Genomic DNA, 72089 nt, shown 5'->3' on the forward strand with positions numbered 1-72089 from the left:
CCTCTGCAGTTCTGGGGACATGGTTGCCACCATGATGCACGCCACTTTGGTAGCATCATCGTAATGTTTCTTGTAGGCAGCAAGATCTTCAAGAGTAGCTTCAGACTCATCAAGCTCTTTGAGCTCCTTTTCAAGAACATATTCTTTGTTCTCAAAACGAAGAGCCATCTTGATGTTGCGCATCCAATCGTTATAGTTTGAGCAATCCATAACGACTTTGGAGCAGATATTGAGCAAAGAGAAGTTCTGGTTGGAGGAGGATGAAGCAGAAGTGTTTCCAGGAGTAGACATCTGAAAAGAAAGAAAGTTTTAGTTAGATTTCAAGATACCTCAATATAATAACCCAAAGATAAAATATCAAGGTTAGGATCCAACTATGAAGATTCACAACTTAGAAATGGGATGCCGAGATCCAAGTGTAAATTTCATAAAGGTAGGTGAATGACGATTCACCAATTCCACCATTAGACGAAACAAACGAAGTGAAATTCCTAATTCTTTTGAGATACATTGAAACTATTCAATGACATGTTTTAATCTCAGATTATGCTCTTCTATTTGTGACTGGGATGCCGAGGATCACAAACAAGATGTGAATAACCATGCAAATGTGCTTGGTAACCTCATTGTCTTTATCATTAACTATTGATGTGCTGGTAAACCACACACGCTCCATCAAAATGACAATTATGAGATACCCATTACTACTCTTTATTAGTGCCCTTTAGTGTGCTGGTTAACCACACACGCTCCACTAACGACCAATAAAGCATAATGTGCAATTTCATGGATTAGCATACTTTTCACATTTTTCCTAAAGTAACTAGAGTTGGGATTTTAAAAATACTGTTCTAGTACTTTCTTTAATGTCATTATACTTTTAATGAGAAGTAGTTGTCCTATCAAATCCGTTCTGCTAACGACCCTCCACTAATCAAGGAAGCGGTGGGTGAGAGTGGACACCCATTCAACTACCATTTTATAGGCAGTTTCCTTATACCCCCCTTATAGATTAGCTTCGTGAATGAGGCATACTAGCGATTTGACTGACCATATTCTTATACATATATAATATTAAACTTTTAATCATAATACATATATAGGGTGTGTTTTAAAACATTTTAAAACTTCAAGGGTTTATATAAATTTCGAAATTCAAACTATTAAATTTAAATTTAAATAAACCAATTAACTAGATTTAATATTTATCTTTTAATCAACTACTAATCAAATTATTAAATCTTGTAAGGATTATCTAATTAAATTAATCAATTAATTTAATCCTAATCCTTATCCCTCTAAATTTCGAAAAATAGGGTAAGGATAATTATCCAAATAATCTAATTAAGTAACAATTATCCAAAACAAGAAACCCTAAAACTTCTAGCAATTTCGAAATTTACAAGGGAGGAGGCTAGGGTTTTCAAAACCCTAACCCTAATTTCGATTAGGGTTCTTTGGAGGCTAGGGTTTTCGAAAAAACCCTTTTATCCAAAACCCTAGAAATCGAAAATTTGGCCTTTAGGATTTAATAGCTATAAACCCTAATTTGCAATTCAACAATTATAGCAATTCAATTTAAAACAAACAATGGCTCTGATACCACTGATGGGATTTAGGTAAAACAAATAAACTAGAAAACAATTCCTATGTTCACATGCAACCTACTTGGGATCTATGTTTTGATCTATTGAACATATAACTTTGAATTGCAAAACAAGAACCCTAGAGGAGAGGGGCTAATTTCGAAATTAACAAACTAGGGATTAAGAGTTACATACCTTTCAATTGTTATAGCAAACAATTGATAATCCTCTTGATCTTGATCTTGATCTTCTTGGAAGCTTAGCACCACAAATGTAATGCCTCTAATGGAATCACACCCAAGAACTAGCAAGAAGGAAACTTGGAGGAGAGAGGATGGAGAAAGTATGCAATTTCGGCCTTAGGGTTTCTTCCAAAGAAATCAGTGACCTCAAATGTGAGCCAGGAGGGTCCTTAAATAGTTGAGGGATCTAGGGTTTAGGGAAAACCCTAGTTATCCTTTGCTTAGGGCCTAAGCAAGATCCAAAGGCCTTATTTGGACCCCTTGGACGAAATCTCTAGGGTTTCCCCTAAGAATTTCGTCCACCTCCTTCCAAGGGGGTTCTGGAACCTTCCACTCAACTATTAGTTAATTGCAAACTAGTCCCTGCACTTTATAATTAATTCTTTTAACCCTAAAATTAATTCTGATTAATTTCTGGCTAACTATTAATTAAACATAATGATTTCTAATTAATATATTAATCTTTTAACATATGAATAAATCATTTATATTAATTCATTAATCTTATAAATTAATATCTCTCCTTTCATAATTTCCTTGTCCAGTTGCTAGGTTGAGGGCAACCCAAAAGGACCGTGCTGCTATCAATTCAAGTTCATACCAATTATAGTTATGGGCTTAGACACCTAATCCAACAGGTTTGTGTTTGAGCTTTTGAAGGTGAGTAAGAGTGTTTGGATGCAAGAAAAATAACCCAGATCTTATTTTGCAGTTTAAGTTTTCATTTTGATGTTAAGTTAAAAATGAGAGGTTCTTAGGGTTCTTAACCTTTAGGGGTTTTCATTTGAACTTATATATATATATATATATATATATATATATATATATATATATATATATAGAGAGAGAGAGAGAGAGATAAGATCGGGTGAGGACTCATTTTAAAGTGAGGACTTGTGAGGATACCTTAAAAACTTGAAAAAAAAAACCTAAAAAAAATACAAATCATAAAATCGAGCATAAATCTATGTCCGGAAGAAAAAAAATTAGAATTTTTTTTGATCATTAAAATTGAATCATAGATCATAATGATGCAAAATAAAAAAATAAAATTGAATCATGGATCAATTTTAATGATGCAATTTTTTGTCCAATTTTTTTTCTCCCGGACATAGATATATGTTCGATTTTATGATTTGTATTTTGTTTTAGATTTTTTTTTTCAAATTTTTAATGTGTTCTCACAAGTCCTCACTTTAAAATGAGTTTTCACAGAATCTGATATATATATATATATATATATATATATATATATATATATATATATATATATATATATATATATATATATATATATATAAGATCGGTTGAGAACTTATAGTTTCCCGAGAACCCGAGAACTAAAGGTGGAGCATTAGATCAAAATTAACTCATTAAGGGCATGATCGTCATCTTACTGATCTCATTTAATGTTTAATTTTTTATTGGAAATATTAATAAAATGTTCTAAAAATTAACGTAATAAATCAAATTTCAGATTTTTTTTATAATTTTCGATTTCTTTTTTAAAAAAATGGAGATTTTTTACTTTTTTCAGAAAACATGAATTTTTAAAAAAAATTGAAAAAATATATATTTTTTAAAAACTACAATTTAAAAAAAAAACAACATTTTTTTAAAAAAAAACTGCAACTTTTTTAAAAAAAAATTGTATTTTTATAAAAAAAAAACTGCATTTTTTTAAAAAGTAAATATTTAAAAATCAGTAAATAGAAAAAAACTAGAATATTTTTTTTAAAAAAATTCTAATTTTTTAACCAAAAAATTCAAAGTTTTAGGTGCATATATGCATATTTTTTCTAATGCATATATGCATATTTCTTATATTATAATATTCGTCAGTAAATTATAAAAAATCTCATTTTAATTAATCAATCTATAAGCTTAATAATACAACAATTTTATTTGATACAAAATAAAATATAAAAAATAAAAAATGCTACAAAGATTCACAGTGTTGTCATTTCTTCATATCAAAATTTCCATATTTTCTTCAATGTATCACTTTTCACGTCTTCAATATTTTCCACAAAATCTTCAAAATCTACAATAAATTTAAAAAAATTGATTAATGCAAGAACACTCACAAAAATGCACATGTATATATATCATGTAAGATTTACATGTGATTATATCATGTAAGATTCACATGTTGATTATATAATGTGATATTCACATGTGATTGTATATTTAATATTCAAATGTGAAATTGACAAAAAAAAATTAAAAAAAATTAACGAAGAACACACACACAAAATCCATATGTGCATATAGACGTAATTCATATGTGATTTACTTGTGATTTACATGTGAATCACATGTAATTCATATATTATTCACTTGTGATTTACATGTGAATCACATGTAATTGATATGTGATTTAAATGTGATTCATATGTGAATTACATGTGATTCATATGTGAATTACATGTGAATCACATGTAATTCATATGTGTTTTACTCGTGATTTACATGTGAATCACATATTATTCATATGTGAATTATATGTGAATTACATGTGAATCACATGTAATTCATATGTGAATTACATGTTATTTACATATGAATCACATATAATTCATATGTGTTTCACTCGTGATTTACATGTGAATCATATGTAATTCATATGTGAATTACATGTTATTTACATGTGAATCACATGTAATTCATATGTGTTTCACTCGTGATTTACATGTGAGTCACATCTAATTCATATGTAAATTACATGTGAATCACATGTAATTCATGTGAATTACATGTGAATCACATGTAATTCATATGTGTTTCACTCGTGATTTACATGTGAATCACATGTGATTCATATGTAAATTACATGTGAATCACATGTAATTCATATGTGAATTACATGTTATTTACATGTGAATCATATGTAATTCATGTGTTTCACTCATGACTTACATGTGAATCACATGTGATTCATATGTGAATTACATGTAATTTACATGTGAATCACATGTAATTCATATGTGATTCACGTGTGATTTACATATAAACTAAACTTGAGTGCTTTTAAAGATGATCAAATAAGTAACTTACTGTGCTCAAAGGGAAACGGGATGACAGTTTCAACAAAGCACTCAAACACATAGCTCTGGTAGTAAGATCCTATGTGTGGTATTTGATTGCAAGTTCAACAACATCATTTTCAGTTACCTGTTCATAAAAACTCAAAAATTAACAAATATATCATATGCATAATATGTCAATTATCATAAGAAAGACAGAAAGAAAACTAACAATTATAATAATAAAACACATCAACAACATCATTTTCAGTTACCTGTTCATAAAAACTAAAAAATTAACAAATATATCATATGCATAATATGTCAATTGTCATAAGAAAGACAAAAAGAAAACTAACAGTTATAACAATCAAACACATCAACAACATCATTTTCAGTTACCTGTTCGTAAAAACTCAAAAATTAACAAATATATCATATGCATAATATGTAAATTGTCATTAGATGACTTATTTCAATGAAAATTTTAGAAAATTAAATCAAGGAATTGCCGCATTGCTGATGAAATCCACAAAACTAATGAATTCTAGGAATTAAAAGTTAGAGAAATGTCCAGTACCTAGAAATCTAAACATTGAGAAAAATTGTTGGCAGTAATTTCTTCAGTCGTTAGAAGAAGTAATAAGCCAGCAAAAAAATTCATGCCCTGAATGTAATACATCAGATTAGCATCATTAAGCAATTTCATTACATTTCACATAATCTATAAGACTATCTAAAAAATATACAATATTAGTTGTCAAATGAGTTGAATGCTAACTGGCAGTAACCAACAGAGGGGTTATGGCGAGCATATGTTGTGAGTAAATGTCTCAAAGCATTTCTACCACCTTCATCTAGAGCAGGGTGACCTGGAAAAGTCCTAGGCAAATCCTGTAAAAAACAAAACAGTATATCTGATCTGATTAGGAATTGTAGAAAAAAAAACTAGGATTAATGTATCAAGACACTAACCCTTTAACATATTTGATGAATATCATGAAGATTTATCCAGTCATACAGCATTATAAAAAAACAATAACTCAAGTTTCAGCCACTTTAGGTAGAATGATATAGTTAGTACCTGTGTGATGGCTTTATTGGCAATGAGTTCATCGACATTTCTGATGTTGACTTGGATAGAATCCTAAATTGGAATTGTTCATCATTCATGAAGTCAAAGTGAAGTTAACATGTGATATTTCTCATTGAGGCATTTCATCGAACATGTTGAGTGTAAACAAATATATATATTTTTCAATAACACATGTCTCTATTTTTATACCTACAATCAACACAAGGATTTAACTATTTTTAAAAACATATTGACTAAACTGGTTCAACTTAACAATTAGGCAAAAACAATTCATAAAGGTCAAACAAAGGTCAGGAGTCAACAATAGAAACAGATGATACCTAAATTTTGATCGACAAGGGATCATCTTCTTCGTTCAGGTCTTCAATCCACAGTGGAGGCCGAGATGAAGTCGGCGATACCGGTGTACTCTGGGGAACGAATTAATGGAGGATAAAACGATTCAAAATCAAAGCATCTTCACTAGAGTTTTTTCTATGAAGAACGTGAGATCAAGGAGTTCAACAACAATTAAACTTCGATCGTTGGGGGATTTCATATTTCATATAGATTGATGATCGATGATGATAGTTTGATTGATTGGGATCTGGAAATCGACGATAAATGTTGTTCGTCGTTTATCTTCACCGTATTCGTGTGAGTACAAGCAATTTCAGAATTGAAAGCATGGAATTGGATGAAGGATTGGAGGCAATTCGACGAAGGTGAGTCGTCGGAGGATGGATCGTAGGTTTGCGCGAGAGAGAAAAACGGGGAGGAGAGAGAGAGATGAAAATTTATTTTATCAGATATTAGATTTAAAAAATCATTTAATTATACTTTTATTCCTATAATACCCCTGACTGAATAAGTTAAGATACCCCTCCTTCTTTTTTTGTCTACTTATTTACAAAAACGCTACTTTGCATCTCGACCCTTCATTTTTTTGATCGAACGTTCCACCTTTAGTTTTCGGGTTCTCGGGAAACTTTGAGTTCTCAAATGATAATTCCTCTCTCTCTCTCTCTGTGTGTGTGTGTGTATATATATATATATATATATATATATATATATATATATATATATATATATATATATATAGAAGTAGGTTCATGCGAAAACATAAATATCTTGCGAAAACGCGAAAACAGATTTTATCTTATAAAAATCAAACACAAGTACTATAAAAAATAAATTTATTAGCAATAAATTTAAGATAATAAGTTTACATTGGATTGTGTTATGATAATATAGATTTAAAGACGGTTTTATCAACTATTTTTTTTTTCACGTCCTTAACCACTTTTAAATTCATGTTTTTATAATAAATCCCAAACCAACGTCCCCGTTGCAAATCTGTCGTTGCATTGTTCCGATGAATATCCGTCGATATTCATGACTGTTGCAATTCATAGACAATTCCATCTCCAATCTGTGATAAATTTGTGTAATTTGGTTGTTTAGATCATCCGTTATACCCACCATTAACCACTATAATGGTGGGTGCCACATCATCACCACAATACCCACCACTAACCATGGGATACCTACCACTATATCACTCTTATTTTTTTTATTTTTAAATAAAAAATATATATATTTTATTGTAGAGAGAGATAGAGAAAGTTAGAGAGAGATAGAGTGAAAAAGAATGTAATTGGGTGTGATGAAACACCATAATTTACCACGACCACTACCAACCACTAAGCACCGGGATGGTATTCGTGGTTAGTGGTCGTTGCCACCTAGACCACGAAAGGCTTCGTTGTATCACTACAAGAATATCACCCTTTAGCGGCGACACTATTACCGGCGACATAGGCTTTTAGCGGCGACAAATGCTAGAGTCGCCGGTAAAAGTCCACGTCGCCGGTAATAGCGTCGCCGCTAAATGGTTATCACCCGAATCCACGTTTTCCCCCTCTGTTACATCTAAGCCGTTCGATCAAACATCCAATCCAACGGTTGGGGTACCCTTATCCGCACTAACCTAATACCGGCGACATACTTGTCGCCGCTAAAAGTTAAAAATGTCGCCGCTAATAGTTAGCTAAAAAATGACGCAGTACCCTTCCCTCCATTTTGTCGCCGCTATTGACCTTTGTCGCCAGTAAAGCCCTAATTGTCGCCGCTAAAGGTGTCGCCGCTAAAGGCTCTCGCAGATAAAAAAAAACGCACGCAGTTTCTTCATTTCTCCCATTTTGCTTTCTGCTTTCTGTTTCCCACAGTCGACTCTTTGAGCTTCTACCGAGTTTGTCTTCAATTAGGTTGTTCCAACTACATATCTCCCCACATTGTGTGAGATTAAGGATCAAGGGGTGGTTAGGGCTTTTGGGACTGATTTCTAGCTTCATTTCTTGAAGAAAGGTTAGTTGATTTTGTTGTTTCCTTTTTAATTTGTATGTTAATTTCGATTTGTAGCTGCATTTGATGATTAAATGGCAATAAATTGTTCAATTTCTTGTTTTTGGTGGTGTTGTCTTTGGATTAGAAAAAAAAATGAATTTGATTGTTGTATTACTTCCACTTGTAGTTTAGCCTTTAGGGACATTTGGTGATATTAAGAGCTGAATTTGATGATTAAATTGCAATAAATTGTTCAATTTCAGTGTTTTTGGTGGTGTTGTCTTTGGGTTTACCGGTGAGGGTATTTTTGGGCGAAGACCAATTTTTCCGGCTACATATCCGTTGATTTCCGCCACTACAGGTTCTATTATTTCATTTTTTTGTGAATTTGGTATTTTTATGTGAAAATTATGTGAAAATTGCCATATGTGAAAATTAGATTGTATATTTGGTATTTGTATGAATATATGTGAATTTGGTGTATATATGCCAATGTATGTGTGTTTGATGTAGATGTGGTATATGAGTATTTGGTAGAAGTATATATATGATCTTATTATCTATATATATGTGAAATTATATGTATTTGTTATAAGTAGGATGTTATTGTGTATATGTGAATGTATGTATGTTTGTTGTAAATGTGGTATACGATTGTGAAATTTTTGTATTTGGTATAAATAAGATGTTATTATCTATATATGTGAAATTATGTGTATTTGGTTTAAGTAGGATGTTATTTTGTGTGTATGTGAATGTATTTGTATTTGGTGTATATGTGGTATATGTATGTGAATTTCATGCTCTTGTGTATTATGTAAAAGTATGTGGTTTTGGTATAAGTAGGATGCTATAATTGAAAAAAAATAAAAATAAATTATTGTTATAATTGGAAAAAAAAACACAAAAAAAAGCTTATAAAATTCTTTAAAAACTTATATACAAATACTAGAAACTTTCTTATAATGTTAACCAATAAGTTATATAGTTAACTTATAATCTTCAAATTAACTTATAATGTTATATTTCTATAGTTTCATATTTATATTTTCATGTCTTTTTTAGTTTTTAAATTTTTTATTTGCAACATATTTATATAATGTTATAAATAAAAAAAATATATTTTTTAATCTCGACGGTAAAAAAAACAACACAACAACATAATATGTATGTAAAAGTATGTGAATTTCATGCTCTTATGTATTATGTAAAAGTATGTGGTTTTGGTATAAGTAGGATGCTATAATTGAAAAAAAATAAAAATAAATTATTGTTATAATTGGAAAAAAAACACAAAAAAAATGTTATAAAATTGTTTAATGTTATAAATAAAAAATATATATATTTTTTAATCTCGACGGTAAAAAAGAACAACACAACAACATAATATAATTGTTGTTATAAAATTTTTTATTCTTTTAATTGTAAAAAAAATGTGGATTGGAAAAAAAACAATGCTAATTCTATATACTAAACTCTAAACCCAAAATTATGTTTTAGCAACATCATGTCTATTGATAAAAGCTGGACTACTAATCCATATCGAAACCATCCCGAGTTCCAAGCAGGACTTAAAGCTTTTATCGAGAAGTCCAAGTCACACCTTGATAGTAATGGTAAAATCAGATGTGCGTGTGAAAATTGTGATAACCGTTACTTCAAGTACCCGACTGTAGTTGAACGCCATATATTTATAAATGGTTTCAGTAAGTCGTACAAAATTTGGATCTATCATGGTGAATCTTTTATTCCTCCAGTCGTCTTGCCAAGTAACGAAATGGCCGATTTAATCGACGATGTGATGTGGGAGTCGAGAGAAAATGATACCAACCTTGATGAAGGAACCTCGAATACAAGGGATAGCAGTATGGATGATGATTTTGCACAGTTGTTGGAAGAAGTGGAAACTAAATTGTATCCTGGTTGCATCTTTTCTTCCCTTGAGTTTCTAGCAAAGTTAATGCATATCATGGTGAACAACAAATGGACTAATAGTTCATTTGATAAACTCCTTGAGTTGTTGCAATTAGCGTTTCCCAAAGGCAACAAGGTTCCCCTTTCACATTATCTAGCCAAAAAGAAACCGAAGTCTATTGGTCTGGGGTATGAGTCGATACATGTGTGCAAAAACGATTGTTGTCTCTTTTGGAAAGAACACGATTCATTGCAAGTTTGTCCTGTTTGTAAAGAGAGCCGATGGATCGATAAAAACACCAAGGGTAAGAAAGTACCTCATAAGGTGTTACGGTACTTTCCTGTGACCCCTAGACTACGACGTTTATATTGTTCGAGGCACACTGCCAAAAATATGATTTGGCATAGTACCGGACGTTCAGAAGATGGTGTGATGCTTCATCCTGTTGATGTGGAACATTGGCAAGATTTTGATAAAAAATACCCCGACTTCTCGAGTGAACCCCGTAACGTACGCCTAGGTCTTTCAGCTGACGGTTTCAATCCATTTGGAAACATGTGTAATCCACATAGCACATGGCCGGTCATACTCACCACATACAATCTGCCACCCTGGCTTTGTATGAAAGAGTGATCATTCATGTTGACTTTTTTGATTCCCGGCTCAAAAGCTCCTGGTAAGGATATGGATGTTTTCCTTAGGCCGTTGGTGGAAGAGCTTAAAGATTTGTGGCACTCAGGCGTACGTATTAAAGATGTGGCGACAAACACATTCTTTACGATGAGAGCTATGTTATTGTGGACAATAAACGACTGTCCAGCTCGTAGTAGTCTATCAGGTTGGAGTGGGCAAGGGTATAGAGCATGTGCTACTTGCAATGAAGACACTCCTTCGTATCGTGCAACAAAAAAAGTCGTATATATCGGTCATCGTCGTTTCCTAGATGTTAATGATCCGTTAAGAAAGAGGTTGGACTTTAACGGGATGGAAGAGACAAGACCCGCTCCGAGACACTTTAGTAATGACGACATACAAGAGCAACTAGGTCGTCTACTAACTCGTAAACCGGGTAAACATCCTGAGCATGGAGGCGGGGAGCCAAAGCGGCAAGATTACGAGTTGAACTGGTCGAAACGAAGCATTTTCTTCGAACTCGAGTATTGGTCTTCTCTACAGTTGAAACACAACATAGATTTCATGCATGTCGAGAAAAATGTGGACGAGAGTTTGTTAGGTACTCTTCTAATGAACGATAAAAGCAAAGACACATCAAATGCACGAGAGGACTTGAGAATTCTAAACATTCGGAGAAATGAATGGTTGCAAAAAAATGGTGACAAGTTTCATAGACCCCATGCAAGATACTCTTTCACGAAATCTAGTCGACAACTCTTTTGTCAATTTATAAAAGATGTTAAACTGCCGGATGGGTTTGGTTCTAACATCAGTAAGAAAGTGAACGATACCAATACTAACATTATTGGGTTGAAATCGCATGACCACCACATTCTTATGCAACGTTTGATACCGATTGGAGTAAGAGGGTTGTTAGACAAAGACACTTATACACCTATTGTAGACCTTTGTACGTTTTTCAAGCAACTTTGTTCCAGAACATTGAAGGTGGAGGATATGAGGAAAGAAAAAGTAGACATTATTGCAATCTTGTGCAAGTTAGAATTGATTTATCCTCCAGCGTTTTTTGACATTATGGTTCATTTACTTTTGCATTTACCTGATGAAGCAATTGTCGGAGGCCGGGTATGTATGAGATGGATGTATCCCTTCGAAAGGTATATGAAAAAACTAAAAAACTATGAGAAACAAGGCGAGGCCGGAAGGTTCTATAGCTGAGGGTTATGTTGCTGAAGAAGCTTTATCATTTTGTTCGATGTACCTTTGAGATGTAAAGAATCGTCCGAAAAGAAATGAAGATGTTGTCATTGAAAAAACAAAATTTTGGATGTTTGAGTCTAAATGTCGACCGACCAACACAACTCAAATCAAAACTCTTAATTTAACGGAAATGCGTAACATGGAATGGTTTGTATTGAATAGTTGTGAAGAAGTCACACAGTATATCAAGTAACTAATCTTATCTCTAACTTTCATCCTTAATTTTTTTTAATCTTTTTAAATCTATATCCTTTTGTCATCAACATAGGAAATTCAAATCTGAACATCCCCAAAGTGATGAAAAGAGAGAATTTCATAATTGGTTTCGTGAAAAGGTAATATAAATTAATAAACAAATTTGTTTCATTGATCTAACGAATACATAATACATATTACTTTATAATTGCTAGGTTCATCAAATGAAAATAGAAAACTCTCCAGAATTCCACAAAGAGTTGTCGGCTCTTGCAATGGGTCCGCAAATGAATGCTTATTCTTACACCGCATGCATAGTCAATGGTGTTAGGTTTATGGTACTTAGTCGTGACGCACAACGTACAACACAAAACTCTGGGGTTTTAGCGGTGGGTGAGAAAGGCGAGAAATATTATGGCTAGTTAGAAGAGATTATAGAGTTGAGGTATACACATGATTATTCAACTGTACTATTTCGTTGCAAGTGGTTTGATACTCGAACATGAGTTATTACTAGTGATAATTTCACCAGTATCGACACACGACGCGAAGCATACAAAGATGATCAACTCATATATGCTTCACAAGCCAAACAAGTGTTCTACATCAGAGAGCCAAACAATAACCATCGATGTGTTGTCGAGCATGTTAACCATAGAAGTATTTGGAATCTACCATCGAACGATGACCGTGTCCAAAATGTTGACAATGGCTCACACGAAAATGTAGACAATGTAGATGTACTTCAAAATATCTCTTCATCCGATGCTCCACTTTTTATCGATTTCAGCATGTACTTTCAAAACATTCCTACAGTCATTGTTGATGTAGAAAGTGAAACTGAAGTTCCTCCGCCAACTGGTAGAGTCAATGATGTTTCTGATTGCGAGACTGATTACGATGAGACCGATTCTGATTATGATACCGAAGAAGAAACTGAAGGATATGAGGAAGATTCTGATTAGAATAGTTCTTATGTAATACGTGTTTGTAATATGAACTTTATTTGGATTTCTTGTTTAAATAGAAATGTTTATTCCTATGTAAATGTTTATTTCTATGTAATGTGTATTTGTAATAAAAATTGTATTTGTATATCTTATAATTTTTCAGGAAATGATGACAATATGGCATTTGTTTATGTATACCATGGCTTCTGTTATGGGTCGTGGACACGGGGGGTGATGGAGCTGAGGACCCACCTCTCCCAGGTGGTAGAGGTGCTGGTCATCACGAGCAGGACGGTAAGTCTTATTATGAATTTTTATTTACTATTTTGTTCAGTTATTATAAATTAAATACCATTTCTAATAATTTTTAATTACATTTGTAGTTGAGCAACCTGCACGAAGGAAAGTTCGAGGCAAAGCGAAAAATATAAAGCTTGAAAAAGCAATCTTACGGAACCAGGGCAAACCGATTAGCATGGAATATGATAGGGATATCACATTTGATCCCGTAGGAGAGCCGAAAGACATGTTTTCCCGAGAAGTTGGAAAAACAATGTGGCACATGGTCCCTTTTGATAAATGGACTTGGAAAAAAGTTTCCCCTCCAATACAGGACACCGTATTACAACATTTCGCGGTAATTATTTATTTAAATATATTTTATATGGTTAACTATAATTGTTTTTTACTTGGTTAACTTTTTTTTGTAGACAAAGTTTGATTTGGATCAGATGTACCGGGATGTACAAGCTAATATGTTGACATAGAGTTTTCAAGCAGCTTTGTTAAAAGGTTATCGAGAACGTAAAGCTGACGCAAAAGAATATTTTATGTCAGTCGGAGGGTATGAAGATATCCCGGGAGCATTAGTCAACCCTCCAAAGGGTATGGAAGTTGATAATTGGAAGAAAGCAGTTGAGTATTTCCGAACAGACGAACACAGAATTGCTTCAGAAAGGAACAAAAAAATCCGTGAAATGCAAACAAATGTGAATCGTGGGGGGTCGAGCTCGTATAGCAGTACTTGCTATAAGAAGGTAACATACGATACATGTAATTATTTATTTAAAATATGTGGCATCCCCTAATTTCTCGGCCAGAAAAGACCGATTTAATTTATGCTTTTTAAAATAAAATCAGAGAAATCTTTTTAAAAGATGTTGCGGAATTGGTCCCCAAAACAAAACATGATAAAAGTTTATCAAAGCCTTTCTTTAAGAAATGTATAGTTTCATTTCATATCAAAACCTCGGGATGTCATGTTCCGATACAGATCAAAAGCATAAACTAGACATTATAAGCCTTACAACAATTATTTACAACTACTGGCCTATAATCAAAAATCTCTCATCGTCCTCCAACTATGCTCGGGGTCCACTACCTGTAACATAAAAAGCTGAGTGGGTCAGGCTTGGGAGCCTGGTGAGCATATAGGGTTTTCAACCCACAATAATAATAAACTTATTAAGTTCACCAATCAACAATAACCCTGATTACCCATTCCCGTTGTCCTCACTTTACGTCCCTAAACACCTATCACAAGGGACCTAGCCTAAGGAATATCATCGGGATGGACACTACTGCTAAGGGGACTCCTCAGCCATACATGTCCTAAAGGCAACCATGAGGGGGATGGAGTACGCCAATGAACATTTAGTTCATCAACACCTACAAGTTGCGAACCATCTAGTGTGCCACTGGACTGTCTAGAAAGGTCTGTGGTCGTCATCTATACTCCGCTAGACGACGACAACAACAACAACAACAACAACAACAACAACAACAACACCGAGGCCTCTCACCATTTTAACACACATCGACTATTTCGTCTACCTATGTTCTACTCAACATATTTGTAGATAAAATACATATACATTTTAAAACTTGTATAAAACATCTGTTCAACAGTCACCTCAAATAAACACTTAATATAATTACACATAGCACGTATTTTATAGAAAATACTTCATATCTAGGTGTAAGATGAAAGTGACTACACACTCACATGCTTTGATGATAATCGGGCAGCAATTTGTTTCCTAAAACGTTCGTTTCTAATAAAACCGGGAGTTTTATTGAGAAACCGGGCTCTGCAAGGGTCGGGCTTCGAAACCGAAAAGATAAATTTTCCGGGCTTCTCGGGCACTTCGTGGCGTATTTCGGGTGTTATAATTAATACCGGGGCTTTGGGGAATCTTAAAATGAAAGAAATATGAAAAAGGGGGTGAAAATGGACAATTTCTTAAAATTATCCGAGAAGGCTCGCAGCCTTCTATTTATAGAGGGAGGCTGCTGATCGGACAGTTGGAAAGAGGCCACGCGGCAGCAGATCCGAAGGGGGCAGATGGCTCGCACGTGGGCTGCGCATGCGAGGGGCTCAGTGTCAGCCTCTGATTGGACCGAGGTCTAGTCCGAGGCTTCGGACGTGGCACCATATGCGAGACTCGGACACGCCATAAGGGACACGCGTCGGATTTTTAGTGGACCACTTCGGATGGCTCTCCGGTTCGGATGACTCAGCAAAATTTCGGACACGTGGCACGATTTAAGCAAGGGTGAGGTGGCCGAAGTCCACCTATGCGAAATTCCTCGGTTTTGGCATTATTTCTCGATTTTCGCGCCAAAACTTCTAAAATCCATAACTTTTACATACGAGCTCCGTTTTTGACGTTCTTTATATGCACGCGTAGGTAAAATTACCCTCTACACTTTCGTTTAGACTTCGTCGGCTAATTTTGAATTTAATTTTTATATTATTATTTTTAACAGACCAAGACAGGAAATCCGTTAAAAATTCATAACTTCTTCATCCGACGTCCGTTTTCGTCTGTCTTTTTACCGTTGTGCTACTATTGACGAGACCTTCAATTCTCGTTTAGGTCGTGTCGGCTAAAAATCACTCGATCTAACATTCGAGTTTTTAGCTGTCTACTGCTAAGCTGAAACTTCGAAAATTCATAACTTCCTCATACGAAGTCAGATTTGGGCGTTCTTTTTATACATACTCTCGGTTTAACGAGCACTACGACTTTCGTATAGATCACTAAGGCTAAAAAGTAGTTTATCAAAAACTCAGTTTTTACGACATTCGGCACCGTGCCGGTTTTGTCGCGAAATTTCGACAGGTCATAACTTCGTCGTTATAACTCGGATTTTGGTATTCTTTATATATCCGTAATCCTTGTCACGACCACTACAACTTTCTTAATAGATATCGGCTTTATCTAATATTTATTTTCGACGCTCATTTTTATTCTTAATTAATTAGCTCCTAGTATTTAAGCATAAAACACATAAAACACATAATATTCACATAATTCCTTTTTCATTTCTTCAAAATGAGTTACAAAGGTTAACCTAGACTATCATATCAATATTAATTCCTAGCCTAGAAACACGGGCATTACAATTCTCTCCCCCTTAGGATGATTCCGTCCCCGGAATCACATATCACCAAACAACTGCGGGTAGCGACTCATCATGTCACTCTCCGTTTCCCAGGTGAGATTTGGCCCATTCGTATGTTTCCAGCGCACAAGCACTAAATCGACCATCTTGCGTCGCAACTTCTTAGTCTTACGATCAACGATTGCCTCAGGTTCTTCAATCAACCTCTTGTTTTCATCCAACCTTAATTCAGAAATGGGAATTATGTCGGGCACATCTCCCGTGAAATTTCTCAAATAACACACATGAAAGGTGTTATGAATACCCTCCAGTTCTTCCGGTAATTCTAGCTTGTAAGATTCCTGATCCTCTGAAGAACTTTAAATGGTCCAATAAACCTTGGACTCAATTTTCCCCTTTTACCAAATCTTATAAGTCCCTTCCACGACGAGACTTTAAGTAAAACCGAATCTCCAACTTCGAAGGATATCGGTTGTCTTTTCTTGTCAGCATAACTCTTTTGTCGATCTTGAGCTGCTAACATCCTTTCCCTAATCACTTTCAACTTTTCAGCAGTCTGATGGACTATTTCAGGTCCCATAAACTGCTTTTCCCCAGCTTCCAGCTAACATGACGGCGTTCGACACTTTTCTCCATACAAAGCGTGATAAGGTGCCATCTTGATGCTTGAGTGGAAACTATTATTATAGGAAAATTCTACTAGAGGTAAGTGTTCATCCCAGTTACCTTGGAAGTCTAGGGTACATGCTCTCAGCATATCCTCCAATGTTTGAATTGTTCGTTCGCTTTGACTATCAGTTTGCGGATGGTAAGCTGTACTCAAACACAACTTGGTACCCAATTCCTCTTGTAGACTCCTCCAAAACCTTGAGGTAAAACGGCTGTCACGATCGGATTCAATCGTTAATGGAACACCGTGAAGCCTCACAATTTCCTTCACGTAAGAATTCACAAGTTTATCCATAGACCATTTCTCGTTGGCTGCTATGAAATGCGCACTCTTAGTGAAGCGATCAACGACCACCCAAATCATGCCGTGACCGTTCCTTGTTATGGGCAGTTTAGTCACAAAATCCATGGTAATATCTTCCCATTTACCCATGGGTACAGGCAAAGGTTCTAAACTCCCATACGGTTTCTGATGTTGTGCCTTAACCCTAGCACAAGTTACACACTCGGCCACATACTTAGCAACATCGAGCTTCATTGTCGGCCACCAGTAATAGGGTTTTAGATCCCTATACATTTTTGTACTGACGGGATGAATCGAGTACATGGTCTTGTGAGCTTCTTCCATCAGAAGATCTCTTACTCCTCCCGTCTTAGGTACCCAAATCCTATCTTTGAATACCTTCAGTCCTTGACCGTTTGTATCAAACACCAACGTTTTACCCAAACGTTCCTCCTTCCGGTCATTTTTCTCTAAAGCTTCCTCCTGAGCTTTCTTTATACTTTCCACAATTGTCGAGACAACTTTAATTCTCAACGCTCTTGGCCTTTTCTTTTCAAGATTTACCTTCCGACTGAGAGCATCAACAACAACATTTGCTTTACTAGGGTGGTAAAGTATCTCACAGTCGTAGTCCTTGAGTAACTCTAGCCAACGCCGTTGCCTCATGTTCAATTCCTTCTGATTAAAGAGATATTGAAGACTCTTATGATCAGTGAAAAGTTTGCGTTTAGTACCATAAAGATAGTGCCTCCATATCTTTAAGGCGAATACTACCGCTGCCAACTACAGATCATGAGTGGGGTAGTTCTTTTCATGCTCTTTCAATTGCCTTGATGCATACGCTATCACTTTATCCCTTTGGGTCAGAACACAACCTAACCCAACTCCAGAGGCATCACTATAAACTGCGAAGTCATCAACTCCTTCAGGTAACGAAAGAATCGGTGCTTCACACAATCTCTTCTTTAACTTCTCAAAGGCTTCCTTATGCTTCTCATTCCAAGCATAAGTAGCTCCTTTATGGGTCAAAGCTGTTAATGGAGTAGCAATCGAAGAAAAGCCTTGGATAAATCGGCGATAATATCCGGCTAATCCTAAAAAGCTTCGAATCTCCGTAGGACTTTTTGGTTGTTCCCACTTCATCACAGCTTCAATCTTTGCTGGGTCAACCATTATTCCTTCTTGGTTAACCACATGACCTAAAAATTGGAATTCTTGAATCCAAAATTCACATTTGGAGAACTTTGCATACAACTTCTCATTTTTCAGAACTTCTAGCACTTCACGCAGATGCTTTTCATGCTCCTGCTTGCTTTTCGAATAAATCAAGATATCGTCTATGAATACTATCACGGATCTATCAAGGTATGGTTTACAAACCCTGTTCATCAAATCCATGAAAGCTGTTGGGGCATTGGTTAGTCCGAACGACATAACCAAAAATTCATAGTGTCCATATCTTGTTCTGAATGCAGTCTTTTCGATATCCTGCTCTCTCACCTTTAGTTGATGGTATCCCGACCTAAGATCGATCTTCGAGAAATAGCTCGAACTGTAACGCCCGCAGATCCGGGATAGTCAATTTAGAGACGATGAGCATCAAAAATGAGTTTTTGATGGAAGATTATTTATAAGGATTAATCTTAACCAAGTTGTAGTATATGTTACAAGGGTTTAGTACAAACATCGTTAAATCTATTTAAAATAGTATTATGAAGGGTGTTTAGTCGTTTATATAACTATAAGGTCATTAAGTAATTATAGATGGTAGTTTTTGTAAATTCAATTACTATAAATAAGAGGCTTGGGCTCTCATATTTCTTGCACCATTCTCTTGATTCAAGAGTCTTTCTCTTCTTATCCCCCGAGCATTTCGGTCCCTCGTGATTCGACTTCTCTTTATGTAGTTTTAGTATAGTAAGGTGAGCGCTGAAGCGCTGCACGAATCTTTCTTAGAAAGATTCAGCGACGAAGTTCTGCCCCTGCAGAGCCCGACTCCTAGCTAAAACCCCCTTGTTTCGTCGAAGGAAATTATTTTAAAGTAAACGAAGCGTTGTCCGAGTACCGAGTCACCACCTTATCAAGTGAGTGCATAGTTACTTTCATCTTATACATAGATATGAAGTATTTTATATAAATTACGTGTTATGTGTGCATATTATCTGTATACTTGCTATCTATGTTGGATGAACGATTTTATACATGTTTTAAATGATTTAAACTGTATATGTATTTTATATCTACAAAATGTGTTGGGTAAAACATGGGTAGATGTAATAGTTTGTTGTGTGATAAAATAAAATAATGAGAGGCCTCGATGTTATTGATGATCTAGTCATTTAGCGGAGTATAGATGACGACCATGGACTATTCTAGACGGTCCAGTGGAACACTAGCAGACTCGTAACTTGTAGGTGTTTTTGAACTACGTATTCACTAGGTATTTTTGAACTAAGTGTTCACCATATGTTTTGAACTAAGTGTTCACCATACGTTTTGAACTACGTGTTCACCAGATGTTTTGAACTAAGTGTTCATCAGATGTACCCTGTTGTATAAACCGTGGCGACTATGTGACTTAGTGCCTGTTGAGTAAACCCTGACAACGATGGATTTCGTGTCGATTCCTTAGGATGATCCTTAGGAATGAATGAATGAGGAATAGCTAATTCTTAGGGTAGATCCTTAAGAGTAAAGAAGATAATGGGGATGGGTAATTGAGTTGATTGTTTGATGTTTAACATAATAATTATATTATTGTGGGTTGAAAACCCTATGTACTCACCAGGTTTCCCAACCTGACCCACTCAGTTTATTTGTATCACAGGTGTCGATATGAGGTTACATTACACTGAGGGATTAAGGAGATATAAATCACTAGTGATAATGAATGTAAGTTCTGTTTATGCTTATGTTTCTGTATTGACGATGACATCCCAATATTTTAAAATGAATAAAAATACATTTCTTCGGAAATGCTTTGATTATGTATTTATCATGTTTTTTTTCTGGGAATAAATTCCGCAACATTTTTATTAAAAGAGGTACTCTGATTTTTATAAAGCATAAACAAAATCGGTCTTTTCTGGCCGTAAAAATGGGGATGTCACACGAACCGTGCAACTGGTCGAACAGGTCATCGATCCTCGGCAACGGGTACTTGTTCTTTATTGTCGCTTTATTCAGCTCTCTGTAATCGATGCACATTCTCATGCTCCCGTCTTTCTTCTTTTCAAATAACACAGGGGATCCCCCGGGTGATGAACTAGGTCGAATGAAACCTTTGTCCAATAACTCCTGAAGTTGTGTCATAAGTTCTTTCATCTCTGTTGGTGCTAATCGATACGGTGCTTTTGCTATCGGCGTCGTTCCTGGTAACAAGTCGATACGGAATTCTACTTGTCGATCAGGGGGCAATCCGGGAAGATCTTCGGGAAAGACTTCCGGATAATCACACACCACCAGAATATTCTGCACCTCCTTCTTTTCCTTCTTAGCATCGATCACGAACGCTAGATATGATGTACATCCCTTGGCCAAACACTTTTTGGCTTTCATTAGGGAAATGATTCCAGAGTTTACTCTGCGTTTGTCTCCATACACCATAAACGACTCTTTCCCTGGTGGGTTTACTTTTACTATCTTCTTCCTACACAATATTTTGGCATCATTGGCGCTAAGCCAATCCATTCCTAAAATTATGTCGAATCCATTTAACTCGATAGGCAATAATTCCTCATGGAACTTATTCCCATCCAAGTCAATGAGGATGTTTTTCATACGATGGCTAACAGGTACAAACTTGCCACTAGCAATCTCGACTATTATAGCATTAACTAGTCTATCTACAGACAAAGCTAGTTTTCTACCAAATTCATGCGAAATAAAGGAGTAATTGGCTCCAGAATCAAACAAAATTTGGGCAGGCAATTCGTTTACGCGAGAAAGGTACCTGAAGCGACATCGGCTTCTTCTTTCGCAGCTTCAAGTGTCATCTGAAAGGCTCTCGCCTTCGGCTTTGGTGGAAGATTGGGCTTTGCTGCATCCTTCTTCTTCGGGCAATCCCTCAAAATATGCCCTTCTTCATGGCACCCATGACAAACGTTATTAATGAAGGTGCAATTATTGGCATAATGCCCTGGCTTTCCACATTTGTAACAAGTGACTTTCACGCTGCACTTCCCAGCATGTTTCTTTTTACACTTGTCACACCACTTGGCTTCGGCTCCTCCTCCGAATTTTCTCGAACCAGTCTTTGAGAACTTGTTCTTTTTATTGGAACCTGAAGTTCCTTCAAACTTTCTCTTTTCGCCAACTTCAACCTTGCTGGCGGCTCTCCCCTTTATCATATCTTCAACAGACTTGGCAGCCCAGATAGCTGCCTCCAAAGTAAGTGCCTGACGTACTGGCACCGCGTACTCCCATGGAAGTCCCTTTGGGTACCTATCAATTTTTGCCAGCTCATCTGGGACAATACGCAAAGCAAACTCCATTTTGTCTGTGAAGTTATTTGTATATTCGTCAACGGTCATACTCCCCTTCTTCAATGTTAGAAATTGGTTTTCTAACTCAAGTACGTTTTGGGCCGAGTAGTACTTGCGCTTGAAGTGCACCAAAAACTCTGCCCAAGTCAGTTGCAGTGGCTCATTAGGGCTTAGGATTTTGCCCAGAGTGTTCCACCAACGAGCAGCACTACCCCTGAACTGACACACTGCAAATGTGGTTTGTAACTTGCCTTGGCAACCACAAGTCATGAAAGCCAATTCCATTTCCGAGGTCCAATCCATTACTCCGACAGGATCTTCTTTTCCAGTGAAGGTCGATGGCTTGCAAGTCATAAAGTCCTTATACTTGCACCCATTTCTCTCCACTCTATCCTCGTGGTTATTTCTCCCAACCACAAGCGGTTCACTATGACCAACCGATCTACTGTTGTTTCCTTCTTTAGATCGATTGTGATTCAATTCACGTTGTTCAACAGGAACTGAAGGTTCATCCCTGTTGTTCAACAACATTTGCCTCAATTCCTCCCTCTGTTCAGCCATCATGGTCTGAATCATAGTTCGTACTCCAGCCATGGTGATGGGTTCGGGTGCAGCTCCTACTATAGGCACCTGTTCCACCACTTGAGGTTGAGGTTGTTGGTTTTTGTTTGCATTTCCCGCTCCACTTCGAATTCTTGCCATTATAATCTATATACCGAATAAGGCGAATTTAGGTATTTATCCTTGTTAGATATTTCAATTCCCTTATCACTCCGAAACGTTTACATGTTAGTTCTAATCTCGTAATCATACGCTTAGAATCCTACACACATAAGGTTTCCAGATCCGGTCGGCAACAGACCATAGATCCGAACAAATAATGGCATATATGGCAAACATATAGCATTTAGCACATAAAAGCATTTTAGGCACCTTTCCTAAAATAAACTAGTGCTCGTGTCTAAAATATGGTAGACACTCATCTCACAATCATCACTTAACATTCTAAGTTTAAGTCTAGAAATCCTATAATTTCTTAGTTCGCTTAAACTAATGCTCTGATACCAACTGTGACATCCCCTAATTTCTCGGCCAGAAAAGACCGATTTAATTTATGCTTTTTAAAATAAAATCAGAGAAATATTTTTAAAAGATGTTGCGGAATTGGTCCCCAAAACAAAACATGATAAAAGTTTATCAAAACCTTTCTTTAAGAAATGTATAGTTTCATTTCATCTCAAAACCTCGAGATGTCATGTTCCGATACAGATCAAAAGCATAAACAAGACATTATAAGTCTTACAACAGTTATTTACAACTACTGGCCTATAATCAAAAATCTCTCATCGTCCTCCGACTATGCTCGGGGTCCACTACCTGTAACATAAAAAGCTGAGTGGGTCAGGCTTGGGAGCCTGGTGAGGTGGCCGAAGTCCACCTATGCGAAATTCCTCGGTTTTGGCATTATTTCTCGATTTTCGTGCCAAAACTTCTAAAATCCATAACTTTCGATACGAGCTCCGTTTTTGACGTTCTTTATATGCACGCGTAGGTAAAATTACGCTCTACAACTTTCGTTTAGACTTCGTCAGCTAAGTTTGACTTTAAATTTTATATTATTATTTTTAAAAGACCGGGACAGGAAATCCGTTAAAAATTCATAACTTCTTCATCCGACGTCCGTTTTCGTCTGTCTTTTTACCGTTGTGCTACTATTGACGAGACCTTCAATTCTTGTTTAGGTCGTGTCGGCTAAAAATCACTCGATCTAAAATTCGAGTTTTTAGTTGTCTACTGCTAAGCTGAAACTTCGAAAATTCATAACTTCCTCATACGAAGTCAGATTTGGGCGTTCTTTTTATACATACTCTCGGTTTAACGAGTACTACGACTTTCGTATAGATCACTAAGGCTAAAAAGTAGTTTATCAAAAACTCACTTTTTACGACATTCGGCACCGTGCCGGTTTTGTCGCGAAATTTCGACAGGTCATAACTTCGTCGTTATAACTCGGATTTTGGTATTCTTTATATATCCGTAATCCTTGTCACGACCACTACAACTTTCTTAATAGATATCGACTTTATCTAATATTTATTTTCAACGCTCATTTTTATTCTTAATTAATTAACTCCTAGTAATCAAGCATAAAACACATAAAACACATAATATTCACATAATTCCTTTTTCATTTCTTCAAAATGAGTTACAAAGGTTAACCTAGACTATCATATCAATATTAATGCCTAGCCTAGAAACACGTGCATTACAAAATATAATCTAATTTTTAAAGTTAAACAGAACCTGAAGAGAGTGGAAACGTTTCACAAAGCTCATACCGATAAGAATGGTGTATTTGTTACTGCTGAGGCGGAACAACAATATGTAAGTATTTAATTATAATTTTATCATATAATTAAATGTTTATTTATACTTAATTGTTACTCACTTTTGGGAGTTACAGAATCGGTTAGTTGAAGAGCTGTTAGAACAAACTCAAGGTGAAAGTGAGTTAACTCCCGCTCAAGAAAGAGCTGCGTTTGAGAAAGTATTAGGAGAGCGATGTGGCCATATTAGAGGCATTGGCCGTAAACCTTCTGCTCTCCCGCCGATTCCACAGCCTTCGCAACCATCACCACAACCATCACAACCATCACAGGTAAAACAATCTACTTTGGTTTTGTGGTGATTATTTGCTAAAAAGTTTGGTAATTAGGTTTTTGTCCCAGGTGCAAAAAATAACAACGTAATTTGGTTTTTTGTCTTAGTTTAAAAATAGCAATCTACTTAGCATCGTAAAATGCATGTTGATTTGGTAATTTTGGTTTTGTGGTGATTATTTGCTAAAAAGTTTGGTAATTAGGTTTTTGTCCCAAGTTCAAAAATAACAACGTACTTTGGTTTTTGTCTTAGTTTAAAAATAGCAATGTGTTTTGATAGTTTTTGTTTATGTTTGATAATTTAACTTATAAGTTTATATATGTTGTTATTAATTATGTAGTTGGAAAATCTTCGTGCAATGATGAATGACCCGGCATGTAGGGATGAACTGTATTCGTTTTTTCAATCCCAAAATAATCGAGGAAACGATGGGAATGAAGATGATGGTATGTAGGTCAGGATGAGTTTTATTTGCATACGTTGTCACGCTTTGCTACTTGGTAGATTGTAAAACTTTGGTTGTTTTTTGTAATTACCGACACTAATACCGGGCGACATTATTACTTTTTATATTTAATCGAATATTATGACTTTTGATATATAATTAATTATAATCAGATGTTTGTTTTGTAATTAGCGTCGACACTATTATTTTTGATATTTAATCGAATGTTGTTATGTAATTACCGAGTACTTTATTATCGGCAACCAAAATCGTTAATTACAAAAAAAAATTTAAAAAAATGAAAATTGTAATTACCGGCGACAGTGTTACCGACGACTTCTATCATTAGCGGCGAGATTGTCATTAGCGGCGACGTCTATCATTAGCGGCGACATCTATCATTAGCGGTGACAAGTTCATCAATAGCGACGAAGTAGTAGCGGCGACTTATTACCGGCGACGCGTCGCCGCTATTACTATTACCGGCGACAACTTGACTTATTACCGGCGACTTTTGTCGCTGCTAATGATCGTTTTCCTTGTAGTGATATGTATACCTCATTGCCATATGCGATAAGCGACAAGCTTCTGTCTATTGTTAATCTGTCGCTAAATACTTTAAACAGTGATTAACAGAGACGTCGGTTTGTGAAAGTAAGATATATTGTAGTGATTATATTCATAATGGCTTTTAATATGTATTGATATTCATGTTTAGCTAACTAAACATTAATGATTTAGTTTTTGAAATTGACAGGAGACGTTAACGACTAACATAACTGCACCTCACATGCGCACTTGTACAACGTGTTTTAATTAATGCTGTAAAGCGGGTTTTTTCTAGATATAACTACGTATTTAGAACCCAAATTTGGAACATTTTATCTTAGAATCGGTTTCTTAAGTGCCATCAGTTAAATATTTACTTCTATAACAATATTTTACTCATTCTTATCAACCGATTCAACAATGTTTTAAACAAACTATGAAACCATGCTTCAACCGATAAAACATGTGACCGGTAAATTTACAATCAAAAGCCATTGTGCAGTATTAATCGATAAAAATATATACCATTATGGCATTTAAAACCCAGTATATATAAATCAAACTATATGTAAATTTAACAAAGTTTTTTCCGTAAAAGATGCCTGACATGATCTACAATACCATTATGGCATTTAAAACCCAATATATATAAATCAAACAATATGTAAATTTAACAAAGTTTTTTCCGTAAAAAATGCCTGACATGATCAACAATATCAAATAATAGAGAGAAATGAAGAATAAATACTGTAAATTCTAGAAATGGTTTCCTAATACCAATTTAATTAAATATATATTCACAATATCACAGAGATATTATATGAATTTGTTGGCGTTTCCAGCCAACGCATTAATCGTCAGAAGTGGAGGAGCACTCACAAGCAATCTCGTCTACATCTCTCCGGTGGAAATTCCGGTGGCAGCCACAGGCGGCGCACGTCAGAGCACCTCGTGTACCGTCATCTCCACTTGCCATGAACTCTCTGCAGCCGTCCACAGCGTACAGACCAATATTAGCCGCGTGGTTCTTCAAGCACTGCCCGTAATGAACAGTTCGAATTACCGAGACACTTGGAGCTATACTCTTTTTTATCACGAGTTGCCGTTTCTTCGTTGCTCTCATCTTTCTCCCTCCCTCTCCCTGTCTCTCTCTCTCTCTGTATCTCTCTCTATAAATAAATCTTGAAAGAGAAGAGATGTCTTATTAAAGAAACCCTAGCAAAGGAGGGGTGGAGGTCTGGGAAAAAGACGATGTGAAATGCCATGGAGGACCATCTTATAGACTTATACTGTTTGGAACATGGCTTTATACAACACGCAAAGGGAACAAAAAAAACTAGAAAAAATCAAAATATGCACGGGTTTTTTTATATGAAAATTTCAAAATTTTGTTTTAGTTAGACTTTTGTTTCAAAATAAAAAATAAGATCAAACTTCCAACCAAATGATATCTTAATGGGCAATGTCGGTTTGTTTCTTAATGTGCAATGTTTTATGTATTTTATAAATTATTTTCGATTTTAGATTTTCATAAAATTTATTGAAGTCCAATTATTTGCTTCGTTATTTGCACGTTAAAATACTTTTATAGCTATTATCCATTACTTTGCATAAAAACACCTATACTAGCAAGAGGCTAGCAAAGGCAGACAACCACGAGGCTATTACATAAGGTTTACATTACACCAAAAAGTAGAGATTATATTATTTAATAGTTTGTCGATTAAGTTAGATCTATTTTAGCCTGACTCAATTTTTTTTACAAGCAACCGTATGAGACATTTGAAGCGATAATATTTATTGAAATTATTGAAAAAGAAAAGTTATAAAGTTTTTAATAAAAAAACAAAAGAGCTAAAAAATAAATAAATACTAGCTAAGACCAAACCCTAATGGGGCTAAAGGCTTGACACGTAAACATATTGACTAACAATATATGGGCTAACATCCCCCTTAAACTCGCAATGCCGCAACAATAAGTATTGAAAGTTTGTCACACAAAAAACGAAAACGAGATGACGATAGAGCCTTTGTAAAAATATCCGCAAGCTGCAAGGCTGATGAAACAAACGGAAACGATATGGTTCTGAGCCGTAAGTGATGACATGTGAAGTGACAATCAATCTCACTGTACTTTGTCTGCTCATGGAAAACTAAATTCTTCGCAATTTGTGTCGCACTTTTGTTATCACAATGCATGGGAGTAGGTGAAGAAATGTGACCCCCATATCCGCAAGAAGTCACTATAACCAGATAATCTCACATGTTGTCACAGTCATAACACGATATTCATCCTCTGTGGAAGATCTAGAGAGAACATCTTGTTTCTTGCTCTTCCATGAAATGAGAGAATCTCTAAGAAACACGCAAAATCCGGTAGTGGATTTACGATCATGATGATTGTCATCCCAATCAGCATCACTATGGGCACGTAACTCAAGAGAAGACGTCGAGGGAAACAAGAGGGTCCGAAACTGAGTGTCACGAAGATATCTCAGAATACGGAGTAAAGCTCCCCAATGAACAGATGTAGGAGTAGTAACAAACTGACTGACAACATGAACATCATGAGCAATATCCTGACGAGTAACTATGAGATAAACCAAACTTCCCACAACAGTCCGGTAAAGATTCGGATCGGACAAAGGAAAACCATCAGTAGGCGAGTATTGTGCATTGGTTTCAAAAGGAGTACCTACAATTTAATTGTCAGATAGGCCCGCCCATATAAACAAGTTAGATATATATTTAGTCTGAGAGAGAAAATACTCTTTCTTAGACTGAGCAAGCGCAATACCCAAGAAATAACACAGCAAGCCCAAATCCTTCATAGCAAAATGATGAGCTAGATCATGCTTCAAAGACTCAATACCACTATGGTAATCACCAGTAATGATCATGTCATCCACATATAAGCACAAAAGAATCTGTCCTGCACTCTAGCATCTAATAAACAAATCCGAATCATGATTACTCTGGACAAAACCAAGAGAGGTGATAACTATGGAGAATTTCTCAAACCAAGCACGAGGTGCTTGCTTGAGACCATACAAAGATTTCTGAAGCCAACAAACCTCACTCGGCTGATGCTGAATTCCTGGGGGAGGAGACATATAAACCTCCTCATGGAGGTCACCATTCAAAAATGCATTCTTGACAACCATTTGAAAGATCTTCCACTATCAAACGGGTGCAACTACAATCATAGTACGGATTGTCGTCATCTTTTCCACTGGGGGAAAGGTCTCCTCATTGTCAAACCCATACTGTTGGAAATACCCTTTTACTACAAGTCTGGCCTTGTAGTGCTCAACATGCCCATCAGATTTTGTTTTTATCTTGTACACCCAACCAAAACCAATCGTATGTTTCCAATGAGGAAAGGAAACCAAATCCCATGTATGAGTCTGATGATGTGCAATGAATTATTCATCCATAACATTCTGCCAAAGAGGATCTAATACAACCTCTTTATACAATTCACGTTCAGAAAAATGGTGGATACTGGCTATAAAGGAAGCAAATAATCCTGAGTACGAAGAATAAGAAAAATCTGGAGCCTTGGTGGACTTGATAGGACGAGTATACCTCTTGAGGTGTGGTGGTGGTGGAGGTGGATCTTCAATCTCAATAGTAAAAGGGGCAGACTCAGGAGCAGGATGAGTCGAGGAACTCTCTAAAGAAGTGGGTGTGTCATGAGATGAAGGATTAGGTGGCATAGATGGGTCTCAAGCCTCTATATCCTCATCAAAAGGATCAATATGCAGAAGATCTAATGTAACATCCATAAAATTTCATAAAATTTAAAACTTTCCAAAACAACCCTTTTTCTATAGAAGTGTTTAAAAAACCGTTGTTCCCAAAAGATTATGTAAAAATCAAAATCTCTTTCAACATAGTTTTCAAAACATTCACATTATCAGAGTTTCCCAAAAATCATAAGTCCAAAACGCGAGGATGTGTACGGTCACGACTTCACCTTGCCACGATCCACTTAAGTACCTGAAACCATAAACCAAAACTGTAAGCACGAAGCTTAGTAAGTTCCCCCAAAGTACCAACACCCAACCAGATAACATATACAAATAACAGTATGCATACAGAGCTTTCAGTGTGACTGGAACGCCCCACTGGCCTATAGTCTATCTGGTACGCTCACAGAACCTTCAGCATGACTGGTACACCACCTCGGGCCTTCAACCTATCTAGAATGTTCTCTAGGCCTTCGGCCTAACTGGTACGCCCCACTGACCTTCAGTCTATCCGGGACGCCCTGGGTCTGTTGGCCTTCAGCACAAAGCAGGTCCGCCTCAACCCAACCACACACAAACCATGTCGACATATACATAACAGATAAGCATACATAAAATGTACCGATATAAACATTACCGGGTTTGTTGACTGGCAGCACAAAGCAGTACAGTCTCAACCCAACCACACTACATCAACACATACTACTAGAAAACATATAGCCAAAAAAAATAACAGGAAGATCTAACAGATCACTAAGCATAGCATCATCCTATCTACCAGGATACAGATCTAACAGATCAACACAGTACTCAATAATACGATATACCAAGATAACAATCCAAAGGGGCCGGTATTGGTGCCTTCGACCCATAAATACAGTGAGGAAAACTCACCTCGAATGCAGAAACTCCCCGAAAGAAATCCCTAGCTGCTGCCCTGCCGGCTTCCCGAGCTATCAATACCAACAACAAACCCAATTAGCAATTGGGTTCCATGCTATAATCCATAATCTTTACTTGGGGTAAAATGACCATTTACCCCTGACCCAATCATGAACCAAAACTGAGGCCCAAAACCAAAAGATCCACAAAGTCCCACTAATGGCCTAATTTTCCAAATTGGGCCCAACCCCATATGGGTCTTACCCTAAGCCTATAATTTTCCTTATTACAATTCAGATTACTTCAAGCACCCCTTGGGACAAACTCGTTCAAAGACATAAATCAAAGGTCTAAGTCAACGGTCTAAGTTTACCCAACTCGCCGAGTTGTTCTTCAACTCGACGATTTTCTCCATCAATCTGCACAGATCGGGAAAAACCAAGTCAACTCGCCGAGTTGACCCTCCAACTCGTCGAGTTCCTATATCAATCTGAAAATATCAGGAAAAACCGAGCCAATTCGCCGAGTTTATCCAACAAACTCGCCGAGTTCGCCAGAAACCCACCTCTTAACACATTAAGCACTTAATCCACGAGGACGTGACTCCAAAACATAGATCTGTCTTCCTTGATCTGGAAAACCGCGTAAAGTTGCGAACTTAACGTTCATGCATGTCTAAATGAAGCTCTTAAGCTTGGAATGGACTTAATAATTGACTTAATGCATGCATGACACCAAAATCCTTATAAAGGTTGTACCTTTAAGCTCAAGGGTACCAAAACCAACTCAGATCTGAAGGAACAACCCCTATAGTGAATTTACTCCATCATCATCCCCAAAAAGAGGCCAAAGCACAACAAAACCCAAAATAAGGAGATCTAATCATCCATAAATCAAGGTATGAACTTGATACCTTAATGTGACTGCAAGAAATGGAGTGATTCTGGATCCAAGACTTCTTTCTCCAAGCTAGAAACTTCAAGATCTTCTAATTCCTTCTCAATGCACAAAATGAACACCAAACTTCCTTCCAAGGCTCCAAAAACTTGACAATGGAGGCTACAACTTGTTTTAGGGCTTGGACAACAATGGAGGCTAATAAGGAGGCCAGAAAAAGAACTTAAGGACTTTAAATAGGGTGCAAGACCCTAAAAATTAGGGTTTCCTTCCCAGCTACCAACTCGTCGAGTTGAGGCTCCCCAACTCGTCGAGTTGCTTCATTAAACCCTCGCGATCCATCCATATTCAACACGACGAGTTGGTCCCTCCAACTCATCGAGTTGACCTAGAAATAAGGTTATTCTCAACAATTTCTTTTCAAGATTTCTGATGTTAAAACTCTCCACCACTTAAATTAGATTTCGTCCTTGAAATCGATCCTTACTAAAACTCATAACCCAAATAACCACTTGAGGAACGCACCCGAAAATTCTACACATAAACTAACTTCCCAAAACAATCAAAACCAAACAGATCTACCAAACTGAAGAAGAACAACCCATGATCCCATGCAAAGACCCAACCTCATATATTAGAACTTGGGTATCGAATTGGTCTGACTCCCTGACAGATCTCCCAAACTGATCCGATTGCTAAAACCATGCCACTTATCCATCGAACAATCTATCCAACCTTTGATGATAACAATTCCATAAACACACAAGAGATATAAAATACAGACTTCCTCGACTGTCGGGCCGATACACTGCTGCTAAGAGCCCGAATCCTCATCACTTTCCCTTCATTCACAAGATGAAGCCACCCTAGAGCGCAGACATATAAACTAGACTTTGAATCCTCCAACTGATCCCTTTGATATACAGATTTCTTAACCCCCTCCGCTCTGGATACGGACCTTGCACGGTCCCACTCGCGATTCCTAACACGAGTTTCCACCAAAAGTCTGCTCGAAAGTGGCTACCCATGATACCTCCTCACAAAATCTTCCCTAAAACTGATGAATAAATTGAATCTACCCACAGTCCCTAACTGGGGCATTACCAGAACCATGAAGAATGATCCTCGAAACACACCGACCGCGAACTTAACCCAAAACCGAAACATATGATGAACCCAAAATCTTAACACCCTTGACTCTTTGCTATGCCATTACCGACCACTACTTTGACGAGCACCGATGATCAAACCATGAACTTTTGCGATACATCCAACCCTTACTGACTCCGGTGTACTCTCACCTGGGCACCCACTCGATACAATCACCAAGAACTTTATGACTTACGACTGTATAGGTAATTTCCAACTTGTGAATCACAAATCTAACAACCGCTTGTGAAGAACTGGAATTATTACATACAACCTACCGAGACGTTCTGATACCTGACTGATACTTCCCTCAACCTTACTGGTTCCCTTATCAAACCAACAGATTTACGTTTCGCCTGACATCCCGTCAATGCGTCCACACCGGAAGCACTACAAGCAAAAGAAATGAACCATCATGATCACCAGGCCCACAACCTATGACTGGAATGCATCCGATAACCTACCGACACTGTCGTCCTCGCATCACTGGCCCAACACTCCGGGCCTGATGATCCCCACTTCATTTCAGTACCTTGAAGGGACCTAAACAACTCCCTTACAATGCCAACTAAGCACCACAAAACAGCTACCAAGCAAAACCTTATGAAAACAAAGTCGCACACGATCCGCTGATAAGATAACAGTTGCACTCTTGATCCAAATCGGAAGTCGAAACCCAAGAGAACCATGTACATAACTCGAACCAAGAGCCCCAATGCCATATTGCCCAGCTCACATGGAACACCCCCATACACATACTTAAGCAACCCAAAATCTCATCCAAAGAGAAAAGAAACACCAGAGATAATCAAAATGCCACCTTAATCAAAACAGAAAAACATATTCATGATCCGTCAAAACAAGATTCCATACTGGACTGAACGGATTCCATCATTACCCCACTAGCTCGAGAAAACCTCCAAGATGATCATGAAGGCTACCAAAACCTGATTCTGCTATGAACCAAGCTCCAACTCTACCATTGAGGGTAAACACACCTGAAGACCGAATGAACATAGAATATACTGAAGAGGAGGGTAGCTGACGCATTCCTTGACCTTTAACTGGCACCACTTAAATCCTTCGGAGAATTACCACTGAATAATGAACTCAATGACCAATGGTCTCGAATACCTTGACACCCAAACCAGAGAAACCACAACCCACCTGGAGCTGGACATACCTGCTTCTGAAAACGGTTCACCGACCAACATCTGCCCAACAAATCTGAAAGCAACAAACAAAACAGCGAACTGACAGAACCCTCAATGACTGACGTTCAACCTGAGAAACCCAATTCTCCCCCACTTAGAACTTGAACCACCGCCCACTGGTGGTGAACGAAAACATAACCCAAGCAGCCCATCCAGGTACAACCGCATGAAATGAATATCATCCGTAGAATGGTCCTCCAGATACAGATCAAATGAACCCTACGAGAAACCTGAAATACAGCTGAAGACCTTGGAACTTCCCATAATAACCACTAACAAAGCATAGGCAACTACAGATTTACGATCCAAACATTCACCCCAGCATGCTGTTGGATTAATGTCTAAGTCCATAACTATAATTGGTAAGACTTGACCCGACCCGGCATGGTCCATTTGGGTTGCATGGCATCATGCATTTGGATAGACTATAATGAGAGAAATAACACTTAAGGTTGGTTAATATATTATAAGTTCTAATATATTAATAAGGTTATTTAATTAGTATTGATCAAGAATTAATTTGGAATTAATTAAGTGATCAAAAGGAGACTAATTAAATATATGGGTTGATTGTGTAAATCATTCATTCTTATATATGTGGGCTTGTGATCCAAGATTCCTTATGTTAGACTAAGTCCATGGGGTGACCCATGGATACTCCATGGAGGTTAAAATCCATGGAGCATAAGGAATGGGTAAAGTTATGAGTTACATGGTGTAACCCTAATAGCCACCATATAAAAGAATCCCATGGCTCAAGAAATCGTGCACTAATGTGTGAATATGAGGGCTAGACGATTTCAAGGAGTGTTCCATTTCTCTCAAGTCATTCCATGTGCATTTGGTGTTGTGTGAACCATTTGTGGTGTCACACTTGGGGCACTAGGCACTCAAGCTTCATGGAGACAAGCTACATCAAACAAAGGTATGTATTCTATCCATTTGATTACCCAAGTATCAAGTATTGTATGCTAGATAGGGTAATACCTTGGAAAGTTCATAATTGCATGTATAATAGAGAAAACATAGATCCAAGGTATTTAGGGTTGCATGTACACTTAGGAGTGTTAGAATGCTCAAAACCCATCAGTGGTATCAGAGACAAGGCTTGTTTTCTTGTTATACTTGCAAAATTAGCTGAAAAATCGAATTGTATTAGTTTAAAAGTTATGCTAATTACTAGAAAAAATTTGATGTGAATTATCTTTGTTCATATGAGTTTATTAGATTAATAGAAAAGTTAATTGATTATGTGTTTTCAATCCATTTTAATCTAAGAGTTGATTCTAAAATGTGTTTTTGTAACTTGTCCTCAAGTTATATGAAAAGTCACATTTAAGTTTCATAAAACTCATAAAAAGTTGGCAATGGTTACAAAAATGAAGAGTCTTGTCCTCATTAAATGGTTTTATGACTCCATAACTTGTCCTCAAGTTATGGAGGTTCAAGAGTCACTTCATTAAATGATAAAATGTGTAACCTTAATTAGTTCCATAAGTTACAAAAATAAAAAAAAAGTTACATTCTTTTATTAGTTTAAAGTCTTCCATAACTTGTCCTCAAGTTATGGAACTTGAAGAGTTTTTTTTTTAATTAAAACTACTTTAAACACATAAGTTATGGAATTAATTAGTTTTGAATATTTTCAAAACTTGCCCTCAAGTTTTGGAATTTGTAAATTTTTCCCCATGAATACTTTAATTTCAAGTTAGCCCTTAGAATTTTAAAAGTTAAAATTCAACCCTTATACTTTATAGTATTATAAGTTAATAATAAATATATGTATAAGAGCAAGTCAGTCTTACCGTTAGTAGGCCTCATTCACGAAGCCGGTCTATAAGGGGGGTATAAGGTTACTGCCTATAAAATGGCAGTTTAATGGGTGTCCACTCTCACCCACCGCTTCCTTGACTGGTGGAGGGTCGTTAGCCGAACGGGTAGGACAAGGACTATAATTCTCCCTTCATTAAAAGTATTAATGATAAATACTAAGTAACTAAACACTTATAAATTCCCAATCTTAGTTACTTAGGAAAATGTGAATAAGGTGCTAATCCATGAAATTACACTTTGCACTTTGTTTAAACCGTTAGTGGAGCGTGTGTGGTTAACCAGCATACTAACCTGGATTTAACAAAGTAGGCAAAGGGTAACTTAATATTTATCATAGTATCGGTGGAGCTCGTGTGGTTAACCGACACATCGATTGAGGGGTAAATATTAAGGGTACCAAGTATATTTGCATGGTTACTTCACACCTTGTTTTGTGATCCTCGGCATCCCAGTCACAAAACCTGAAGGGCACACTCGAGATTGAAACATGCCATTGAAAAGTTCAATGAATCTCAAAAGATCTAGGAGTTTCAAATCCAATTAAAAACCTAATTACATTATTTTGTTTTTCATGGTGGAAATTGGTAAATCGTCATTTACCTACCTTCAACTATTTTATAACTCGGATTACGGCATCCCTCTTCCAGTTATAAATAGGTTGTTGGATCCTAGCCTTAATATTTCATATTGGGTGATATATTAAGGACTTTAGATCAACTATCTTGAATATCTCCCAAAAGATGTCTAGTTCAGACATCTATGATCTTCCCAAATCTCTTGGAACTTTACTTCCTCAACCTCCTCCAATTATTCTCCCTAACCCACAAGTTCAAGGTCACTCAAGCCCTAATGGCAAACAAGGTCTATGTGTGATCACATCTTAGAGATGAAGTCACATATTGACAAGCTGGGAGAGTTGGGTGTCAAAGTCTTGAGAAAGTTGGATGTTCAATCACTTTCTAAGTCACATAGTGAATTCCTTTGGGACTACTATGAAACAGACTATGACATGACCCTTAATGATCTTATCTATTTGCTTGGTGCTGCTGAATCAGCAATAATTTGGAGCACTGGGAGAGCAAATTTGATTAGTAGATCAACTTCCCAAACTACCATGGACATTGACAATGGTAACGGATATCTATAAAAGCCTTATCTTCCCAAGTAAAGGGATTGACCAAATGGTAAAGAGAAAGGCTAAGTCTGCGATAGTCCCATGTACCATTCCCAAAGAGTCCCTATGTTTCTCTTGCCAAAGGAAGGGGCATTGATTGCGAAGCGGCCTATTTACCTGAAAGATCATAAGGTTGATCAAGTCAAGAAGATTGACTCTACTTCAAGTAAAGTCCACTATCTAACTCTGTTAAGTTTCTATTCTGAGATTCTTGTTACATGATGTGACTGGGTCACATGTTGATGTTTTAAGAATCAAAGAAAAGTGAAGAAACTTAAAGGAAGTATATGCTGATTCTGATCGCGAAGATGGATCTCGATCGCATGGTTCTGTGATCAGAATTTTGAGCTGTTGCTTAGGAGTTATGATATATTGCTTAGGAATAGATAACAACAAAGTTTTTCATGTGCTTTTACACTGTAAGGATAATTTTTCCGCAAAGTTTTTAAAATAAAAGGAAAAAAAATTTTGATTTTATTTATTTTAAAATATCCTTACAATGGCATTTGTGAAAAGGAAAAAAAAATTGTTGCTTATATGATTCCATTAATATCAAGAGTGGAAATATGAATTTGATTCTTTCATTTGTGGTAGTGTCTAAATTTTCCAAATAAGGAAAGATTCTCATCACCCAAGTTTCAGTTGGATAGAAACTTGGAATCATGCAAGTTGTATGGTATGATGAATGAGAACTTTCAAGCATTGGAAAATTAAGACTAATTACTTGTTCACATGGATGTGTGAGTAAAGTAAAGGACTAAGGGATCGAGTACACATTCTTGTGCACTGATCAAGCCCACCACAAATGTAACTTGAGTGACATATCTTAAAGAAGGTTTATTAACACTAGTGAAATGTAAGAGTAAAAGGTTTTCTACTCTTGTACATTTGAATTTGGTAAGTTGTGATGTTTTGGATAAAACATAGACCAACTTAGGCCAATTGTGTTAAGTGTTTGTCTTGATTAGAATCCACACTATCTCTTGAATATTTGGCAAGAAAGGCTTATAGGTCAAGGAGACAGTGGGAGTCTAAAAGATCCTGAAAGGGTTTCAAGAAGTAATCAAGAATAAAACCTGTATTTCATCACTAGCACACAACTAGAGGTTTATAACCTATCGTGTTGACATTTCTGTGCCCATTCCAGTTAAGTTGGCTATACATTTGAGTTCTACATGTTCTCAATTGTTTGCATAGCTACTTGGAAGCAATGGCAGGCCCTTGAGCTGCCAGGTGGAAAGAAGTTAAGATTGCACAAGTTCAATCCATATGAGTTAGGATTTGTCACTAACCTAGTTTTGTGATTATGGTTTGACAAATTCACATAGATAAGAACACATACACCATAAAATCTAAGGGTCATAAGGTTTCTCTCCGATTCATGAAAATGATGGTGAGGAAACACTTCCACCAAGTAGATTTGAAGCAGATGGCAAAAGGTCTAAACAATTGAGACTATGATTACGACATCCCTTTTCATAGTTCTGAAATTGTTTAGACACACATGCATGCTATCTAAGGAAAGGTGTATGATTTTGATAAAGTTTTATCAAAGCATCTCGTATCAGAAATCTGAACTTTGGTAAGGAAGTCAATAAAGTATTGATTTCTAGAAGTCCAGCTGATTTCTGAGTACATGTCAAAGCTAGTGGGAGCATAAGTGTTATGCTAATAATCATCATGTTAGTGGGAGCATGATAATTATTGTTAGTGTTGCAAGTTAGAAATGTTAATTATAGAAAACAAAAGTTTCAATTCGTGAGGCTGCAGGGATTGAAAAAGTTGTTTTGCTATAATTAAGGGAGAGGATATACTTCATTTCAGCTCTAAAGGCTTAGATTGAGACCTTAATCATCTTTATTCAAGAATATATATATGAATTTCATGTTGGATTGGTTCAACTTAAGGAAATTCTATATATTGCGTTCTCAAAATTCGATTATGATTACGGCATCCCTCTTCATAGTCAAATTTTGAAAACATGGCAAATAAAAATATTGTAGCAAAAGACTGGTCTAGAATCATGTCTTTATGTGAGACATCATGAATTGTGTACCATTTGCTTTGGGTACAGGATCGATTGCATGTGCTATAATATTTGTCATTTCTAAATTTTTCCAAATGCCCAGAGGCATTAAGAAGGGAAAAGGTCTAGAATTGGATTTGACTAAAATGATTAAGCAATTGTCGAGGACAATCTGAGGTTTACCAAAGATTGGTTGCTCAGGGACAGTTGGAAGTATAGTGCTAATTTTGGAAGGACCATATTGACATATTCTGAAAAGAGGCATCTCTTATTCAGAAGTGATAGTCAAAATGAGAATATGGAGTTGTCTCCATAGGTGGAAGTTATCTGTGTAAGATTAGAAAACTTAATACAAGAAGCATGTCCAAAGCAATGTACTTTAAATATGAGACTTAGTTTCCATGGAGTTGATCTCCATTGGAATACCTTATAATGACTGTTGACAAGTCTTTGTGACTTTGTACATATTCATTACAGGAGGGTCAGTGCATATAAGTTTAAAATCTAAACAGATTTCGATAAATGATAGGAATTTGAAATTCTCACATTTTTCGATAAGGATTTGGGAGTGTGAAATTAGAATCATTGAAATTATGTTCAATTGGTTTATTTCACAAAGTAAGGATCATAGACAAACATAGAGTGCATACTTGGTGTATGGAAAAGCTATTGTTTAAGAAAAACATAGTGTACATGCTTGGAGCATGGGACAACTAGTGTTTTTAATTCAAGTATAAAGTTGATAAAACCGAAACAATGAATAATGAGTAATCAGTATGGTGATAAATAAAAGTGTTTATTTATATTCATAGGGTTTGATATCATATTTGATTCATTTATTCTTGTGTTTCACTTTGCATGTTTTGACTTCCAGAATAACTAAGTCGCTCTTCCTGAATGATTAAGTTATTCAAACCATCCGCAGTCGGCCATATGTTGGAAGTAGATATGAATCAAGACTGTCATGGGTTGGTTTGTAGAGGTCCAAGTTGGTGGACAAAGTGGTGCTACAACACTCATGAGTGCTCATAAGTTCTGAGTATTGGATTCAACCGGCGCTCATTTGAATCACTTCATGGATTTTATCACGAGTGATCATGAGACGATAATATCTTATATTCTTCAAACCTAGAGATATGAGTTGTTACTATGAGTTGGTTATACATTGATTGCACGAAAACGCATTGGTAACTCGATGTTATAAAACGTGCATTTGTGTATGATTCAACAAGTAGTAGAACAAGCCATATGAATCGAAGTTTATCCATTCCTTTTACCTTCGGGATAAAAGCGATATATGTGGGCCCCTCGATGATTTAAAGATGATACATGTGAGTGCTTGGCCAAGCCAGGACTGGTTTGATTTGTTCAATCAGTCAGTCATCATGAATCGGAAATCGGGAAACAACAAATGGACAGAGAGAATGATTGATAATCCATGTCTCAGTCCATATGATATCTAGAATGGAGGAATATATGATCCCTTATCTAATGGACAAGTCATTGACAAAGGTCAGAGTTCATCGACAAGGTCAGAGTTCGACAGTAGCTTTTGAGAGCTACGATTGCTGATCGGTTCCTGAAGTCATACGCAATAATAGTTTTAGACTTATCCAAGTGGGAGACTGTTGGATTAATGTCTAAGTCCATAACTATAATTGGTAAGACTTGACCCGACCCGGCATGGTCCATTTGGGTTGCATGGCATCATGCATTTGGATAGACTATAATGAGAGAAATAACACTTAAGGTTGGTTAATATATTATAAGTTCTAATATATTAATAAGGTTATTTAATTAGTATTGATCAAGAATTAATTTGGAATTAATTAAGTGATCAAAAGGAGACTAATTAAATATATGAGTTGATTGTGTAAATCATTCATTCTTATATATGTGGGCTTGTGATCCAAGATTCCTTATGTTGGACTAAGTCCATGGGGTGACCCATGGATACTCCATGGAGGTTAAAATCCATGGAGCATAAGGAATGGGTAAAGTTATGAGTTACATGGTGTAACCCTAATAGCCACCATATAAAAGAATCCCATGGCTCAAGAAATCGTGCACTAATGTGTGAATATGAGGGCTAGACGATTTCAAGGAGTGTTCCATTTCTCTCAAGTCATTCCATGTGCATTTGGTGTTGTGTGAACCATTTGTGGTGTCACACTTGGGGCACTAGGCACTCAAGCTTCATGGAGACAAGCTACATCAAACAAAGGTATGTATTCAATCCATTTGATTACCCAAGTATCAAGTATTGTATGCTAGATAGGGTAATACCTTGGAAAGTTCATAATTGCATGTATAATAGAGAAAACATAGATCCAAGGTATTTAGGGTTGCATGTACACTTAGGAGTGTTAGAATGCTCAAAACCCATCACATGCAACACACACGATTGACCTGGATTTCCCATCTCCCAAGGATACGGCCCTTGCTCACATCGCTAAGGTACTTTTGCCACATCAAACCACTTGTGTACACCAACGCTGACATGTTGTTGCCAACCACCGCGAACGAAAAACCTCAAGCTGAGAATCCAACCTAACTCGGGAGGTCACAAGCCTACCCTCTCTTCTAACTCGGAAAAACTGGAGGGCAAGATCCTTGTCACCAATAACGACAATCTAATTCAGCAATCTGCCACTTAAATCCCAGATGCAATTCCAAACCGATCATATCAACCGCTTCCTCCATGTGCCTCAAGGCCCAAGGCACGACCTCTAGCCAAACCTCCGAGACCTCCAACCAGCATACTCATCCGGGTCTGAACCACTCAACCCACATCAATATCGCCACAGGGGCCCGAACAAACACAAAACCCATCCTCGCCTGGGCAGCCTACGCCAAAATACAGACAGATACGGAACCACTGCCTTGAACCATGGTATCCAACCATGCTATCTTCCCTGACCAGCCCTTAGATTCCCCAAAATATTCCTTGAATCGAGTATGGATCATGTGCTTTCAGTAGTACGAGCCCAATACTACCTTCCACACCTATCCATACTTTCCTCAAGAATTATCTCGGGTCCTCTACGACCTAGTCACAAAATATTCCTGAAACCTGCTCAACAGCGAAACAACCACACTAAAGGACTCCCTAGACTATCCTAGCATTCCACACTTCTCTGCCATCAGCTACTGAAGAACTCCTCACAATGTCAATTAGCCATTCCATGAATACAATCACATGCAACAAAGCTCAGACAATCATTCGAGTAACAGACTCATCCCTACAACGGTTGGACTCAGACAAGAGCTGCACAGTAGGGTCAAATCCGTCACTCTGAGATTATCCAACCTTTTTCACATGTGACTTGACATATTCACTTAATGGCTAACTCACATCACTCATGAGTTCCACAAAGCACAAAGCAAGCAACATTCGTGCAGAGGAGCCGACTGACACTAAAATGCAATAAGATCTGGCAGATCCTCCTATGAAATCCTCGATCTTCAACTTCCCGCACTATGGGTACACCTTCGCCCCGCTCTCACTCTCCCCAGAGTGGCTAATCATTCCTCGTGCTGACCCGCTAAACACTGCACCCACTCATGAAACTTCCACCACCCTGCAGCACTCGTGTATGCTAGCCATACATAACACTGGATCCTATAGACAGTCGAATACCTGATCCTGCCCTAAGCCCTTCATCAAACAAGAACAGGAAATGAGGCCAAACCAAACATTCTTAGGCTATAGAATCTTAGTTATGTACAGCTATGATGCATACACTAAGCAACTACAATAATGATGTCAATTTCATATAAAGAAGAATCCTAGGCTGTCAGGCATCATATAATCAGGTAATTCTATCAAGAAATTCCTAATGATCCCTAGCATATCACTAGCATGCTGTTCTAACATATCACAATATCAAATAAAAGTATGGTATTTTGGGGTCTACTAACTGGCTCCGGTTGATCGTACACATCGCATCCTCCTTAAGTATTTTGAAAACCATTTGAAAATCATTTTGAAATTCTTTTTCCTTAGTTTGAGACTGGATTCACAAAAGTGTTCCTCCAATTCACTCAAACCAAGGCTCTGATACAAACTTGTAACATATATAAAATTTCATAAAATTTAAACTTTCCAAAACAACCCTTTTCTATAGAAGTGTTTACAAAAACCGCTGTTCATAAAACATTATTTAAAAACCAGAATCTCTTTCAACATAGTTTTCAAAACATTCACATTATCATAGTTTCCCAAAAATCATAAGTCCAAAATGCAAGGATGTGTACGGTCACGCCTTCACCTTGCCACGATCCACTAAAGTACCTGAAACCATAAACCAAAACTATAAGCACGAAGCTTAGTGAGTTCCCCCAAAGTACCAACACCCAACCATATAACATGTACAAATAACAGCATGCATACAGAGCCTTAAGTTTGATTGGAACGCCCCACCAGCCTACAGTCTATCTGGTACGCTCACAGAACCTTCAACATGACTGGTACGCCACCTCGGGCCTTCAGCCTATCTAGAATGTTCTCCGGGCCTTCGGCCTGACTGGTACGCCCCACAGGCCTTCAGTCTATCTGGGATGCCCTGGGTCTGTTGGCCTTCAGCACAAAGCAGGTCCGCCTCAACCCAACCACACACACAAACCATGTCGCCATATACATAACAGATAAGCATACATAAAATGTATCGATATAAACATTACTAGGTTTGTTGACTGGCAGCACAAAGCAGTACAGTCTCAACCCAACCACACTACATCAACACATACTACTGGAAAACATATAGCCAGAACAAATAACAGGAAGATCTAACAGATCACTAAGCATAACATCATCCTATCTACTAGGATACATATGTAACAGATCACCACAGTACTCAATCATACGATATACCAGGATAACAATCCAAAGGGGCCGGTATTGGTGCCTTTGACTCATAAATACAGTGAGGAAAACTCACCTCGAATGCAGAAACTCCCCGAAAGAAATCCCTAGCTGCTGCCCTGCCGGCTTCCCGAGCTATCAATACCAACAACAAACCCAATTAGCAATTGGGTTCCATGATATAATCCATAATCCTTACTTGGGCTAAAATGACCATTTTACCCCTGACCCAATCATGAACCAAAATTGAGGCCCAAAACCAAAAGATCCACAAAGGCCCACTAATGGCCCAATTTTCGAAATTGGGCCCAACCCCATATGGGTCTTACCTTAAGCCCATAATTTTCCTTATTACAATTCAGATTACTTCAAGCGCCCCTTGGGACAAACTCGTTCAAAGATATAAATCGAAGATCAAAGTCAACGCTCCAAGTTGACCCAACTCGTCGAGTTGTCCTTCAACTCGTCGAGTTGTCCTTCAACTCGTCGAGTTTCTCCATCAATCTGCACAAATTGGGAAAAACCAAGTCAACTTGTCGAGTTGACTGTGACAACCGTCAATTTTTTGTCAAGTCAAAGTCAACCAAAGTCAACAGGACAAACCGGTCAACTCATCTAACCCTTGTATATTAGGGTTTCCATTATGATTCTTATTGTACTACTCGCAATCTTAAGACAAAGTATCACTTAGAGTTTTCACGTGTTCGGAAATTCTAAACCCTAATCAGGGTAAGTGATGAATCTACTCGATAAAACATTATTCCATACCCCTCGGGAGCGTATAACATTCATAACAAGGTTTAACAGAGTGTAAGAACCTTGCGTTGCGAAGCCAAACACTCAAAAAGGTCACAAACGTAGTCTCTCTCAACCTCTTTCACTCTATCTCTCCCAAATCTCTCTCTGTATGAGAAATCTCTCAATGTATGTGAAATCTCTCCCAAATCTCTCTCTGTATGAGAAATCTCTCCAAGCATGTGAAATCTCTCCCAAACCTCTCTCAAAATCTCTCTCATCTTTTTATAATCACTCGGGGCATCCCGACCCTCGAATTAGACGACAACAACTCGAAAACGGAAGTCTACGCGAAAAACAGCGGGATTTTCACCCAAACTCGTATTTTAACATAATAAACCCTAAATATCCATATTTTAATTATATTTTGGGGAAAATCCTTGCCTAAGAATAAAATCTAGTTGGTAAGATTTATGGGTGGAGTGTTGACTTACCCTTTGGGCAAAGACACAAGTCACCTCCCATACCCACTCCAAGACCATCCCCAGTTACTATTCCACAATACGTGGTCATTTCATTGTCCTTTTTCCCCACTCTTTCCAGCCATGTACCTTGTCACAAGGATAGAAAAACCCTTATCTCTCCTCCCACTTTATTGACTCTTTCTCAAGGAAAACAAACACATCTCTTTCACTTTCTCTCTCTAAAATTCGAGATTCAAAGGCTGGTCTTGAGTTTTTCCTCCACATTTGGTAAGTATCTTCCTCCTACACTTAGATATTCTACTATCCTTCATCCAAATCATGGATTGCTTACACAAATATCGTCATAATTATTGTTAGATCTTCAAATCTTCAAGCATCTCCCAAGTGTTCTTGAGTTGAACACTTCTTTTCTTCATCATCCATCTACTGACACCACTCAAGGTGAGTTCATACCCCTACATTTTCATGTTTTCTTCAAGTTTTAGGGGGGGGGGGATACAAGTTAAAACATCAAGAACACAACTAAACTCAAACAACAGCTTTCATCAGAAAAGTTCAGTCTTATTCACGGACTGTTTTGACTATCTTAAACTTAATATCTTTCAAAACCGTTTAATATGCAAATAGTTCAGCTTCATACCTTTAAAATGACTACTTGCACATCTCCACACGATTTATCTACGATTTATGGTGATTTTTACAAAACTGCCTATCATTTCAGAAACGAAGTCGGACCAGTCTGTGAATATGAACATTTTAACACAAGTTAAAGACTTCTAAAAATCATAATAAAAATTATGAATAAACTAGGTACATTTTGTGAACTCTCAGAATTTACGGATTCAGTTTTCGACTTCGTATGATTTTTCTATGATTTTTCTAAAACAGTGTAGAAAGGCCAAAAAACTAGTTAAGAGCTTATAACTTGCATCACACTTTGTAACATGTTGAGCAAAGTGTTAATCTTTGAGAATTTCTTATCTTACATGTGTTTCTTGTTGTGGGATAATTGTATAACAGAAAATACTCACTGAATTGTAAGAATCCTCCATCATTACCAATAGTACAAAACAAGGCATGATAAACATAGTTATATTTTTGGTATACATTCGACTCACATAGAAAAGGGTTCTTATACACCACAAACAAACATGCTAAACTATAATAGGTATAGTTAGGTTGCATATACATTACAAACATTTTGATAAACTATAATAGGTATAGTTTATGTTTCATTTACATTTCAAACTCATTACAAAGGACTTTCATTAACGGGGTACAAATACAAAGTACCGGGTTTACACAAAAAGGGGTACATTACAAAGTACCGGGTTTACACAAAAAGGGATACATTACAAAGTACCGGGTTTACACAAAAAGGGGTACATTACAAAGTACCGGGTTTACACAAAAGGGGTACATTACAAAGTACCAGGATCTTCATTAACGGGGTACAAATACAAAGTACCGGGTTTACACTAAAAGGGGTACATTACAAAGTACCGGGTTTTCATATAAACGGGGTACGAATACAAAGTACCGGGTTTACACAAAATGGTTTTATGGTATTAAAACTACATATCATTAGAATTGTTAGTTTTCAGCTATAATTGCTAAGTGTACATCTTAGAGTTATATAAAATTGAATTGAAATCGACTTAGAATTGGTGGGCCCGCCTTATCTCCTGTTCCTTGTTTAGTTGTGGACCTAGGGCAGACCCATTATATTCAACGGTTTATTTAACTTAAATTTTATATAACTTATATACGCTGGGTGATTATAGTAGGAACCTACAGGTCTTTCTAGGGTTCATTATCGCATAACATAGGAGCATTCATTTTACACTTAACAAAGAAAATATTGGATTTTCTGGAATCATACTCTATCGCTTTTACAAGGAAAACGGCTTTTTCCTCAAACAAAACTCTTATGAACTCACCAACTTAATTGTTGAAACTTTTCAAAACTACTTGTATTCTCAGGAAATCAGTGAAACAGGAAACCAACAACATTTTGAGAATGGGACGTTAAATCGTCAAACAGTTCATTTTGTCATCATAATGTAATTGATTTTGAAACATGTAAACATATACTATGATGTAACCTTTTCAATTATATTTATGATGGTTGTATTTACTTTGAGCACTATTATACTCGTTGTTGTGATATTATACATGAACTCCTCCACCCCCAAACGTTTCCGCCATCCTTGGTTTGGGGGTGTGACAGATTGGTATCAGAGCATTGTTTATAGTGAACTAAGTATATCGAACCACATAAGATATACAAACTATAAATACATTGGGACTAAAGTCTCTGATTAAACATTTTCAAAAGACTATACTTTTAGAAATAAATAGTTTCGTGTTAAAAGTATACATGCATGCATACATACTAAGGTCAGCATCATACTAGAACAAAACAAAAGTTGTGATTGTTGAATGGCGCAAGTAGGCTTGGGGATATATGGTCAGATCTGGGAATGACATAGCCTGATCAACTATGTCTATCCCAGAAGTGATTAGCATATGCCTGGGAATGGTTGTGTTGTTGCAACAAGTCTAAAAACTTACCAACTCTATCTACAAACAAACATTGAAAAACATAAGTCAAACATTAAAATACTATAGGAGTATTTGGTGATACTATAACCAACTTATGTGAAAACTAAAGACCCCTATTAGTAGGTCTATAATGACTGAGTGCATACTCCAAGGTTATACATAATTAAAGATATTATAGACTCAGAATCTATGACTATTGCTCTACTTCCTGTTCCTTGTTTGGTTGTGGACTTAGAGTAGAGTCATTTATTCGAAGGTCTATTCTATCTCAGATTATGTATAAGTGGTATGCACTATGTGATTATAGACGCGACCAATAAGGATCACCCCCTGTAAGTAATTATAGGATTAGGCGTCTATTAATTATCTCTTCTACCCCTATTCTCGCACGAGTAACGTGATGGGTAAATCTTAACGCCCGTACAAAACCTACTTCTACCCATTACCATAACTCTGTCTCAGGGACGTTAGCAGAAACACCGAGAATAGTTCAGTAAAGTGCGAAATTTATACGTGTGTATATAAATAGTAAGGATATAACTAGAGTATATCAATAAAAATTGGCATGCATTTTATTTCAGTGGGAGTTTACCAAATATTTCATAACCTGGTATTACAAACGATTTGCTTATGTGTAATTAAGAGACGATCGGCTTAGAAATGGTGAGTCCGCCTTAGGTCATGTTCCTTGTTTGGTTGTGGACTTAGGGCAGACTCATTAAGTTCAACGGCCTATTAAACTTTAATTACACACAATTGGTATACATCGGGTGATCTTAGGGGTGGATCAGGCATGGAACAAATCACGAGGTTACATTCGAGTCATTTCTACTAAATTCATAAGTTTATTTATATAAACCTCTGCTATGAATTGTTTGCCACATTCGAAAAATAGGGAAATACTATACTTGAAAACTAATAACCTAGTTTTACGACGCCCGACTAATAACCATTACTAAAAGACTTATACTCATTTCGTCTTTGAAATTCTATAACAGAAAGATGCCGCCTCGAAGGTCTGTTAGACGCACTAGCGGAACGCAAACAAATCCACCACCGCCGCCTCCCCAATATGATCCTGTTATGTTCCAAGCTGCGGTCATGGCCGCGGTGGCAGCTGCTATGTCCCAAATCCGCACTGATGGTGCAGGACGGACAGGGAGCGGTATTAATAACTCCACTCAAGGAGATAGCCAAGGGCGTTCTAGAGAATGCTCCTTTAAGGACTTCACCAATGCCAGACCCGATTCATTCAATGACATCGATTTGTTGCTTCTTAGTGAAGTCCTGGGCTGGTTGGTCCTTCTCGTTGTCCCAGAACTTACTTTTGTTGTTCCCTCCTCTTGCTTGATCAGGGGTGGTTGTCGTAGTGTCAAGGCTGGCACGATGGTCGATGAGTTGTTGTGCCAATTCTTTGGCACTGTCAAAGGTGGTTGGTCTTAAGGCCAACACGCTATCTTGAATTTGGGGGGACAGTCCCCAGAGGTATCGCTCCAACTTTTTGTCTTCCGGGGTGACCATAGCGGGACAAAGGAGTGCCAGATCACAGAATCGGACGGTATAGGTTGCAAGGTCAGAGTCTGTCATTTTGAGGTTCCACAGTTCTTGCTCTAGATTTTGCACCTCGCCCCTTGGGCAATACTCTTTCAGCATCCTTGCCTTCAAGTCCTCCCAACTCATCGAGTTAGCCGCTGTAAGCGTCAGTAACTTAACGTGGCCGTTCTACCAAGTAAGGGCCCGGCCGGAGAAAGTGCGAGCTGCGAATTTGACTTTGTTCGCTGCTCATGCTGCCACAACCCTCGCCACGCCAGCACCCATAAAACAATACGCTGGAACCCTTCCGAAATGCAACAAGTGTAACTTCCATCACACTGGGGCTTGCCGAGAGATGCATTGCAAAAATTGCAACAGAAAGGGGCACACTGTCCGTTTCTGTAAGGCACCTTCACGACCCCTCAACCAGGTCCCTAGCACTGGAGTAAGCCCAGCCTGTTACAAGTGCGGCGAAACAGGACACTTTAAAAGGGATTGCCCAAGAGCACGAAATGCCGGTGATGGTGGGAGGGTGCTTACGATCACTGCAGGAGAAACCACACCTGAAGCACTTGATCACTCCCGAATGTTGAGTTTTAACAAGAGCTCTAAAATTGTTGTAAATTCCAAGGAAACCAGATCTGTGTTTCATAACATAAACCCATATAGATCGAGTATAATCATCTATAAAAGATACATAATAGGTTGACCCACCCTTTGTGGATACTGGTGCAGGACCCTACACATCAGAATGAATAATATCAAAATGAGCACTAGAACAAGACGTATTTTTACTGAAAGGTAAAACATAGAATTTTGCCAGTATACAACTACTACATATACAATATTACAAGTGTTCAAATGACCCAAAACACCACTAGATGCTAGAAAACTCAAACGTGATATAGACACATGTCCCAAACGAGAATGCCAAAGATAAAACTCAGACGACAAAGGACTCAAACGAAATGAAGAAAAATCAATGTTGGAGGCAGCAACAGCTGATACTTTGAGAACCTCCAAGACATACAGTTCCCCCACCCTACGGTCGATCGCAATCACCTTCTGAGTGTGTTGATCCTATATAACACAGGCAGAATTAGAAAAGAATACCCAATTACCAGACTTACACAACTGACTGACTGAAGCAAGATTCAAAGTAAGTTTGGGAATGTAATAAACATCAGGGAGAGTGATATGAGAAATAGAAATAGACCCAACACCTTCGACTAGCATAGATGTATCACTAGTATACATAACAGAGATAGATAACACGTGTGACAAAGAAGTAAATGATAACAAATGAGGAGTCATGTGATGGGTTACACCAGAATCTAAAATCCACAAAGATGAGTGAATACCTGAGGTACCAGATATAGTAGGACCAGGATGAGACATAGATACAGACATGGAAGTGGTATTAGAGGGCAATTACTATATGAAACTCTCAAAAACCTTGGGATCCAATGTAGATGGTGGCATGTTTCCAACAAATTCTGTGTGAACGTGTGGTGTAGCAGCAACAACAAAATGTGGAGGACGAGGTGTCCATGGAGGGGTACCATAGGAACATGGCTGAAACTTCTGCTGACCAGACCTATTATGTTGTCCCGACTGAGGCTGGCCAGATTTACCCTTATTGACAAACAATGGACACTGAGCTTTCCAATGATTTTTCTGTTTGTAGAATGCGCACTCATCATAAGCAACCTTTGGAGTTTGTCGAGACTTATTTGAGGAAACAACATTCACAGCAGGAGTGGAAGTAAGAATTGAGGCTGGTTTAAACCTTTTATCCGCGTGAGACTTGATACGAGTCTCTTCAACAATCAGCTCATGAGCAACATAATCTACTGAGGGAAGGGGTGATCGATGAAGAATCGTTCCACGTAGGCCTTCAAAATCAGAATGAAACAAAATCAAAAACTTGATCAAACGTTGTTCTTCCCTCCTAACAATATAGGGCTCAAAATCTTTTAACTCTTTAGATTTAGTAAGAACCAATTGATCCCACAAATCAGACATAGCAATATACAAATCTTGAATACTCTGGTCATTTTGTTGAAGGACGCGGATATCATATTCTAACTGATACCGTTTAGCAAAGTTGGACTGAGTATACAGTCTCTCCAAGTGATTCCAAACATCCTTTGTAGTGTCATATTTAGCCAACTACATACCAATAGACTGTGTAACAGAGTTTTTAATCCAAATAATGACCTTGGAGTTATCAGTCTCACAAGCATCAACCAACAAATCAAAATTCTCAGCATGTGGCAGTGAAGGTTTGGCTTTAGTCCCAGTGACATATCCCCACATATTCTTCCCGCGAAGGAAGTTCTTCATAACATAACTCCAATACGTATAATTTTTTCCATCTAGTTGAGTACTGACTGACTGAATGAAATCATCCTTTCCAGTCATGTTGGCAATGGATAAATAACCACAACAATAGATAAGTAATTAGAGAATGAGAAGAGCATCAAATCAGTGGATGCAACCAATCGTACAACAAGAGATCGAACAACAACAACAACAAACTAACAACAACAGCAAACGAATACCAACAAGCAAACAAACATTAATAGCGAAGGAGCATCAAATAGATTGGAAACGAAACGACTACATTAACCCTAGATGACTGTTACAAAACCTTCTAACAACGTATCAAACCTCCGCTCTGATACCATGATAATATTACCATATGATTATTGAAAGAGAGAAATTACAAGATTCTCAATGAAAAGAATAAGAGCTACAAACAAGAAAATGGAGAATAAATACTAGTTAAGACCAAACCCTAATGGGCTAAAGGCTAAAAGGCCCATAAACATGTGGGCTAACAACATATGGGCTAACATCAGAAACTATATGATCGAATAAGAGTCAAATTTGGTCTCATATGATCGAATTAGAAACAACCTTTTATCGGATCCAATAATACGCATTAGGGAAAATGACTTACTGGCCCAACGAAGTTTCTAAACCATTCAAAAAACCTCAATCATGTTTTGTTTATTCAAGAAAACCCAATGAACTTAACCTTTTTTTTCTCTAAAAAAGCTCAACTAAGTTAGACATTTGTTCAATTCTATGGAAGTCAAAGAAGAGAAGCAGATGATGTGTCTTATTACCATATCGGGAAAATGACGTGTCAGACTAACGAAGTTTCCAAATCGTTCAAAAAACTTCAATCATGTTTTGTCTGTTAAAAAAACCCAACGAACTTAATCTTTTGAACAGACAAAACATTATTGAGGTTTTTTGAACGGTTTGAAAACTTCGTTGGACTTTTTTAGACAAAAGGTTAAGTTCGTTGGATTTTCTTAAACAGACAAAACATGATTGATGTTTTTTGAATGGTTTGGAAACTTCGTTGAACTTGTAAGTCATTTCCCTATGCATTACAACCTAGGATTCTTGTTTACAATCCAGCTGTAAGAATTAAAAATCACACAATCGAAAATCTCACCTCCCTTTGGCTCTGAAAGATTAGATTTAGTACTATTATATACTAATGCTAAATTAACAGATAACTATACATTTTATGGGTTTTGACTTCAACAAATTTATGCATTCTATTGACATTTTAGATGTTTTACGTAATTAAGAAAACAACTTCAAAACTGGAAAAAGGAACTTCGGGACCACGTTGGGAAATTCCAGTGACTAGTTCGGTTACGTTATTCATAATGCTCTTCGAATATTAGGTTTTGGGTGTAAGCTAGCTACCTAAATAAGCATTTATGGATGACGGGCTTCGACGGATACTTTAAATTATAACGTACTGCATCAAACATGCGATTGAAATCATTTTAATGAATTATACTTTAATCAATGGAATTTATCATATTTAGCAATTCAAAATAATTATAGATATACTTTTGTGAGTCTTCTATTTCAAATTTTAAAGAGAGGCAAAAAGTGGTTTTGACGCATCTTGTTGAGCCAGCCAATCACGGTTCGAAACGTTTGAAAACCACGAACACACATCGGTGTCGAGAAGTCATGCACTGTGTAACATGCATGGCCCTATATTTGGTGCCATAAAAACTTGATCGGAACGTCTATTATTCTCTCTCTCTTTTATATATATATATATATATATATATATATATATATATATATATATATATATATATATATATATATATATACTAGTTTATAACCCGTGGGAATCACGGGTTATAAAATTAATTCAACTTTCATAGTAAAAAATTATAATTATAAATCAATTATTTTAAATAAATTATTAACTAAGAGATATATCAAAATTTTAAAGTTATTATAATTTCAAATTTAACATATAATTAGAAAAAGTAAATTTGAATTTTGAAGTGTTGCCTAATATATCTCCTTGACATGTGGAATGAAGAATTGTATTTAAGTGACACATGTCAAAAGTAGATTCAACCTATTTATTTATTAGAAAGGGAGATATATATATATATATATATATATATATATATATATATATATATATATATATATATACTAGGTATTAAAACTCATGTATTATATTGGTTCATTTATAAGAAAAATTAAATACGAAGTTCTAAACATTTAAAAGTTTGAATTTATAAGAAAAATTAGAAAAATATTGAATTATTAAAATTAATGTGTTTTTTCTTTTTTAAATTTAAACAAATAATTTAGATAAATAAACAAAGAAACTAAAGAGGTTTTAATTTAGAAAACTTAAAATTAAAAGGAAAGTCAATTAATGAAATTGATATACATTTATTATAATTATTACATTTAAATATTATGTGGAATTCGATAAAATGAAAAAAAAAACCACAAAATGCAGTGTGGAAAATATTTAATTGAAAATAACTATAAAATGACATGTGGCTAAATCAATGAGAGTGTGACATGTGACAAAAAGATTTTCATATATATATATATATATATATATATATATATATATATATATATATATATATATATGGAAAAATTAAATAGACAACCATTATTAATCAATGAACTAAGGAACCAATCAAAAGCGTTGAAATTTAAAGCGATCAACGGTAAAATGAATGGTTGTAGACTTTTACAATTGACGCACATGCACGAGATTATAACAAAACTCACTTTTTTTTAGTTTAAAATTTTTTTTAGGCCATATTTTTTATCGAAAAAAAAATTGAATATACCGTTGTTCACGATTTTTCGTCATCTTTCCATAGAGATCCATGATAATATATATAAAAAACGAACTTTTTTTTCGAAAAAAACCACTTCATTTTCTTCGTTGAAAAGTTAATGTCTATTTTTTATAGAAAAAAATTAATAAATATATCAAAATTCATACTTTTTGGTACTTTTCAAAACATAGATTCATATTCATATTTAAAAAAAAAAACGATATTTTAGTTCAGATTCACATTGTGAACCTATTCAGATTCAAATTGTGAACCTTCTCAGATTCACAGTGTGAACCTTCTCAAATTGTGAACCTTCTCAGATTCAAATTGTGAATCTGAACTGATCGAGCTTTTTCAAATTGTGAATGTTAAAAATTAAAATATTTGCAGTTTAGATTCACAGTGTGAATCTACACCGATCGAGGTTTTTTTTAGTTTGTGTTGATGTTTATTATAAGAGTACAAAAAATTAATATTTTTGGTATAATTAGTTTTTTTTTTGATAAAAATAAACTTAAATATTGATAAAACTAACAAAATGAAGTGAGTTTTTTTCAAAAAAAAAAAAATCGTTTTTTATATATCAACATGGATCTCTATAGAAAGAGGACGAAAAATTAAGAACAACGGTATATTCGTTTTTTTTTTCGATAAAAAATGTGGCCTAAAAAAATTTAAACGAAAAAAATAGGTGGGTTTTTTGGTAAGGAGTTGAATTTTTGGTATAATGCGGTTTGTGTGCGTCCAATGTACAAGTGTACATCTATTTCCTTGGTCGTTGATTATTATGATTTCCGACGCTCACGATTGGTTCCTTGGTTCCTTGTTAATTATGGTTCTCTATTGAACCTCACCATATATATATATATATATATATATATATATATATATATATATATATATATATATATATATATATATATATATATATATATAGAGAGAGAGAGAGAGAGAGAGAGAGAGAGATGATCGGGTGATTACTCTTTTCGGTGAGGACTCGTGAAGACACCTTAAAAAAATTGAAAAAAAAATACAAATCATAAAATCGAGCATAGTATTATATCTAGGAGGAGTCAATATTTTTTGAAGATCGAGGTTTTAAGAAGTAAGGAATGCAAAAAAGAGTAAGAACTACTCTACTTTCTTTATTTCTCCTTGTAGTATTAGGGGTCTTATTGTATTTTATTGGGGTCCGGTGCGGACAATCGGAGTTCGTTCATGCCTTATTCTTTAAGGCTACTCGTTCTTTGGGGGTTCGATCTCTCTCCCTACTCTTACTTAAAGTATGGTGTTCCGGTTTTATTATTTTTTTATTGGTTTTGCTGCGAGGGCTTTATTCGCTAGTGGGGCCGAAATCTATATGATGACTCCGTCGGGTGGGGGAATAATCCCTTTCAATTATGGTTCCTCCGTCTATAATCCATAATTCAATTTTAACGATCTAAATTTTTTCTCTTCGATGTAGTACTATGCTCGATTTTATGATTTTTATTTTTTTTTAATTTTTTTTTCCAATTTTTAAGGTGTCCTCACCGAAAAAAGAATCATCACAGGAACTGGACTCTATATATATTTATTCAAAAAAATGTTTAAAAAAATACTTCCCTTACTACCCCTCAAAGTTATTGCCTATATACACTACCACCTCTACCATCAACCCCGTCACCTTTGACCATCACCACCGGTCGCTCCCAGACATTCACCACTGGCGACCACCGACGTTCCATATAATCTCCTTTGTTTTCACAGAAATTAATCTAGAACCCGATGAAATCTAAATTTCAATCCTCAAATCCATTACTGAAATCTAAAACCCAGAAATCAATCAAAAGGCGATCATGTTTCCTCTCCCAAATATCAATCTAAACCAAAATTTATTTGATCAAATCGTATATCAGAACTTGTTATCATAAAAACCAATTCAAGGGGTGTTGGGATACGAAATCGACAAAACCAGATCACATTTTGGTACTAGATATGATCTATATACAAGGGACAAAATCCTAGATCCATCCAAACCAGTCGAATATAACAGAAAGAAAAGTGTAGGCGCACAAGGGGATCCAAGTTGCAAACGAAAAACTACTATGATGAGATACCTATCATTGGAGGAATTAGATACCTAGATCACTAGCTCAACAGGATGAATATGAAAATCTATTTCTCACCTTCAAAATCAATGGCTATTGGGCACAAATCGCTCTATTTGTCAGTATCAGAGGAGATGGAGGGAATTACAAGTAGTGGAAGAAAATCACCGACGGAGGAATTAGACGGTTCTTGAATCACAAAGGAGGAACACCGGTGCTTGATTTTGAAGATTGAAGTCGGTTAGGGTTCAAATTTTCTAGGGGGGTAAAGGAGGGTGAGGGGTAACATTGACGGATGCCGGTGACATCAGAGGGGGTAACGAACGTCGTAGGTGGCAGAGGGGATGACAAGCAGAAAAACTTTGGCTATTGATAAAGTGCTCATCTATGGCTTTTGCTGGGTTTTAGAAGAGAGAAACTTAGAGAGGGAAAGGATAAAAGGGGTGGGCACACACACACACACACACACACACACACATATATATATATATATATATATATATATATATATATATATATATATATAAGAATAGAAGTCCAATGTCATAACTAAATTGGTATAACTTTGGGTTACCCTCAAGAGCTAAATTAAATTTGGAAGATTGAGATAATTAGTTAATTGATATATTATATGTTAATACATCAACTATAAACTAATTAAAATTTATTAATAATTAATTAGAATTTACTTGTAATTAATTAGAATTAATCAGGAATTAATGAAAGGTACATGGACTGAATGTTAATTGTTCAAAAGGTAAACAAGAGGAGCATTCTAGAAACCCTATAGAGGGTGGACGGTTTTGGGGCTTTTAGGAGGCTTCCAGAATCATTCTTGGTAACAAATAAAGAAAGGATTTGAATATGGATTAAATCTGATTATTTAATTGATTCAAATCTATTTTTCATGCAAGTTACCTCTACTATATATAGAGCCTTAGGCCTTTATAATGTTCGTTCCTAACCTTCCCCATACTTAGAGAATCTAATTTCTCTAGTATCCCTTCTCTCCTAAATATTAGGATTTTACTATTTTGGGTGTGAGCCAATAGATGCATTCTACTTTGGGTGCTAGTCCTTCCAAGCGGTTGCAAGGAGTTCAAGATCTTCATTTGGAACAAGTATATACGATTATACTTAAAAGGTTATTAATCATATTGATGGAGATTAGTGTACATAGTCATAACAAGCCCGATAATATAATTATAAGTAACAATATCATTTTGGGTTACACGCAAAAACAAAATAAATCAAATCTGAAAAATATATTTTATTTGAATGACTTATTTTGTTAATTAATTAATAGTTTAATTAATTAATAGTAAAAAAAGGAATATGGAATATTCCTTAATGATTTGAATTCCTTAGATAATTATAATTAAGTTTGATAATTATCTCTAGGGTTTCAAATCACCTCCCTATAAATAGAGGGCTCCAAATCCGGTTTTGAAGCATGAGAAAAATACTTCTTAGTCTCAAAAGTTTAGAATCCTCAAAAACCCTAAGCAATCCTGAAATGCAGTTTGTACGTCGTGGCAGGTTGTTCTCCACGTCGAGGTCAACCACAAAATTGAGATTTCGGTTTTGTTTGAAGCTTATAGTTCGAGGGTTCCTTAGATCTGCTTTTATCTTGTGTCTTGGGTGCGATTTCAGAAGAGGAACTCTACGTTGGGTTCTCTAGTCCATTCAACTGGCTCATCAAAAGAAGAAACCTACAAATAAAGCAAAGATATGATTCTATTCTATTGTGCTATATAAGTTGCATGATAGTTGAGTTAGACCTAGATGTTTTGAGTCTTAGATCAGAATTGTTTATTGTTTCCGCTGCCCAATGGTTGATCTTTGATAGGCTCGGAACCCATGAGTGGTATCGGAGCGTAGGTTAACTCAAGTTTATTGAACTTAGACTTCGTGTTGACAAGTATGTTAGGGTTTGTATGTGTGGGGTTTCTGTTTTAAATCATTTTAAATGACTAGAAATTTGCCTTGATAAAAATTAAATCTGTTTAGGGTTGAACAACAATGTTTTGGTCGTTCTTCCTCTTCGCCACGACATGGCTGGTCCTCTACCACGTCGTGGGCTCGTTCGATGTTGAACATGGATCGCGACTGCCTTCGTCACCTCTTTGTGGTCTCTTCTTGGCCACGTCGTGGCTAGCTGTTGGGAACTAAAATAATAATTTAATAAAATCGTGTGTTTTTTGGGTGCCACGACGTGGTTGTTCCTTCCCCACATCGTGGAACCTGAAGTTCCAGAATTTTATAAATTCGTTTCTTATTTTGGTTACTCATCTTTTTCGATTTTAAACACATACAAACTAGCCTTTATACTAAACGATAAAGTCAATTTGATTTAGTTATAATATTAATTAAAAGACAAAAGATTAGGACACTTATAATTTAATTGTTGAACTTTAGACAGTTGAATTTAAAGATATATATATATATATATATATATATATATATATATATATATATATATAATTCTATTTAAATGTATCACATCATCAATAAGGATTGCGTCCTCGCGTGTTTCTTAAATGTGCATTGTTAGTCTTACCACGACTAGGCTCATCCACTTTCATTGATAAAGAATGTTTAATAAGTCTCTTTAATTCCTAATGAGGTCGCCTTTTAAGCGGCATTTATTGCTCGCTACCCTCACTGTCTTCTTGCGTTTTGAAGTGAAATTACCAAAAGGGTCTGATAGGACAATTGTACTGTAACATCCCAAAAATTATGAGGTAAAAATTTCATTTTTAATTCAACCAAAAAATCAATTATCTTTAAGTCAAACATTCATTATCCTTTTTATAAATATTCAAAGTACTTTATAAGAAAACAGTTATCATAGTACAATCCCAAAATCATCATAATGCGGAAACATGGGTGGATGTGATGCGATCATGCCGGTCCCTTCCCTTTCGAACCGGAAGTACCTGAAACCATAACCATAAAACCATAAGCACAAAGCTTAGTGAGTTCCCCAAAATACCACATACCATACATATCACCATATATTCGGCCCCCGCCCGTCATCAGGCACTACCCGGCATCGGGCCCCACTCGGTAAACAGATCTGTCAGTTACATGCAATGGGCCCCACCCAACAAACTCATCAGGCCCCACCCGGTATACGTACAAACACATACAATACATGCAAGAGTCACAAAGACAATTAGCATACTATAACACAATCGAGTGGGCCGGTATTGGTGCCTTCGACCCACAAGTACAGTAACAACTATCATACTATAACATACACGTCAGGCCCCGCCTGGCATCGGACCCCATCCGGTATACATATCACATAATACACATGCGATAATCACGAATATAATATCATACATAATAGTCATCGGGCCGCGCCCGACATCAGCCTTGCTCGGTAACATACAAGCACATAACACATGCAAGAGTCACGCACACATCTAGCACCCTAACATAATAAACCATGAGCCGGCATTGGTGCCTTCGACCCGCTAAACACGGTGAGGAAACTCACCTCCAGCTGTTGAAACACTCGAATAAATCTCTGACTGCTAGTCCGGAGAATCCCCGCGCTATCAATCATGAAATGACATCCAACTATTAATTGGGTTCCGACCCTTAACCAAGAGTCTAAACTACTTAGCCCATAACCAGGGTAAAAGACCATTCTACCCTTTATCTCAATTGTCCCAAAGCCAAGGCCCAACTCAACTACTTCCAAGGCCCAAACCTAATGATATTCCAAAGCCCAATATGGCTCAATCTTCAAAATTAGGCCCAAAACCCATCATGGGCCTAAATCCAAAGGAAGCCTAACATGCTAGACCAATATCCAACACAGAAGTTTGATGGCCCAAGAAGGCCCAAGCAATGGAAGCCCACACATTAGCCCAATACCGAGGGGTGTACTCAGCCTGTATGCTAAGCATATCTACTGAGTACGCGGGGTGTACTCAGCCTGTATGCTAAGCATATTCTGTCCGGGGTCAGTACGCGCAACGTACCTTCTGGGTACGCCCAACGTACTCCCCAAACTACCAAACCATCTCATTAAGCACTTAATCGGCTAAGACAAGGTGCCAAACTCTCAAATCTGATTCCTTAAGGCCAGGGTCGGCCCAAGGGCAGGGCAAGCTGGGCCACTGCCCAGGGCATCAACTTTTGCTTTCTTCTTTTGGGTATGTATTTCTTTTAGGCCCAAGACATCTATTTCCTGACAAGGGCACGATTTGAGGTTTGAGAATGTAGAATTCGAGCGGGTAAAAAAAGAAGCACGCCTTAATTTTCTTGGTGAACGCACCTGACACGCCTAATTCCAAGAGTCAAGAGAATCAGAGAAGACGAGGAGACCTGGAGCAGTATTAAACATCAACAGTAGTTCTGTTTTCTTATTTCAGTTTTTTAGTTTATCTTCTCCCTTAGTCCCTTTACAGCTTTACACTACCGAGAAAGCCCAGTTCTTCATCTGATTTTTGAGTTCAAATCTGATATTATTAGTTTTCTGGTTAACTGAAAGTCCAAAGCGCATGAAGCGGTATTAGACAGCAACAGTTGACTGCAACTGTTTTCATTAAGTATTGTTAATATTAGTTCTTTTTTTATTGTAGTATTGTTAACATAGGTTTTGCACTAATTTTGATTAAGTATTGTTAATATGGTTCTGAATTGATTTTGATTTCTGTTAATCTCCATAATTTCATTAGTTCCGAATTCTGATTTTTGGGATTTTGTTAACAATGATTGTTGATTCTGATTTTAGGATTTTTTTTTAATATGGATTTTGATTTCTAGAACCCTTCCTGCGTTTAGGACACTTGCAGTATGCTATTGGGCCTTTTTTTTCTTCTTCTTGATTTAGTAGTTTTAGGCGAGACTTATTGTTTTTTCTATAAAAATTTTTCGATGTTTTGCTAATTTTGCTTTACAGGAAACTACACAAGGTTATCATTTCTGATATGGTTAATTAACTTTTCATTTTTTTCATATGTTTTGTTGAAATTTATTGTTTTATTTCCGATTCCACATAAATGCTTTCTTTTTTTTTCTTTAGTTTATAGAAAAATTCATTTTGATTTATTTAGTTATGTTCTCATTTGTCATTAAAAAATTATTGAAAGATATAGAATCTTTATATATATAATCTTATTAAATGTCATATTGCTTATGGGATTATAAGTTATATAGATAATATATTAATGCAACAAATGAAACTTTTTAACTCTCATTAACGATTTCTAATTTCAGGTTTTGGGTTATGTTGAGTAGTATGCAAATTTTACTATTATTATAGGATAATTAATGCTTTTGCTTCAAGAATTGCTTTGTAACATTTAGTTTGTACTTTGTACGAATAAGTAATCTAACAAAAAGTTCTTTTAAGTAGTTGCTTTAGAAGATTATGTTATAAAATTTGGGAATTGTATTAACATAGTATAAAAATAGGGCACAATCTTCTCTATTTGCCCGGGGCATGTAATTCCATAGGACCGACCCTGCTTAAGGCTACTTGTCACGTAAAGTTGGCAACTTTACACACATACATGGCTCAAAGGGACTCAAAAGCTCAAAAAGAGCTTAATAAAGGTCTTAATTCTTGGATGGCCGAATACCTTCCATAAAGTTGACTTTTTATGGACTTGGGGACTAAATGGAGCTAAGATCTAGCATCCATTGCCTCTGGAGTAGATCAAAAGCTCACCTTTAACTCAAAAGCTCAAAAAGTGCACAAAGTACACCATAAACTAGATCTAACACCCAAGACCATCAAGGTGAGAGTTTTTTACCTCAAAATGCTCCCAACTGAGAAGAAGATCATTGATCCACAAGCTGAAGTTATCCCCTAAAGTGTTCCTCCTCTTCTTCTTCTTGTTCTTCAAAAACCACCAAAAAACACTCTTTCAAGCTCAAAACTCACCAAAACACTCTAGGGTTTCGGTTTCAGGGTAAATGGAGATGGAGGCTGTTCTAAAATGTCAAAAAGATGATATAATGATGCTTAAATAGGGTGCAAACCCTAAAAATTAGGGTTTTCATCTGGATGGAGTACGCCCCCGCGTACTCCCAGTACGCCCCGCGTACTCCAAGAAGGTATGCGATCCTTTCATCCTAGTACGCCCAACATACTCCCTTGTACGACCTGCGTACAAGGCTTTTCCTTTTAAACCACTAGCTTCCGGAGGCCATAACTTCTTCGTTATGAGTCTGATTTCGACGATCCTTATATCCACGAAAAGGTAACAAGAAGCTCTACACTTCTATCAACTCATCATTTCCTTAAGACTTCCTGAGCTAAAATCCAAAATTCATAAAAAGCCCGAACTGACACTTTACCGATATACCCCTTTTCTCCAAAACACAAACCAAACTCTCAGATCATCCATATTACATTACCCGCACCTAAATGGGTCTAAATCCCTCTTTTCGAAAGACCCTAAGCCTTATGATAACCAATCTTTGGGCCACAACCCCGAATTAGGAAACGATTCGGAACTAGGCGTTACAACTCTCCCCCACTTAAATTATATTTCGTCCTCGATAATCGCTCCTTACCACCCTCCTGGGAACCAACGTTCCGAGCAGAACCTTTTAGTGTTAACCAATCATTGCTCCTTTAACTGTCGAACCAACACGTTACCGCTAAAATTATGAAATCCCATAACTTGCCTGACCTCCACACAGGTGGAACCCATTCAAAACACAATCAAAAGAGCCCCTTTCTACCATCAAAACTGAAAACATCATTTTCACCCTGAACCCTTCAACTGATACCCTTGGCATACATATCCCTTAACCCATAACTTGCTGAATTAAAGATTTTGCACATAAACACTATCTATTCCGAACGCGAGTCTCAACCAAAATCCAACTCGTACATAACTCATAACCTGAGATCCAAGGATTTACACTTGCATTTCACCCGAAATCTTCCGAATCACGGAAACCATTCACTGAACCGGGATATAAAATCCCCAAACCACCACGGAGACTGTCCGTATCGCACCTGGTCCAGCCACTAGGTTCCTGAGAGTCAAACTGATAAGGCTACGCTAGCCTATGCATCACTCTATGCTACTCACTGACTACATAGTCATCCCACTATAACCATGATCCAATACTTGAACCGGCCGGTCTCTACCAGGTCTCACCTGCACTGCTGTAATCATATGGCCCTCGCCCACGGGTCTCACCCAATCTATGACAACGAACGGGCCATGCCCACGGGTCTCACCCAATTGAGAGCTACTCAGGCCTAACCTTGTCTCGGACCCCAATGGTCCTCCTCCCATAACATGGAGATATTCTCTGAAAATATTGTCTGCCTTGCCCAAGGCACGAGCTGGTCCTCCTTTATACCAACGACCACCCCATCGATAGTCTATCTCAATTTGGCGAATACTACGATCTCATCGCAGGTTTACAACAATTCCACAACTGTCTAATATCCTGGTGAATGTTACGGCTAACCCATAGTCTTACGACACTTCTATTCCGCCATGGTCACCGCCCATGGTCTTACCACATCTCTACCATACCAACCATAATCATCCCGATTCGAACCCGCATCTGAATAAATCCCAATCAGGTGTTTGGTCATGCTTCGAACCCCAAAGCCTTAATCAGACAAGAACAGGAAGAGAGGCTCTAACACTGCCCTCGACCTGAGTCCATCCATATACCCGCCATGCGCCACTACTGATGTGCAACGAAACCCAAATATCCTTCCTTGTGCAATCCTTTAGGAAGTCCAATAACTCCAATCGCTTCCCATGATACAACACCAAATCCTTAAGTCCTTTATGTTGGTGACAAAGACCATACCCCTTGCTCGGAACTGGAAAATCTTCACTCCAACTTTTCATCCCCAGAAGGATCTCTACACTCTAACCATCTTCAACCCTTGTGATTATGAAATTTTCCCCTGGCACTTATAATGATCAAACAACCTCAAGCGACTGACACCACCATTTTCTTGCTACCTCTCCTTCCCTAGTAACGGTAGTGATCACACTCAAAGTTCCTTCTATAGACGACTGCCGATTCCACCTAAATAAATTCTAACACGACTGAACTATGACTTCATTGGAGAGCTAATCCAGCTAATCCGTCCATAGACCTTTCAAACGATACCCCTGAATTGACCCCATCAAAGAACCGAAACGAAATTCGAACAAAGTGAATCCCACTCAGCAAGATATGACCCACTAATAACTCTTGGCATGCAAAAAATGGCATATAAAAATTCTTGATGAAGAAAACAAAATATAGCATACCCGCAATAGCATCCGATGAAACTATGGCCTCCCCTCAACATCGGAGAGTCGGTCTTCTTGTGGCCCACCCGTTTGCAGTGAAAACACATCGGAAACGACCCATGGGGCAATCCCTACTAAAATGACCCATCTGATCTCAACTGAAACATCCTCGGCCTGTCTCTCGACATCCTCCCTCATGGGTCCTTCCACACTCGATACAACGGCCCCGACCCTGATGGCCTCCCAAACATGAATCTTGATTTTTGGACCCCTTCGCCTGGCCCACTGCAATCAGGGTCTGCTCTAACTTCCTCTTCCTAAGGTGCTCCAAATCAATCTCACGCTCTCGGGCTCTAGCTATCATATCATTCAGGGTCTCGCACCCTGAAAAACTCATAAACTCCCTATTGTCATCCCTCAACATGACATGATACCTTACCTTCTTCATCTCCTCATCCATTGCATACTACAGAACCAACAAAGCTCTCTCCCCGAACTTGGCAGTGATCTCTGCCACAGTCTCAGTCGTCTGGCGAAGGTCCTGAAACTCCCTCTCCAACTATTGCACCTCAATAGCTAGTGCAAACTCGGCCCTAAACCGGGTCACAACTCATCCCAAGTCATCGTCTGCAGGGCTTCGCCTCCCAAGAAAAAGTCTACCTCCTCCCACCAATCTCAAGCTCTCTCTTTTAGAAGTCATGAAGCAAATCAGACCTTCGACCCCTCGGGGCAGAAAATCATCCGGAAAGCATTCACCATGTCCATTAACCATTTCCTACTAGAAATGGGGTCCTTCTTCCCAAAGAACTCGGGAGATCCACAGGCACGGAAATCACGAAAGAAAAGAGTGCGAGCTCCAACAATAGCCATAATCTCAATACGGAATGCACCCCGACGCTTATTTAAAATCTCCAATATCCCCTCCTTGACGTACCAAAGATCACATGAGTCTGCTCCAAAATACCACGGGTGATCTCCAACGAGATAAACTCCTGCATCCACTCACCAATCGGATCAGTACCTGCACATGAGCCGGAACCAGAACCTGAACCTCCTTCCTGAGTGATCATCACCATCCTTAAAAACAATCATGCAAATGACCGAACATAACCATGAATCCTCATCCAACAGGCTTCCTAGATTCCCAAGACTCTCCTCAATTCGAGTATGGATCCTGTGATTTCAGTAGTACGGGCCTAATACTACCTTCCACACATATCCATACTTTCCTCAAGAATCATCCCGAATCCTCTAAGTCACCTTATTAAACTAATACTATAGATACTCGCTACACAGGGCAACCAATCCTCTAAAATCACTTCCAAGGCTCTCTTAGGTTCCCGACCTCACCCTGCCATCAGCTGCTGAAAAATTCCTAATAATGTCAGCTAACTACCTCATGAATACAATCATATACAACAAAGCTCAAATAATCCTTCGGGTAAAAGACTCAACTCTAGAACGGTTGGATTAAGACAAGAGTTGCGCAATAGGGTCAAATCCATCACTCTGAGATTATTTAGCATATGCAACATATGACTTGACATATTCACTTAGTAGCTAGCTTACATCACTAAGAGTCCCACAAAGCACAAAGCAACCATCATTCGGGCAACAAAAAATCTAACCAATGTACCAACTAATCAAGCTATTCTATCCAATTTTTTGCAAACCATACTAGCATGAAATTCTAAGAGGTCAAACAATCAAGCATATAAAGGGATCTCTCCTAGTATGAAATCCTGAGCAAATCCTTAGCCCTAATTTAGCATGCAATTCTCATAACATGTAACATAATAAACATGTATGGGAATTATGGGAATCACTTACTTGAGCTAAGCCGATTGCACGCATCACACCCCTTTCTTTTATTAAAAAAAAGTCCTTTAATAAAAAATTTATTTTATGAAAATTTCACCAAACCCTCATGTAACATCCCAAAAATCACAAAAAATTTAAGTTTTTCAAAACCATCCATTTACGAAAAGAAGTGTTTACAAAACCATTATTTCCAAAACATTATTTAAAATCAGAGTCTTCCAAGATCCAATCAGTCATAAAACCAAGGATGTGTACGGCTACGCCTTCGCCTTGCCACCACCACATGAAGAACCTGAAACAATAAACTGAAACTGTAAGCACAAAGCTTAGTGAGTTCCCCCAAATACCACTACACAAAAAATAACAACAACTAGCATGCTCAAACACTCATGCCTGGCCCAATCAACCTCGGGCTGGAATACCAGGCATGTCTACGATGGGTCCAGTCATCCTCGGGATGGAATACCCACACGTCCTAAGCAGTTTGGTCCAATCAATCATCCGGTTGGAATACCAAACATGTCGGGTCCAATCAACCATCAGGTTGTAATACCCCAGGCCTATTGACTGACGTACAAAGTAGTCCAGTCTCACCAAATACCATATCGGGTCCAATCAACCATCGGGTTGGAATACCCCCAGGACCAATCAACCATCATGTTGGAATGCAATATACAACGGGTCCAGTCATCCTCGAGATGGAATACCCTCAGGCCCAATCAACCATCAGGTAGGAATGCCCCCTATATGTTATCTCTTGCACAGAGCAGTAAAGCCTCAACCACCAATCAAATATGCATATATAACAGATACTCATATAAACAGTCTACAGACAGTCAGACAGATCTATAGATCACTAAGCATAGCATCATCCTGTATTCCAAGATACCGATCTAACAGACCACTACAACATACCAACATGTAATAACCAGGATAATAATCCAATGGGACGGCCTTGATGCCTTCGACCCGAAAGTATAGTGAGGAAAACTCACCTCACAAAGTGGACAAAAGCTGATGAGGTCCCGTCTCTGAATCTCATCTTACCGCCACCTATCCAACCAAAATACCAATTCGGAATCAACATCCAAAGGACCAGATCTCAAACACCAACCAAAAATACCCAAAATACCCTTTAGGTCAAACTTGGTCAAAGTCAAAGGTCAAAGTCAAGGTCAACAGTCCATGTTGACCCAACACGCCGTGTTGCCTCTTGGCCACACCGTGTTTCTCCTTTATCCTCATAGGCGGGAAAACCCCAACCAACACACCGTGTTGCCTTGCAAACACGCCGTGTTTTCCCGAGTTCCAACAACTTAATACATTAAGCTATTTTCTTCGACTCCAAGAGCTCCCAAGCTCAGATCCAGACCACAATGAGACTTAGAAGGGTAAAGTTTCCAGCTTTACCCATTTGGACCAGCAAAAAGGTCCAAAAACCTAAACCATAAAGCTTGATTATGCAAGGGCTTAACCAATAAGCACTTAATCCTTGAAGACATAGCCCCAAAATATAGATATGACTTCCTTGAGTTGGAAAACCACGTAAAGTTGCCAACTTTACGTTTATGCATGACTAAATGAAGCTCTTATGCTTAAAAGGAACTTAATAAGTGACTTAATGCATGCATGAACCAATTATCTCATAAAGCTTGCACCTTTATGCTCAAGGAGTCCAATACACACTTAGATCTGGAATAACAAGCCCTTAAAACAACCTCACTCTCTCATCAACCTAAAAAAGGACCAAAAGCATAACAAATCACAATATGAGGAGATCTAAACATTTATAAGTCAAGCTTCAAACTTGATACCTTAGAAAGCTTGCATAAAAGAAGATGATTCTGGATCCAAAGCCTTTCCACCAAGAAAGACAACTTCAAGATCTCCTCTTCCTTCACAAAGGCCAAAAATGACCACCAAGAACTTCTTACTAGCTCAAGAACACTACCAAGAGGCTTAGGGATCGAATTTAGGGTTTTAATTAGTGGCAATTTAGGCTGGTAAGGAGACCATCCATTGGGGCTTAAGGAGATTATATAGGGTGCAACACCCTAAAAATTAGGGTTTTCCTTCCCAGCTGCCAACACGCCGTGTTTAGACACCAACATGTCGTTTTGACCTCTATGAAAACCGCGCCTTTTCTTATCTAGACACACCATGTTGGTGCCTCCAACACGCCTTGTCAAATTCTCAAAAGGGGATTATACCCAAAGTTGCTCCTCAAATTTCCGGGTGTTACAACTCTCCCCCACTTAAATTAGATTTCGTCCTCGAAATCATGCCTTACTATCTCCTTGTCCGAACTAAACGATCCTGGCTGGACTCCCTGAATCCCAAAATGACTGGGGAAGACACCTCGCTCTGATGACCGCCCACCCTTACTGATTTCGAACCCAAAATAGAAGATTTTACAAGCCCTAACTAAGAATGAACCTCAACATTTCCTTAAACCAACGAGTATCCAACCGCTATACCTAAAATTGAAAACCCTGAACAATGTCGGACTCCAAGACATGCAGAACCAAATAAGACTGCTCCCGCAAAGACTCAACTTCATAACCCAAACCGATCAACCTATCCGGCCTGAACGAATTTACAGATACCCGAAAACATATACCCCCAACCACCACCCAGATCCCTGACAAAAGTCTACCCAACATACGATGGTCCTCCACTAATCGAACCCATTCTAAGTAGAACTCACATACTAATGACGGACAATCCCTGCTCCCGTTGACATTAACTGATAAAGGACAACCATCACTACTCAGCTACGAGACCAGGAATGCAATACCTTATCTGAAAATAACCCAAACACATCAATCTCGAATTTTCGACTAATCCCAAATCCATAAGATGCACCAAAATCCTTTAATTAACCTAAGACTCCCTAACAGTCCTCTCCAACCACGACTCCTATGAGCAAAGATGAGATTTCCAAGAATTCCACATTTACCTCCAATCCTTAACAATTCAGGTGTATCTCCCTATATAGCCAAACACCCGATGTAGAACTTTCGATTTGAGACTTCATAACCGGTTTCCAACCTTGATAATCGACCCCTCATAACAGCCTGTGAGCAAATGGGATTATAATGCAAACATTCCAAGAGATTTTCTGATATACGGCCAATACTCCCAACAACCTTTATTTGTTCCCTTTATCCAAACCATCTGATTATGTGTCTCCCGACTTCCATCAATGCTAATACCGAAAGTACCATACTCAGATGAAATCAACAATAATGATCACTGGGCCCATAGCCTATGTCTGGAATGCTCCCGCTATTACGTCGATCCTGTCGACATTACATATTTTGCCTGGCACTCGCAACCCACGACACTGACCAAAAGACTCTCAACCTCTTTCCACTGCCTTGCAGGAACTTGAACAACGTCCTTCCCAACTCCAACCGAGCACAACAATGTCGTAATCTTACCATACACGATTCCCTTTATAGAACAAGCTATTACCAAAGTAAAACCCTACGAAAACATGACCATGCACGACCCGAGAATAGGATAACGGTAGAACTCTTGATCCAATTCGAAGGCTATATCCCAAAAGTTGTAATTCGAACCAAGCGCTCCAATGTTATCTTACCCAGCTCACATATGCCCCCTGCGGCAATATATATAAATTTACCACAATGCACATCCTTAGGGAACCCATAACCTCATCCAAAAGGGAAGAAATTCTAGAGTTTAATCGAAACAACACCTCAATCAATAACAAAAGACATCCTCATGATCGGTCGGAAGAAGATCCCATACAAGATTGCGATTGAACAGATTCCACCATTACGAAACTAGCTCAAAAAGACTTCCAAGGTGATCCTGAATGTTACTAGAACCTGAGTCTGCTATGAACCAAAATTCCACTCCACCATTAAGGGTAAACATACCCAAAGACCAAAGGAATGTAGAACATACTGAACTTGATGATAGGTTGACCCGTCCATTGAAATTCAACTGTCACCACTCAATACCTTCAGAAACCTTTGGGGAAAGACAAACAATGCAACCAATAACCGTGAACACATGACATTAAATCGAATGAACCAAAACCCTGAACCGAGACCCCACATACTCGCACAGCGGATCCCAAAAATCATTCCTCATACCACTAACCCGAACAAATTGATCATCCTCCAAGCAGAATACCCAGATCTCCCCAACTTAGGGTTCGAATTACCACCCACTGGTGTTAAAACCAAACTATAACTCAAACTGGCTTAACCAGGTACAACCATCCTTGACCCCGGGAATGAATAATACACCCAGGATGATCTTCCAGATAAAGATCAAACAAATCCCAAGAGAATCCGGAATTTCAGCTGAAGATCTCCGAAATTCCCAATCACGACCACTTAACATTAATGATCCTTACAAGAGCATAAACCAATACCTACTTATGATCCAAAACATACACTCCTTGTCTGCAATTCCCACCGCCAATCCGGTACCTGACCTGTCTATATCCTAAAAAAACGGACCCTTGATCACATCACCAACATCCATACCACATCAACCGACCTGTACACTACCGTGCTAACATTCTGTCTCTAAAAACCGCGACCAACAGTCCCCATGCTGGGTTTACATCCCCACACTGAAATTCACAAGCCTGATCACTCCTCCTCCGAACTCGGAATACTGAAAGGGCAGAAATGCTGCCATTGATAGCGTCATATCAAACCATCAATCAACCATCCTACTTCCAACTGCAATCCCCAAACCGAACACAACGGTCGATACATCCTTGAGTCCCGCGACTCGAAGGCACAGCCTTAAGCAAAACCCTCGAGACGTCAAAATCCACAAGCTCATCTAGGTCTGAACCAATCAAACCCAACCGCTATCGCCACTGGGGCTCAAAACAATCACCAGAACCATCCTTATGCATGAGCATCCATAACCAAAAGGTCGACAGAAGTCCATTACAAAATACCGCGGGAAATCTTCGATGTGATAAACTCCCGCATCTACTCGACGATCGACTCAGTACCTCCCCCTAAGTCGAAACCAGAACCTAAACCCTTTTCCTGAGTGCTCAACGCCATACAAAAGGACAACATACAAAACATCTGAATATACCCAAGAATCCTCATTCCACAGGCTTCCTAGATTCTCCAAAACTCTCCCCGATTCGAGTATGGATCCTGTGCTTTCAGTAGTACGGGCCCAATACTACCTTCCACACCTACCCATACTTTCCTCAAGAATCATCCTGAATCCTCTAAGTCACCTTCTCAAACTGATACTCCACATGATCACTTAACAGCGCAACAAAACCCACTGAAGCATTCCCTAGGCTTTCCTAGGTTTTTGACCTCACACTACCATCAGTTGCTGAAGAACTTTCCATAATGCCAGTCACCTACTTTATGAATACAATCACATGCAACAAAGATCAGATAATCCTTCGAGTAAAAGACTCATCCCTACAACAGTTAGACTCAAACGAGAGCTGCGCAATAGGGTTAAATCCATTACTCTGAGATTATCCAACCTCTTTCACATGTGATATACATATTCACTTAGTAGCTAACTCACATCACTTAAGAGTTCCACAAAGCACAAAGCAAGCAAAATTCGTGCAGTGGAGTCGACTGGCACTAAAACAAAATAAAATCAGGCAGATCCTTAAGCTATAGAATCTTAGTTATGTACAACTATGATGCATACACTAAGCAACTACATTAATGATGTCAATTTCATATAAGGAAGACCCTAGGCTATCAGGCATCATATAATCAATCAATTCTATCATACAATTCTTGAAGATCCTTTGCCTATCACTAGCATGCAATTCTAACATATCATAATATCAAATAATAGCGTGGTAACTTGGGGTAAACTTACTGGCTCCAAGAGATCTTCCACAACACATCCTTTCTTGATTATTTTTGAAAAAAATTGAAAATCATTTTTAAAACCTTTTTA

The 72089-nt window shown here is 37.4% G+C and overlaps 1 protein-coding gene and 2 pseudogenes across 1 annotated transcript; 1 reads left to right on the forward strand and 2 right to left on the reverse strand.

Moving 5' to 3' along the window:
• Positions 1-9782: 9782 nt before the first annotated feature.
• Positions 9783-10823, forward strand: LOC145112110 (uncharacterized). Its single transcript, XM_079048323.1, has one exon. The coding sequence runs from the start codon at positions 9783-9785 to the stop codon at positions 10821-10823; it is 1041 nt and encodes a 346-aa protein (XP_078904449.1).
• A 15538-nt stretch (positions 10824-26361) lies between these two features.
• On the reverse strand, positions 26362-27002 carry LOC145104118 (mini zinc finger protein 2 pseudogene; annotated as a pseudogene).
• Positions 27003-27973: 971 nt separating this feature from the next.
• Positions 27974-29449, reverse strand: LOC145112117 (secreted RxLR effector protein 161 pseudogene; annotated as a pseudogene).
• Positions 29450-72089: the final 42640 nt, after the last annotated feature.

This window comes from Lactuca virosa, chromosome 1, assembly GCF_052849685.1.
Source record: "Lactuca virosa cultivar CGN04683 chromosome 1, Lactuca_virosa_CGN04683_v6, whole genome shotgun sequence".
Lineage (NCBI taxonomy): Eukaryota > Viridiplantae > Streptophyta > Magnoliopsida > Asterales > Asteraceae > Lactuca > Lactuca virosa.

Bases quoted from the DNA above. Each gene is read 5' to 3' on its own strand.
- LOC145112110 (XM_079048323.1), top strand. From the start codon at position 9,783: ATGTCTATTGATAAAAGCTGGACTACTAATCCATATCGAAACCATCCC.